Source organism: Elaeis guineensis, chromosome 14 (assembly GCF_000442705.2).
Source record: "Elaeis guineensis isolate ETL-2024a chromosome 14, EG11, whole genome shotgun sequence".
NCBI classification, from domain to species: Eukaryota; Viridiplantae; Streptophyta; class Magnoliopsida; order Arecales; family Arecaceae; genus Elaeis; species Elaeis guineensis.
Genome location: NC_026006.2, coordinates 43,246,822 through 43,318,910, shown reverse-complemented (window position 1 = coordinate 43,318,910; position 72,089 = coordinate 43,246,822). Strand labels below are relative to the sequence as shown.

General features: G+C 41.8%; 2 protein-coding genes and 1 long non-coding RNA gene across 3 annotated transcripts; 2 read left to right on the top strand and 1 right to left on the bottom strand.

The window, feature by feature from the left end:
* Positions 1 to 23,226: 23,226 nt before the first annotated feature.
* LOC140853604 (uncharacterized) lies at positions 23,227 to 30,038 on the top strand. The gene is made up of 4 exons (XM_073248261.1): positions 23,227 to 23,338; positions 26,801 to 26,979; positions 27,032 to 27,084; positions 29,948 to 30,038. The coding sequence occupies exons 1-4, from the start codon at positions 23,227 to 23,229 to the stop codon at positions 30,036 to 30,038; spliced, it is 435 nt and encodes a 144-aa protein (XP_073104362.1).
* A 9,386-nt stretch (positions 30,039 to 39,424) lies between these two features.
* Positions 39,425 to 43,561, top strand: LOC140853578 (uncharacterized). Its single transcript, XR_012136647.1, has 3 exons — positions 39,425 to 39,595; positions 39,718 to 42,948; positions 43,382 to 43,561. It is a non-coding gene; the product is annotated as an uncharacterized lncRNA (long non-coding RNA).
* Positions 42,969 to 45,251, bottom strand: LOC114913011 (uncharacterized). Its single transcript, XM_073248214.1, has 3 exons — positions 44,881 to 45,251; positions 44,473 to 44,756; positions 42,969 to 44,337 (listed from the first exon to the last, which is right to left on the bottom strand). Exons 1-3 carry the CDS (start codon positions 45,038 to 45,040, stop codon positions 43,378 to 43,380), a joined length of 1,404 nt encoding a protein of 467 aa, XP_073104315.1. The 5' UTR covers positions 45,041 to 45,251; the 3' UTR covers positions 42,969 to 43,377.
* Positions 45,252 to 72,089: the final 26,838 nt, after the last annotated feature.

The following is a 72,089-nucleotide window of genomic DNA, read 5'->3' as shown; positions in this document are numbered from 1 at the left end:
TAATTTTTTTTTAAAAAAAATTCTCACGAACCAAACGAGTTCCGGATGCTTTGGTTTCGCGGGGTGTGTTTGTACGCCGCCTTGTGCGTCACCATTTTTTTTTTTTGTTTTTTCTTTCCCGCAACAGTGCATTTTTCTTGGATGTTTTGGCTCCACGGGTGTGTTTGTACGCCGACTTAGGCATCAAATTAGATTGGTCGAGTCCGTTGAGTTGAGATCTGCACGTTGGGGGCTGTTTTCTCCAATGAAAAATGTCCTTGTATTCGACCGCACCTCTTGCAGTTTGACCGTCTTCCAATACGTCACATGTTAAATTTGAAAGCCTCCATAATATTTATTATTTTATTTCTATTGAAAGAAATTTTATATGAATCAAATTTATGAAAAAATCTAAAGTCCAAAATGATTGTATCTAGCAAGCCCATCAATAGTGATCTCCAATGATCCAAAATTGGCCACCATCTTCTCTGACGATTTGAAATCGTATTGAAAAATATGTCCCAAAATCAATCATCAGTCTGTTGATGATTGTACTATTTGATATAATTATATATGAATTAATTAATAAAATATTTATTTAATAATTTTTATCATAAGCTTGTACATCTTCTATATCGAACTTCGGTGTTACGATGAAAGTCCTTAAGACTATTTTAAATCAATAAAGAAGGATTTATCGTTTAGTCCTTAAATGAGTTCGCGACCAAATGATATGCTATTATTAGGACGATAGACATATCAAGTGTAAGTCATTGTGTGTCCATATAGGTTGATTGTCCTCTTAACCAAGGAGCGTGGAGACGCTGGTATAGCATGCAGATGAAATATATGAGTACATTTCACTGAACATGACCAACTTCGGAGCATTCTACTGTCAAGAGTCACTTCGAAGGGATATAAGTATAAATATCCCTCCGATCTGAGATCACCACGGTGATTTGCAAGCAACTCACTGTGCTTTGGTGTTGGACTACCTGAATTTCTAATTCAGAATTGGAAGGTTTTTGGACACAGTCAAGTACTTGTAAAGTCAGAGTCAAGATGAAATTGACCACTCCAAGAGATTGGAGAGAATACTTTGTGTTTCAATTTAGTAAGACCTTGGCCAGGGTAATTCTTGTGAGAAGTCACAGGATTTATCAGGTTGAGACACATAGTGGATGTACTGTTAAGAGTTGACAGTTTAAACTCGAAGTCATCCTAGTATCAAAAGTCAAAAGGATAAATTATATGGTAACTATATCTAAATAGGTTCTTGAGTATTGCTTTGCATACATTTGGCCTATCCGGACGTCGGGTACCATTGCTAGATGGTTATTTCGATTGGTACAGGAATCAGTTCCTGTACTACCGGCTTAAGTTCGAACCTATGGGGCTCTCCGATCACATAGCTAATCTGAAGAGTCCAAGTGGACGGAGACTCTGGTGAAGAGTCCCACTGGACAGTGACTCTAGAGAAGAGTCCTACTAGACTTAGACTCTATCATTAATGGAGGATTAATTAGTGATTAGATCACTAATTAGCTCAATTTGATTGAGCATTAAAGTCTAAATCAAGTTTTATTGAATTGGATTCAATCAGATCAAGTCTGATTAGGTTATGAGATGACCTAATTGGTAAGGGAGAAATGATCCTGATTTGATCAGATCTATGACTCAATTAATTTATTGATTTAATCAGATTTAATTGAGATTATAGGAGTCTAATTAGATTAGGTTCATTATGTTTTAATTGGGTCTAATTGGATTGAATTTGAAAGAAATCCAATTAGTTAAATCTTAGAGTCCCAAATGAATGGGACGCTCTCCCTTGGGCCACCTAAATTGTCTCATGCCTTTTCTCACCACACAAAATTAGTTTGTGTGTAAGAAAATCAGAAGATAACTCTTCTTTTGTTGCCCATTAAGGATAGAAATTGGTTGATTTTTATTTGAATTCAAAATGGTTTGAATTTCAATCTAAAACCTTATCCATATCCTTCCACACGTTGGGTGTTTTTGAAGGAGCCCATTTTGTGTGAGAAAAGGAAGTCTTTCTGATTGATTTTTATGCTCAATTTTCTATGATAAGTCTTTCTTTAAGTCAGATAAGGATGAAAAAAAGTTAGAGTCAAATTAAAATTCAAAATGGTTTGAATTGCAACAAACTCCAACCCTTATCTTATCTTACCTGATTTGTGCGACAACCATAAAAAGATCACAATTTTGTGCACCAAAGATAGAGAGCTTTTCACCATGAGATACCAGAGAGAAAGAGGGGCAAAAATCCATCTTTGGAGCATGAGGTTTGGATGGGTTTCCTTCTTCCTTGGCATGAACAAAAGAGGAGACCGATCTCCTCTCGGGTGAGCGATCTAAAACTATTTTAGATTTTGGGTGAGAGAAAAATTAAAGAGAAGAGAGTTTTCATCATATTTTTCTCCACCATCCAGCATCTTTCTCTGATCCATCTTTGATATCAGAAAGGTTCGAGGTGATCGAAGGAAGAGATCAAATCAAATCTGCCATCAGAAGTCGACTATGCGAGCTAGCACTCCCGCAGAGGGTTGATCGATCCAAGAACTTCGTGTAGACCATCTGCTGAGGTCAGATATTTGTGCAACTGCAAGCGATCAAAGAGAACTTTCAAATCTATGTTCTCAATTATGAAATTTGACTATCCATGCTCAGGTATTGGGTTTGAAACCCTAGAAATGGTAGATTAGATCTATCACTAATTGCTATTCTTGTTCAAATACTTGTAATTTTAGATTCAAATTTTTATGCATATAAATTCATATTATAAATCTATTTGTAGGAGTTTTAAGATCAGATCTTATGCATGTATTTGTAGATTAAATAGTTTAATCTAATATTTTTTCGTTGAAAATTTTGAAATGCATGCATGAACCCCTATACGATCCTTTTCAAGTTGGCAACTAGTTTCGTCGATTAGTCTTTCGAGACCGTCCGACTAGAGCTTTACTCATTAACAGCAACTCGACGATCTTTACACATCATCATCGAAGTCTCCTCATCGACCAACCACCCATGCATCATGGAGCAAATCCTGATGATGGCACAAGGTGACCAACTCCTAGTCGTTGGTGACTAGTCCTCATCCCTACAGCATCCAGATTGGCAACTCCATTCAAAACATGACATTCACCAAGCAACAGCTATCGTTGAATCGATAAGGCAACCACTATCGTCGCATCTCAAAAATCTCGAGCGACAATCTTGTGCCCAATAAATCATGCCTTGATCATGCGAGATCGTGCCAACCAACTTGCCAACAAAAACTCTAACTCTCCGCTATAAAGAAGATCAAAAGAGGACCCCCAAAGAGATACACAATAACTCTACCTCTCACGCTCCTTATGTTGAACGAGATTTTGATTTGAGTATCGGAGGGTTCTCACTGAAGCCACCTCCAGTTTGAACTTTTTTGTAGGTCGTGCGTCTAGGAGGCGAACCTTATCATCAACTCCAATGTCCCGATGCCGAGCGATTTTTTGCACCAACAGATTGGCGCTAGAGGAAGAACTTTTGATCCATTTTTGAAGGAGCATAGATCAAGAGCAAATACTATGCCACCAAAGTGAGTCACGTCCTGTCTCACCAATGCCACCGCCTTCCGTCAAGTAGAGAGCCAGACCAACAATCAGGTGCAGCCACCGACGATGGAGACTCTACTGCCAACCCAGCCAGTGCTAGTCACGGTGGACCAATTCGATATGCTCTTTTAGCAATCCAAACTCTGATGGCTGCCATCCAGGCAGTCCAAACCATTTTTGCATTTCCACCGATGGTGCCACAGCCTGATCAGGCTGCTCCTGTACCTCCTGCAGCGATGCCGCCAGTAGCTCCTATGATGGTGCCCCCACCAAATCCAGCTGTAAAGTCACCGCTGCTACAACCAGAATAGCGACGAGCACCTCCACAAAGCCCAGAGAGAAGGCAGACCCATTAGAGCCACCTCAAGATCTAAGAACCAGCAAGGCGGCAATCTCCTAACCCACGATTAGCGCATGACTTGACCCCTGATCATCATTCTCCCTAGCACTCCAAAGCCAACACCACCCTTCGATGATCTCCCCGGTGTAGCCCTATGACAGGTTCAGCAGTGAGCCACCCTGCACCCCGAAGATAATGTAGAAGCCATTGCCTCAGCACTTTTAGGTGCCCCAATTTGAGGCCTACGATGGGATTGTCGATCCCATCGATCATCTGGAGGCCTTCAAGATGGCGATGCTCCTTCACGGAGCGACTGACGGCATCCTCTGTCAGATGTTCTCTAGCACTCTCAAGGGGGTGGCTTGACAATAGTATTCGAGCTTGAAACCGACCTCAATTCACTCTTTTGAAGAATTGTGGGGGTCATTCATCTACCACTTTGTCAGCAATCGATGATGGCAAAAATGGCCTGACTACCTCCACACCATCAAGCAAAAAGAAGAAGAGACGATCCACCTTTTTGTCAGCCATTTTAATATGACGACTTGAAAGTTCGTGACCTAGATCAGTCGTCGCGATATCTGTCATGATGGGCGGATTTTTGAAGAACGATCTTAAAAAATCATTAGTGAAGACTTTTTCTCGAAATTATCTTGAAATGCTTGTCCATGTGGAGAAGTATGCCCGCATGGAGGAGGTTTTTGCCCAAGAGGCCCTTGCCAGTTCTACTGCGGTAGGGTAGAAAAAGGAGCGCTCCCCAAGGTGGGAGGGGAGAATCCACCAGTGCTCCTGGTCCCCATTCCAAAAGTATAAAAATAGGGACCCTTCTTGGAATCACCGACCCTAAAGTCCTCAAAGGGGGGACCGATGACTTTCATTGATGAGGAGGTACACCAACTACACTCTGCTAAGCACATCTAGGACTCAGGTGTTAATGCAAATAAGGGAACAACTCCCAGAAGCAAGGAGGCTTCAGACACACCCACATTTAAGGGACCATAATAAATACTGTCTGTACCATCACGATCATGGCCACGACACAGAGGAGTGCCTCGATCTCCAAGATGAAATTGAAAACTTTATTAGGCATGGTCATCTTGATCACTTCATCCTGCAGCGATGGGAGTGGGCGATGGGAGTGATGGGAGCAGTAAGGAAGGTGGCGAAGATCTCCTCATCCAGATGAGCAACCACGACAAGCAGTACCGTAAGAAGACCAACCTCTGGTTGGCGTGATCAATGTTGGGATGCGCAGGGGTTTCATGCATGCATTTCAAAAATTTTTCAGCGAAAAAATATTAGATTAAACTATTTAATCTATAAATACATGCATAAGATCTGATCTTAAAACTCCAACAAATGGATCTATGATATAAATTTATATATATAGAAATCTGAATCTAAAATGACAAGTATGTGAACCAAAAATAGCATTTAGTAATAGATCAATCTACCACTTCTAGGATTTCAAATCCAATACTTAAGCATAGATAGTCAAACTCCATGATCAAGAACGTAGATCTGAAAGTCTTCTCTGGTCACTTGCAGCCGCATAAATATCTGGCCTCTATGGATAGTCCACACGAAGCTCTCGGACTAATCAGCCCTCTGCAAGAGTGCTAGCTCGCACATCTGATGGCAGATCTGACTTGATCTCCTTCTTTGATCACCTCAGATCTTTTTGATGTTGAAGATGGATCAGAGGAGGATACTAGATGATGGAGAAAAATTAGATGAAGACTCTCTTCTCTTTGATTTTTTTCTCATCCAAAAATCTAGAACAGTTCTAGATCTCTCACATGAGAAGAGAATGGTCTCCTCTTTTGTTCATGCCAAGAAAGAAAGAAAACCACCCAAACCTTATGCTCCAAAGAAGAATTTTGGCCTCTCTTTCTCTTTGGTATCTTATAGTGAAAAGCTCTCCCTCGTTAGTGCACAAAATTGTGGCCTTTTTATGGTTGTCGCACAAACCAGGTAAGACAGGATAAGAGCTGGAGTTTGTTACAATTCAAACCATTTTGAAATTCAATTTGACTCCAACTTTTTCTCACCCTTATCTGACTTAAAGAGGCTCTTACCAAAAAAAATTGGGCATGAAAAACCATCAAAAAGATTTCTTTTTCTCATACACAATAGGCACCTTCAAAAATAGCCAATGTGTGGAAGGATATGGATAAGATTTTAGGTTAAAATTCAAATCATTTTGAATTTAAATTAAAACCAACCAATTTCTATCCTTAATGGGCGATAAAAGAAGGGTTATCTTTTGATTTTCTCATGCCTAAATTGATTTTATACGGTGAGAAAAGGTATGAGATAATTTGGGTGTCACAAGAGAGAGAGTCCAATTCATTTGGGACTCTAGGGTTTAACCAATTGGATTTCTTTCAACCTAATCCAATTAGATCCAAATAAAATATAATGAATCTAATCTAATTAGACTCCTATAATTTCAATTAAATCTGATCAAATTAATAAATTAATTGAGTCATAGATCTGATTAAATTAGGATCATTTCTCCCTTACCGATTAGGTCATCTCATAACCTAATCAGACCTGACCTAATTGAATCCAATTCAATCAGACTTGATCCAGATTTTAATACTCAATTAAATTGAGCTAATCAGTAATCTAATCACTAATTAATCTTTCATTAATGATAGAGTCCAAATCTAGGTGGGACTCTTCTCTAGAGTCCCCAACCAGTGGGACTCTCCAATAGAGTCCCAGTCCAGTGGGACTCTTCACCAGAGTCTTCGTTCATTGGGACTCTTCAGATTAATCATGTGATCGGAGAGAAACTTCTAATGTGTGTGACCCCATAGGTTTGAACCTAAATCGGTAGCACAGAAAGTGATTCTTGTACCAATCAGAGTAAACATCTAGCAATGTACCCGATATCTGGATGGGCCGAATGTATGCAAAGCAACACTCAAGAACCTATTTGGATATAGTTACCGTATAATTCATTTCTTTAACTCTTCATACTAGGATAACTTAGAGTTTAAACTGTCAACTCTTAAAAGTACATCTATTATGTATCTCAACCTAATAAATCTTATGACTCCTCACAAGGATTGCCCTGGCCAAGATCTTACTAAATTGAAACACAAAGCATTCTCTCTAATTTTTTAGAGTGATAAATTCCATCTTGATTTACGCACCAACTTTATAAGTACTTGACAGTATTTAAAAATCTTTCGATCCTGAATTAAAAATTTGGATAGTTCGACACTAAAGTACAGTGAGTTGTTTGTAAGTCATCATGGTGATCTTAGGTCGGAGGGACACTTATACCTATATTTCTTCAAAATGACTCTTGACAGTAGAGTGCTCCGAAGTTGGTCACGTTCAGTGAAATGTACTCCTATATTTCACCTACATGCTATACTAGCATCTCCATGCTCCTTGGTTAAGAGGACAACCAACCTATATGGCACACAACGATCTACACTTGATATGTCTATCATCCTAGTAATAGCATATCATTTGGTCGTGAACTCATTCAAGGACTAAACAATAAATCCTCCTTTATCGATTTAAAATAGTCCTAAAAATTTTCATCATAATACAGAAGTTTGATATAGAAGATGTACAAACTTATGATAAAAATTACTAAATAAATATTTTATTAATTAATTCATATACAATTACATCAAATAGCACAATCGTCAATAGGCTGATAATTGACTTTGGAATATATTTTCTAACACCTTCTACTTGTACTAAAGCCAATCGGTACAATATCGTATATCCATCTTTATTTTGTGATCTTCGAACTCCTTTACCGTAATGACTTTAGTTAATGGGTCGATCAGATTCTTATTTCAATCGATATTCTGAAGGTCAACATCACCTCGATCTACGATCTCTCAGACAAGGTGGCAGCAACGCAGAATATGTTTTGCCACTGATGTGCCTTTGGCTCTTTTGCCTGAGCTATGGCTCCAGTACTATCGCAATAAAGCAGAACTGGACCATCGATAGAGGGTGCCACTCCAAGCTCGATGATGAACTTCCTCAACCACACAGCTTCTTTTACAGCATCAGATGCCGTGATGTATTCCACCTCGCAAACTGAATCGACTACCATGTGCTGCTTGAAATTTTTTCAGCAGACAGCTCCACCATTTAGGATAAAGATGTATCCCAGTATGCTTTTGCTATCATCACGATCTAACTAAAAATTAAAATCAGTATATCTCACTAGTTTCAAGTCAAATTCTTCATAAACGAGCCACTAGTCCTTAGTATTTCTCAAATACTTAAGGATAGTTTTTGCAACCTTCCAATAATTCTCATCCGGATATGATTGGTATCTGCTCACTACTTCTAGTGAGTATGCCATATCCGATCTTGTATATGTCATGGCATACATTATAGAATCCATTGTTGAGGCATATGAAATTTTACTCATATTCTCTCTCTCTTGAGGGGTTGTCGGACAATCCTTCTTGGAGAAAAAAATTTCATAGCCTATCAGAAGATAGCCTTTTTTGAAATTTATCATGCTGAATCATTTCAGCATGGTATCTATATACGTTGATTGGGAAAGTTCGAGCAGCTTCTTAGATCTATCCCTATAGATCTTCATCCCTAGGATATAGGCTGCTTCTCTCAGATCTTTAATGGAGAATTATGATGACAATCATATTTTTATTTTCTGTAATGCAGGGACATCATTTTCGATTAAGAGAATATCGTCCACATACAAAATAAGAAATACAATTACTGAACCATTAGCCCACTTATATATACATGGTTCCTCTCTGTTCTTAACGAAGCTATACATTCTGATTACCTTATCAAAATGTATGTTCCAATTTCGAGATACTTGCTTCAATCCATAAATGAATCTTTGAAGCTTACACACCTTGAACTCGTCTATAGATGTGAACCCTTCAGGTTACATCATATATACCTCTTTATTCAGCTCTCCATTTAGAAAAACTGTCTTCACATCCATTTACCAAACTTCATAGTCCAGGTATGCCGCTATCGCAAGTATGATCCGAATGGACTTGAGTATTGCCACAGGAGAGAATATCTCGTCATAGTCAACACCATAATATTAACAATACCCTTTGGCAATCAGACGGGCTTTATAGGTCTCAACCTTTTCATTTGTGCTCCTTTTTTTTTGAAGACCCACTTACACCCTATGGGTTTTACCCCTCCAGATGGATAAACCAATGTCACACATTCTTGATCTTCATGGACTCCATTTTGAATTTCATGGCTTCAAGCCATTTCTTAGAGTTGGACCTCTGCATTGCATCCATATAGGTGACTGGATACTCATTGTTCTCATCGAGCTCAACAGGATCTCCGTTCTGGATCAAAAAATCTAGGTATCTGTCTGACTAACGCAGTACTCTACCAGATCGTCGTAAGGATGTTTGTATATTGGGCTCTGAGTTTGATCTTATCAAATTCGATTCAGATGCAGTCACTGGTGTCAGTTCTTCTACCTGTCGAACTTCGTCAAGCTCGATTTTAGAGGCACTTATTCCTTCACTAGAAAACTCTTTTTTCAAAAAGTGTGCCTTACTGCTGACAAATATCTTTTGCTCAGTAGGGAGGTAAAAGTAATATCCTCTTATTTTTTTGAGGTACCTTACAAAATTACACTTATTGGACCTAGGTCCGAGCTTATCGGTTTGTAATCGTTTGACATAAGTCGGACACCCTCAGACCTTAGGATAAGTGAGGTTCGGCCTACGCCCTAATCATATCTCATATGGTGTTTTACTAACTGACTTGCTCGGAATATTATTGAGCACAAAATAGACTGTCTCAAGTGCATATCTCCAAAAAAGATCGACAGACTTACAAACCCCATCACGGATTGAACTATATCCAATAAGGTTCGATTTCTTCTTTTTAAGACACCATTATGCTGTGGGGTCCTTGGAGTAGTCCATTATGAGAGAATTCCATTCTCTCCAAGATATGTCAAAAATTTACTGAAAAAGTATTCACCCCCTCGGTCAGATCGAAGAGTCTTAATACTTTTTTCAATTTATTTCTCTACCTCATTACGAAATCGTTTGAACATTTCAAATGATTCGAACTTATATTTCATCAAGTAGACATACCTATACCTAGATAGATCATCTATAAACGTAATAAAATAGCTATATTCTCCTCTGGCACTAATATTCATAGATCCACAAACATCACTAAGTATTAGACCTAGAATTTCACTAGCTTGTTCATCTTTTCTAATAAAAGATGATTTAGTCGTCTTTTTAAGAAGACAAGGCTCACATGTCGGCAATGATTTACAATCATTAATATTGAGGATATCCTCTTGTGCTAACCTGTTTATCCTGCTTTTGTTAATATAATCGAGCCTGCAATGCCAAAGATAGGCATATATGATATTATCTAATTTTGAATGTTTATTTAGAGTGTACATTACACTTATAGACTGTGATAATACATAGATGCTATTTCTTAATTGTCCTCATATTATTGTAACATCATTCATAATAATATCATAATAATCATTCTTTATTGATAAACTATAGCCATCTTTGGTCAAAAGATCAATAAAGATTATATTCATCAAGAAAGATGGACAATAGTGACAATCACTTAAAATAATACTATTAGACTTGAAAATAAGCTCGACAACTCCTAAAGTCCAAATTGAAACTTGACTTTCATCTTCCATATTTAGGAATCTCTCATCGTTCTCAAATTTTTTAGTAACTTGAAGTCCTCGCAACAAATTGTATATGTGAACTGGACTTCCGGTATCCAATACTCAGCTAGTAGTGTCACATATGAAAAAATTACAAGGTGTTATCATATAAGTACCTTGATCAGCAACAAATTGCTCATTTCTCTTTAGCTTATTTGGATCATAGTTTGCTTGACTCAATTCAATCCTAAACCTTTTAGCTAGATTGGGCTCAAGATCAATATTCAACTTCTGATATTGGCCATCGAAGTTGGATCCAATAAGCTCATCACTGTCAAATAGTGAGTGGAGCGATAAATTACTAGCCATTTCTGAAAAAAAAAAATACAGATCTAATTAGTATATGAATTAATCAAGCCTAAAGATATAGACTTTAGTCTAAAAGTTTTTTCACTATTTTATACGAATTGGTAGCCTCTACCTCCAATTCGAAGAATTATCTTAATTCTTTAGCGGATACTAGAATCCACACAAACTGCATACAGGTATGAGTATGGCTCGACCAATCCATATGTATCTATGGATAGATTTTTAATCAATTATTTTTTAAATAATTTTTAGTAATTAATTTTATCCCAGATTTCATTTCAGTAGGTGATGGGTCTCTATTGAAAGTCTTGATTAGGTCCAACCATTAACATGAACCTACTCAATAATTTTAACTAATGAATAATCAGGTCTGAGTATGGCTCAACCAACCCAACCATTCATTAGATAGTATAACAGAGTTATCGTATGATGAATAATAATTCTATCATTCAGAAAAATACCAGACGGATGGCGCCTGAATGTCAATCAGAAATAATGGACCCATTACCATTCACCTTAATGGGAGGCTATGATCTAGTTATCACCATAACTAGCTCATTTTATGGATCAAATAATTTAGAAGATCTAGTTAATATAATTTAATAGAATTAAATACATAGACCAAGTAATCTCAATCCTCCCACTGACTTCACCAAGTCAGATCAGGGTGGACTAGAAACAAGTCGGTCCAACTGACAAGTGATCAATCCTCCCACTTGTTGGAGCACGATCCCGGCTCCTCCCACAGACTTTGGGTGCAGCAGAACCAGCAACGAACAAATCTGGAGACTTCTGGACTCGATCGAAGGCCCTTGATGAAATCAGCCTGGTTGTTGTCTTCTTCGTCAGCCTTTCGTTCCAGATGAAGAACGCCTCTAAGATCACCTCTAAAAAATCCAAGATCTGGTAGCCAACTAGATCAAACCTGGATCGAGATCTTTTAATTCGTAGATCTCAAATCAGGATATTCTAGATAGGGAAGAAGGTAGATAGAACTAAACCTTGCAGATCTGTCTTGCTGCAGTCTTTTCTGTAGATCTGTTGATGGAGATCTCACCCGCACCTCAAACGACCTAAGATCAACTCCAGATCTGAGAGAAACTTGTACCAACCTCATAGCAAGAGATTTCAAATCCTGGACCTGATGTTTGGATGGCTACAAGAGAGGGAGAGGCAATATGGTTGGTGGCACAAAGGGGGAGGGTCTCAAAACCCTAGCGCCTCCCCTGCTTTTTCTGCCTTCTATGGACCTGACGGTAAGAAACCCTAGGGTTTCTTGCTCCTGGGGCATGGAGAATAGCTGAAGAGAGAGAGAGACTTGAGAGAAAGGGTTTTCGTATTCCTTGACTTAATCAAACCTATACAGTGCATGTATATATAAACACAGGGTCAAGTGACCCAAACCCAAAACTTTCTTGACCAACTCTATGGGAGATTAGGTTAACCCAAGTCCATATACACCCATGACTCAACCTAATCTCACCTATCCTGGGCCCAAACTTGGCTCATAAAGAGTTGGTCCCTTGAGGCCCACATAACCTAGACCTCAAGAACCCGAAAGGCTCACAGCCTTTCAACCTAGGGCCCAACTAGCCCTAGAGCCTCCATGAAGCCCTCATGAATGATGGACCTTGACCTTAGCCTTGGTCTCTTGGGCCTTGGGCACACCGCTTGGATCACAACAATCTCCACCTTGGTGTCCCAAGGCCTCAACCAGCTCCACTCTGTCCATCAGCCGAATCAGCTCAACACATCTTTGAAAGCTGTCCCGTGGAAGTACCTTCGTAAGTACATCAGCTGGGTTCTCCTTGGTGTGTACCTTTACCAGCTCTACCTCACCATCCTCCACAAGCTCCCTGATCCGATGATACCGAATGTTGATGTGCTTTGTCCTTGCATGAAAGACTGAGTTCTGTACTAGTAGAAGTGCACTCTGACTGTCACAGTGCACTCTAATGGCCTCCTGAGTAAGGCCCATCTCCATCAACAAACCCTTCAGCCAAATTGCCTCCTTAGCTGCTTCTGTCAGCCCGATGTATTCCATCTCTGTAGTGGATAGGGCGATGATAGGCTGCAGACTCGATCTCCAAGAAATAGGACCTCCATACAGGCTAAAGATGAAGCCTGTCGTAGACCTCCGGGTATCCACATCTCCATCGAAGTTTGCATCTACATAACCATCAATCAGCCCCTGAGCCTTCCAGGATATGTCAGAGTATCCCACTGCACCTCTTCGCTGTTCGTAGCAGATGCCAACTCCAACTGAACCCGTCAGGTATCTGAATATCCACTTCAGAGCTCTCCAGTGCTCCCTGTCAGGCTGCGCCATGAACCTGCTAACCTGACTCACTGCATGAGCGATGTCTGGCCTACAACAGACCATCGCATACATCAAGCTCCCAACTCCTGAATCATAAGGGACCGTCTCCATCTCCTGAGCCTCCACCTCAGTCTGTGGTGCCATGGTCTTCGAGAGTCTGAAGTGACCGGCAAGTGGCAGCTCCGCCGACTTTGCTCTCTTCATCCCGAACCTCTCTAAGACCTTCTGTATGTAGCCCCCTGAGATAGATGCAGCACCCTCCGGGCTCGATCTCTGAAAATCTCCATGCCTAGGATCTTCCTTGCAGGTCTCAAATCCTTCATCTCAAACTCCCGAGATAAGGATACCTTCAGATCCTGCACAACCTTCCTACTCTTGCATGCTATAAGCATGTCATCCACATACAAGAGTAGGAACACCCTAGAACCATCTTCAAGAGACTGAACATAAACACAGGGATCAAACTCGCACCTGAAAAGTTCAATGCTGCGCACATAGGAGTCGAACCGCTTGTACCATTGCCTCGACGACTGCTTCAGCCCGTACAGCGACTTCTGCAACAAACAAACATTTTTCTCTGATCCTGGATCCCTGAAATCGGATGGCTGCTCCATGTAAATCCTCTCCTCCAAATGCCCATGGAGGAACGCTGTCTTGACATCCATCTGCTCCAGCTCTAAATCCTGAGCTGCTACAATGCTCAGCAACACTCTGATGGAAGTATGTCTGACGACGGGAGAGAAGACCTCGCTGAAGTCGATGCCTTCCTTCTGGGAGTATCCCTTGGCCACTAACCTCGCCTTGAATCTGATACCTCCCTGCTCTGAAGGCCCTTCCTTGTGACTGTAGATCCATTTGCAGCCAATGGGCCTCTTCTCCTATGGCAACTGCACCAATCGCCATGTCTGATTCTGATGGTGAGACTGCATCTCCTCGAACATCGTCTGGACCCACCGCTCTCTGTCCTGGCTCTCAATAGCCTTCTGATACGTATATGGGTCTCCATTCACTGTCACCAGGGTATATGACAGCATCTCCTCGAAGCCATATCGGTCCGATTGCCTAATGATCTTCTTGGGCTTGTGTAGGACAACACCGATATCAGTCCTCGGTCCAGCTCGCTCCTGCTGGATCTCTTCGCCTCGATCATCTGTCCGAGTCCTCTCCATCTGTGGAGACACCTTAGGTAGGTGCTCCATCTGAATGTCATATCCTCTAGTAGTACCTGCAAGAGGCAAAATCAAAGAGGTAAGCTGTCCAGCAGCACCCTGCTGGATCTCCTTCTGCTCCTGCTGCTCCTCCATGCCTGCTCGCCTCCGTAGGACTGACTCCTCATCAAAAGTCACATCTCGACTAATGATGACCTTCTTTTCCAAGGGATCCCATAGCCTATATCCCTTAACTCCTCACGGATAGCCTAGAAATACCGTCTTGCATGATCTGACGTCTAGCTTGCTCCGCTCACCAGCTCCAATGTGCACATAGGCCGTGCACCCAAATACCCGTAGATGGCCCAGCCCAACTATCCTCCCAGACCACACTTTCTCTGGAAGCCTGCCATCCAACCTGGTGTGAGGTGATCGATTGACCAAGTAACCCGCTGCGTCAACTGTGTCAACCCAGAACGCCTTTGGAAGCCCTACCTGCAGCCTCATGCATCGTGCCTTTTCCAGAAGTGTTCTATTCATCCTCTCGGCCACCCCATTCTGCTGTGGAGTCCCCTTAACTAAGAAGTGTCTCCTGATCCCACACTCCTCATAGTAGTCCTGGAACTCTCTGCTGGTGTACTCTCCATTATTGTCTGACCTCAGACACTTCACGCTCCTCTCCTGCTCCTTCTCCACCTCAGCTCTCCAGATTTTGAACTTGGTAAAGACCTCAGACTTCTCTCTCATGAAGTAAATCCAGAGTTTCCTTGAGAAATCATCAATCAGGGTCATGAAGTATCTGGCCCCATTCCTAGCTGAAACTGGGGCTGGTCCCCACACATCCGTGTGTACTAACTCCAGAGGGGCTGCACTGCAGGTTGTACTGATATTGAACTGAACTCTCCTCTGCTTTCCCATCTGGCAAGGCTCACAGATCTCCCCTGTAGCACCATCCTCCAGATCAGAGATGAGTCCTCTCCTGCTCAACTCCCTCAGCCCCTTGTCACCCATGTGGCCTAGGCGGTAGTGCCACATCCTGTAAGCCCCTTGCTGGTCCTGTGCTGCAACTGCTGCATCAGACTCTTCGGTCACCACAGATCCCTCCATGCGATAGAGATTATTGTCCAACCTCCTGCCTCTCATCACCACCATTGCTCCATTGGAGATGTTTAATACTCCGCTTCTAGCCCTACTGCTGAAGCTGTATCCACTGTGCTCCAAGTAGCCTAGTGACACCAAATTCTTTTCCAGCTCCGGGACGTGCTTTACATTTGTCAATGTACTCACAATCCCATCAAACATCCTCACCCTGACTGTCCCTATCCCAGCCACCTTGCAAGGATGATTGTCGCCTAAAATCACTGATCCCTCATCTATCTTGATGTATGTCGCAAACCAAGACCTCTGTGGTGTGTAGTGATGTGAGCACGTAGAGTCTAGTGTCCACTCCTCTGTGTAATGCCTGTGACCATCTGATACCACAAGTAGATCATCCTCCACCTGCTGTCCAGCAACTACACTCATTGATTCTGAGCCACTTCTTTCTCCTTTCTTGCTCTTCCATAGTGGACATTCTCGCTTAAAGTGCCCGAACTCGTTGCACTTGAAGCATTTCATCTCTTTCTTTCCCTTCCTGGATTTGGACCGCCCCCTGGACTTGCTTCTGCCTCTGTCTCTATCTGTCCTCTCCCCTACTGCCAAACCCTCTTGGGGAGCCCGATCTCTGGTCAACTTTTTTCTTTGCTCATTAGACCTCAGCACCGAGACCATGTCCTCATATTCCAGAGTCTCCTTGCCGTAGAGCAGTGTAGTCACCAAAGAGTCATATGATCCTGGCAGCGAACACAAAAGCAACAGGGACTTGTCCTCCTCATCCAGCTTCACCCCGATATTCATCAACTCCGTGCACAACTGGTCGAACCTCTGAATGTGGCCAATCACATCAGATCCCTCCTGCATCCGAAGACTGTACAACCTCTTCTTCAGCATTAGCTTGTTGCACATATTCTTCCCCATATACATAGTGTGCAACTTCGACCAAAGGCCCTTCGGGGTCTTTTCTTCCAGCACTGAATACAACGCCGCATCCGTCAAACATCCTCTGATCACCGAGCATACTTTCTTCTCTAACGATGCCCACTGTCTATCTGTCATTCCCTCAGGCTTCTCATCCAAAGCCTGATCCAGATTTGCTTGCACCAGAAGATCCTCCACCCGAATTTTTCACATGAAAAAATTTTTTTTGCCATCAAACTTCTCAAAATCAACCTTCATATTGTTGCCTATGACTGGATCCAAGCCAAACAAGCAATATAAAATCAAGAAGTGTAAAATATACCTTGATGGTACCTTGCTGAAAATTTTCAGCACTTGGGATCTTTAACTTCTCGTGCTTGGAACCGCTTCCTCACCACCGTAGCTCTGATACCAACTATTGGAGCATGATCTCGGCTCCTCCCACGGACCTTGGGTACAGCGGAACTAGCAACGAACAAATCTGGAGACTTTTGGACTCGATCGAAGGCCCTTGACGAAATCAGCCTGGTTGCTGTCTTCTTCGTTAGCCTTTCGTTCCAGATGAAGAACACCTCTAAGATCACCTCTAAAAAATTCAAGATCTGGTATCCAACCAGATCAGACCTGGATCGAGGTCTTTCAATTATAGATCTCGAATCGGAGCATTCTAGATAGGAAAGAAGGTAGATAGAACCAGACCTTGCAGATCTGTCCTACTGCAGCCTTTCCTGTAGATCTGTTGATGGAGATCTCACCCGCACCTCAAACGACCAAAGATCAACTCCAGATCTGAAAGAAACTTGTACCAATCTCGTAGCAAGAGATTTCAAGTTCTGGACCTGATGTTTGGATGGCTGCAAGAGAGGGAGAGGCAATATGGTTGGCGGCACAAAGGGGGAGGGGCTCAAAACCCTAGCGCCTCCCCTGCTTTTCTTGCCTTCTATGGACCTGGCGGCAAGAAACCCTAGGGTTTCTTGCTTCTGGGGCATGGAGAATAGTTGAAGAGAGAGGAAGAAGAGAGAGAGAGACTTGGGAGAAAGGATTTTCGTATTCCTTGGCTTAATCAAACCTATACAGTGCATGTATATATAAACACAGGGTCAAGTGACCCAAACCCAAAACTCCCTTGACCAACTCTATTGGAGATTAGGTTAATCCAAGCCCATGTACACCCATGACTCGACCTAATCTCACCTATCCTGGGCCCAGACCTGGCCCATAAAGAGTTGGTCTCTTGAGACCCACATAACCTAGACCTCAAGAACCCGAAAGGCCCACAGCCTTTCAACCTAGGGCCCAATTAGCCCTAGAGCCTCCATGAAGCCCTCATGAATGATGGACCTTGGCCTTAGCCTTGGTCCCCTGGGCCTTGGGCACACCACCTGGATCACAACAGAATATCCTTCGACCGATCGTGACCTGGTCGGTATGTCGCGAACGCGACATTGGTCGCGTTGGCCTTTTACCTTTCTTGGCCGAAGCCAAGTCGACAAGTTAGCCAGTCGCCTTGCTCGGGTGCTGGCTGCGGAAGGGGCATGGCTTTAACTTAGGAGTTTCTTTTTTTTCTTTCGGCCATTGCCGGCCTTCCACCAACGTAGATATGTCGGTCGTCGTAAGAGTCCGACGCGCCATCGGGGATTGAGCCGCAGATTTTCAATGGAATGCTGGGCCCAAGTCGTGGCGTCAGGGTTCGTACTATTAGCGAGCGCCGACGCACAGTTGGAGAGCTGAGATTCTAGACTCCGAAGTTTTGAAGCTGAGTTTGTATTCCGAACAAGGGCACACAGAGTTTACTGGTAGTACAACCTCAGATTGTCGGCATTCCAAGTTCGAGAAATGGTGCTTCCTTCTAGAGTCTCCAGTCGGTAAGCTCCCGACCTGTAGGTGTCCGCTATCTTATAGGGTCCTTCCCAGTTTGGAGCCAATTTTTCTTGGTCTAGAGGCTTCGAAACTCCTGTCTTTCTTAAGATCAGGTCCTCAGGCTTGAAAAGCTTCGGCTTAACCTTTCTTTATGTTCCTATGATGATTTTTCCATTTTGTCTTTCCAAAAGGATGAGTTGGGGTGTATCATAGAGTTTATACGCATCAAACTTGTTGGACTTGCTCAAATGAGTCTAAACATTCGCCCTGAGGATTTACTTATCCAAATGGTGAGATGGACTCGTTGAAATCACAAATCAGGAACAAGAGGAATTTGGAACAGTAGGAAAAATACTTTCCTTTCTTAATTGGGATAGCTTTGAAAAGTGTTATTTAGGTTTCTTAATTGGGAGCAGAAGGAAAATAAATGCAGCATTTTCTAGTTCAAAGAATATACCACGCCTATTGCACGATGGAAGAACTGTAAGACAATTTTATAGGCACAGGCCATTCTCCTGTGCAAGCTCAAATTAGCCCTTTTCATTCCTAAACAAATGAATCCAAACTGAGTTCAAATGGATCTCTGTGATTTAAGTCTATATCCTGATGCATTCATTCTTGTTGCTTTTTCTTAGATAAGATTTAGTTTGTGTTGAGATCAACCAATTTTAGGTTGTGCATAAGTCTAGATCAATGTCTACATTAATTTGGAAAACATTACTGACCATTCATGCAGGCACAATTGCAAAGGTAACTGGGTCTTGAACGGGTTTTTGTTTTCCATCCAAGACTAGGATGTCAATTTTGATATTACTTTGGTCTCAACTTGAGCCAGATTCAAGTGTATCAAGTGAGGCTTAAAAATTATGCACTAAAATTATACCCTGCACCTTTAGACACAAATAAATAGTGGGAATATGGTGGTTCAACTCATCCCTGGCCTTGGAAACCTGTACTTGGGGTTTAGACTCATAGGCCTCGTCATACTAAGAATAATCAAGCATTAACTAGGACAATAATGCAGTAGAATTTTACACAGAAATATTCTTAATTCTTAAGAATATTCTTGCTCTTTGTATCTCCCATCACACTTCTTAATTTTAAGTCAATGCATTGTTAGAAAATTTTATTAAAATTTAGATTTTTATTAATTATATGATTTGTATTTAATAAAATCGGATTGTGATTTTATCCAATGAAATTAAACTATAGATTGTTTATGATCGTAAAATTAAAAGCCCAATGCACATTTTATTTAAAGTCTAGTTAGATGGTAAGTATGGGTTACTGAATTTTACTAGGTCCGTAATGAAAGAGGCTAGTAAATCATTATAAATAGATTAGGTCCATTTTCCGAAACTTAATTTTTAGACGTTTGCCCTATTGATAGTCGTCATTAGAGCAAGATTTTTGAAGAAAAAGATCAAATACAAAATATATATTTATATATTCTATAATAACATAAATATATATTTTTTTAATTTTTGATTAATTATTTTGATATTTTAATAATTATGTACTTAATCCTATTAAAAATAATTGAACATGTATCAGTGTGGGTCATGTATCATTTAGAACCCAAAAAAAAAATCCATGGACCCCTGGCACCGGATCCTAGAGTTGACGCCTTTAAATTATTTTTTAGAATGTAGCGCATCTTTCCTGTGAAACAGAAAACTTCTTCCCTTGGCCCCTATTGTATTCCACTGTTATTTCTTTTTTTATTGATCACTACTGAACCTGTGTTGGAGCCCGTGAGATTCCCTTTTTTTTTTTTTTGGTGGCTTATGGTTGATGGCATGCTATTCCACAACACGAATACGGCTACCAATCCCATTAAACCCAGAAACAACTCATTCCGGGACGTCTTTCGGCTACGAAACAGTGAGAAAGAAACAATAAATTATATTGATACTGATCGAATATAATTATATATATATATATATTTTTGATAAAAATATAAAAATTATACTCTTAATCTTACTATCATACATATTTTATGTAAGATTAAAGTTTTAATTTTAGATAAAATTATTGTTCATAAAATTGAATGCAACAAATATTAAATTATGGTTGTCAAAGATAATTTTTAATAAATATCTCATGAAACCATATTTTGACAATAATCCTAATCTCGATTGAGAATTTTATGAGTTGTTGTACATATCGCCACTAAAGTGATGCATTAATTCAAGGCTTGTAAGATTGTTTTTATTTTTTTATGAGATATTCTTCATATTAATACGTGTAATTTTCTGCCTAAAGGAGGTTATTGTGTATATTAAAATTGAAGATAACATGAGGTTTGATGGTTGAAATACATTGGTCCTGAGAAATCTGTTTACCTAAAGGTAATAAATTTTTCAATCGACATGTATTATCCTTGATTTTGTAAAGAGGCATATTAGGCCTAGAAAGTTTGTCTACCCAAAGGGGACAGATTTTCGAATGCCTTGTATTCTCATTATTTTGATCTCATACTTTGGAGCTCAATGGCATATCATATTTTCTGTCCAAAGGAGAGTTTATGATGATGTACCTGATGCTCTTAATCAAGAGAATAGCTTATCATGTTTAAAGCTATTTTTGCTGATTTATTTATTATCTGTACCTCTAAAATTAGGGATGACAAAATTAATTCGACCCGATGGGTATACACCCTATCCGAACCCGGTCAAACTCGAAAAATAGGGTTTGACTGGGTTTGGGTAAAACCCGAAAACTATAGTACGGGTATGGGTAGGGTATGGGTAGTACTATTTTCTACCCGAACCCGACCCGAACCTATGGGTATGGATAATACCCGAACCCATATCCGAATATATATATACATATCCGAATATATATATACATATATATATGTATACATATATATACATATATATATATGTATACATATATATACATATATATATGTGTTGGGTGGATGTCTGGCCAGGACACCACCTCCCAAGATCTTTTCAGTACCACGCGATGCAGCAGGAAGAAAGAAGAAACAAAACAAAAAGAAAAAACAATCAAAATACGTGGATCAGCCACAAAAGGACTCGCCTCCACGGGGTATGCAAACTTCACTATGAAAAAAAATTTTACAAGAGGAGACCTCACCCTCAACCCTTGTACACCCAATTCTCTCTCACCTGAAGTTTTCCTCATAAAAGCTCTCTCTCTCTTGAAGATCCCCCTGAACCCCTGAAGTGCCTGGCGACCGCTGTCCAGGAGCCTCCTGCTCCTTCTCTCTCAGCGCTCTCGCCTCTCTCTCTCTCTTCTCGGGTTCGTACGGGCTTCGTACGGTGCAAAAATCGATCCACCCCTTCACTGTTCATCACAGAGCCTTTTATAGACCTTAATCACGACTTAGATCATGATTAGGACTCATTAATCAATCCAAATCACGTCCTAGACCATCCGATCAAGACCGGGAGCCACCCATGTCGTCGGATCGCATTTCGGTCTACAGAATAGTGCCGTGGACCGTGAGAAATGCATGGGAAATGCCCACGTGGTCCATAGGCCCCGCCGTGGACCGGGGCAAAGGGGCCAGTAGGGCCGCGCGCTCGCTTGGGCCGCGCACCAGGCTGGGCCGCGCGCCCGCCTGGGCCGCGGGCCTGGGTCGCGCATCCCGCGCACCGCCGCCTGTGGCCGCGCAGCTGCCGCCCGCCACCGATCGCCGGCGGTCCTCCGCCGTCTCGAATGTCGTGCCGACTTCAAAAGCTCGTATCTCCTCCATCCGAGCTCCGTTTCGGGTGATCTTGGTCTCGTTGGACTCCGTTTTTCATCGCGAACCTCGCTGTGGGCTCAATGTGGGCTGAATCTTAAGGTATCAAATCCTAACAATATGTATATATATGTATACATATATATACATATATACATGTATAGATATGTATACATATATACATGTATAGATATGTATACATATATATATATATATATATATATATATATATATATATATATATATATATATATATATATATATGTATGTATGTATGTATATGTACGTATACATATCCGAATATATATATATATATATATATATATATATATATATATTCGGATATGTATACGTACATATACATACATACATACATATATATATATATATATATATATATATATATATATATATATATATATATATATATATGTATGTATGTATGTACATATCCGAATATATATATACATATACATACATACATATATACACACACACACACATATACACACACACATATATATGATCTCTCTCTTTCTCTCTCTCTCTCTCTATATATATAATTATATATATGTATGTATGTATATGTATGCATGCATATATGTAAGCATGTATGTATGTGTGTGTGTGTTAGAAATGTGTATGTGCGTATGTATGTATGTATATATATATAATTGGTAATTCTATTTTTAATTGATAATATGTATAAAATTATTTTATTTTTTTTTGGGTATAGAATGGACGGGTATGGGGCGGGTATGGATTGGGTATGGGGAAATGGGTTACCCACGGGTATCTCCGAACCCGTTGGGTATGGGGATGGGTATCTCTTTTCTTACCCGATTGGGTATCGGGTAGGGTTTGGGTATAGGGTATTAAGTTCGGATTTGGGGATGGATAGTATACTATCCGACCCAAATCCTACCCATTGCCATCCCTATCTAAAATGTTGTATTTGTGTTTAGTCTCCCTCAACGTGAATAGTAATAATGCCACCATAGAGGTCCTGATCGACTCTAACTACTAAAGATGGAAACAAGACATTGAGTTTGCACTTGATATTGTGAACATTGATTTGGCTTTGCAGATTGATGAGCCACTTAAGCCCACTAATAACAGCATTACTGAAGAGAAAGAGCTCTATGCTAAGTGAGTGAAGTCCAACCGATTGAGCCTGCTTGTGATGAAGAGATCGATTAAAGAATATCTGATGGGTGGTTTACCTGAGACCACCAGTGCCAGGGAGTTCTTTACTGCTGTTGGAGAGAGATTCCAAGTGTCAGATAATGCTGAGGCTGGGCATCTGATGAGTGAATTAATAGGTACAAAGTATGATAGCTAGGGCAGGCAAAATATGATCCAGCCCGCCAATCTAATCCGTATTCGACCCACCATAAACAGGTTTGGACTTAGGCTAAATAGGTTGGGGTCATAAACGGATCGACCCGTTCAACTCGTTTAATAATTGGATTAGATTTGGATTTTAGATATCTAATCTGTTTAACCCATTTAATATTTAGGTCAGATTGAGTCAGATAACCAATTTAACTTGTTTAACCTGTTTAACATATTTCTGACCCATTTAACCCGACTTGTTAAACCTATTTAACTCATTTAAGGTCTGTTTAACCTGTTTAAAACCTATTTAACTTATTTCTGATCTATTTAATTCGATCTGTTTAACCTGTTTAACTCGTTAAACCTATTTAATAAATAGGTTAAATGGGTCGGGTCGGGTTACCTATTTAATAAACAGGTTGGATTCACGTTTAAATTTTTGATCCGTTTAATAAACAGATCGGATTTGGGTTGACGATTTTGTAACCCGACCCACATTGATCCGATCCATTTATGACCCGACCTGACCCGATTGCCATCCTTAATGATCGTTCAAAAGAAATCAGAAAATATATTCTGAGGATGATTCACATTCAATCTAAGCTCAAAAATTTTCAGATCCCTATCAATGATAACTTTATTGTCCATATGCCCTCAACTCATTGCCAGTTGATTTCAGTCAGAACAAAACAGTCTACAATACTCAGAATCAGTCTTGGAGCATCAATGATTTGATTACCAAGTGTGTGGTTGAAGAAGAAAAGCTGAAGAAGGAGAAGACTAAGAGTGCTCATCTTATTGCTCAGTCCAAACCCAGCTACAAAAAAAAATAGAATAATAAGAAATTCAAGTCTTTTGCTCCTAAGAAAAATCAAAACTTCAAGAAGCAAGGTAATGATGAGACACAAGGTGGAGAAGCACAAAAGAGTGATATTAAGAACAAGTGCTATTTCTGCAAGAAAAGGGGTCACAAGAAGGCTGAGTGCACTAAGCTCAAAGCGTGACTCGAAAAGAAAAATAAGAAGCAAGGTAACTCACTAGCTTATATTTGTTTTGAATCAAATTTGGTCAATGTTCCCCTGGATTGACAGTGGTGCCACTGTTCATGTGGTGTCTACCTTGCAGGGGTTCATAAGGAGAAGGAAGCCAAGTGAGAGAGAGTCTAAACTAAAGGTGGGGAACGATGTGAAAGTCAAAGTCAGCTACGTAGGAACTATGAAGTTGAAGTTAGATTTGGGATTTAAATTAGTTTTCGATAATACTTTATATGTATCCCCATTTAGGAGGAATTTGATTTTAGTTTCTTGACAAGATTGGATACAGTTTTATTATTAGTAATGGAAGAATTGATTTAAGTTTTAATTCCCGAGTTATTGATAGTTGTGTTTTATCTGATAGATTGAATAGGATGTGCTTGGCTTCCAATAGTTTTGACTCATCTTTTAATGTGGAACATGTTGGGTCAAAGAGATCCAAAATCAGAGAAAAGTCTTCCCTACTTCGGCACAAATGGCTAGGTCACATTTTCAAGGAAAGAGTTGATAGACTGATAAAGGAAGAAATTTTTCCTTCCCTTGATTTTTAGGACTTGAAAACATGTGTTGATTGTATTAGGAGAAAGTTGACCAAGACTAAGAAGAAAGGTGCAACCTGCAGTCAAGATCTTCTAGAAATCATAGACACAAATATTAGTGGCTCTACTCTACCACCTTATGCAGTAATAAATATTTTATCACATTTATTGATGACTTCTCTCGATATGGCTATATCTTTCTAATAAAAGAGAAATCCAATGCGCTTGAGAAGTTCAAAATTTTTAAAACTGAAGTTAAGAAGCAAATAGGAAAAGTCATAAAGATAGTTAGATCTGATCACGACAGAGAGTATGATGGCAAGTATGACGAAGCTGGATAGCAGATGGGTTCGTTTACCAAGTTCTTATAGGACTGTGGAATTGTTGGCCAATATACTATGCTTGGGACTTTTGAACAGAATGGCATGACTGAGAGACATAATCTCACCTTGAAGGATATGATGAGGTGCATGATGAACAGGTCTAATCTGTTGGAGTATTCACGGGGAGAAGCTATTAAGATAGTACTGTATATTCTGAATAGAGTTTCAAGTAAGTATGTGTCCAAGACTCCTTTTGAATTGTGGATAGGAAGAAAACCTAGTCTGAACCATTTTCGAGTTTGGAGTTGTCCTGCTGAAGTAAGGATTTACAATTCTTCTAAGAGAAAGCTAGATCCCAGAATCGTCTGCTGTTATTTTATTGGATACCCAGAGTACTCTAAGGGGTATAAGTTTTATTGCACAACTCGAGGCACCAGAGTAGTTGAATCAATGATAACAAAGTTCTTAGAGCTCAATGTAGCTGATGAAAGCTATTTTTCATCGATGATTGAGGGTGAACCGGCACCTCTGTTTCAATTTCCTTACCTATAGAACTTGATAATATTATGGCAGAACCTACAGAAGGGATGAGTTAGTATAGTACAGAGACTCAAGATATGCCTGCTGTTAATAAGATTCCTTTAGATTTTGAAGCTGCTATGGAAGAAGCTCCTGTTATAGATGAGCCTATTACAGAGGTTCTTATGAGGAGATCCACAAGAGAGAGAAGATCGGCAATCTCCAATGATTACTATATCTATCTTTGAGAGGCAGATTATGATATTGGCCAGATTATGGATCCTATAAATTATGATAAAGCTATCTCAAGTCCTCAATCTGACATATGGTTAGATACGATGAAAAGAAAATAAAATCTGTGGCAGATAACTCTGTTTGAAAACTGATGGAATTGCCTGGAGGTTACCAACCCATAGGCTGTAAATGGGTATTCAAGACTAAAAAAAACTCTAAAGGTAGGATCGACAGGTTTAACGCCAGATTGGTTGCAAAGGGTTTCACACAGAGAGAGGGCATTTATTACAATGAGACCTTCTACCGATTTCTACTAAAGAATCATTCAAGATAGTGATGGCATTGGTAGTTCATATTGATCTGGAGCTTCACCAAATGGATATGAAGACAGCCTTTTTGAATGGAGATCTTCATGAGGAAGTCTATATGGTGTAACCTGATAGGTTTAAAGAAGAAAGAAAGGAGCACATGATATGCAAACTAAAGAAGTCTATTTATAGGCTCAAGCAAGCTTCTCGACAGTGGTATCTCAAATTTGATGTAGTTGTGACATCATTTGGCTTCACTGAGAACATGTTTGACCAATGTGTATATATAAAGGTCAGTGGGAGTAGAGTTATCTTTCTTATACTCTATGTTGTGACATACTGCTTGCTAGTAGTGATATGAATCTGCTTCATATGATCAAAGATTTCTTGTCCAAGACTTTTGATATGAAAGATCTTGGAAATGCATCCTTTATTCTCCATATCGAGATTCATCGTGATAGGTCTCATAGCCTGCTTGGATTGTCTCAGAGGGCTATATTGAGTGTGTGCTTAAGAGATTCAACATGCAAAACTGCAAGCCTGGGGATGCACCTATTGTGAAAGAAGACAAGCTTAGCAACAAGCAGTGTCCTAAGAATAATGTTAAAAGAAAATCTATGAAGAACATCCCTTATGCCAGTGCCATTGGAAGCTTGATGTATGCGCAAGTATATATGCACCAGACCAGACATTGCTTTTGTTGTGAATGTTCTTGGTCAGTATTTCTCAAACCCAGAACATGACCACTCGATTGCAGCTAAAACGGTCATGAGGTATCTACAAAAGATAAAAGACTTTATGCTTATATACAAAAAAGTGGATAATCTTGAAGTGGTTGGATACACTGATTCAGATTTTGGTGGCTGTTTAGATCATCTGAAATCCATTTCAGGATACATATTTATGCTTGCTGGAGGAGCCATATCTTGAAAAAGTGTCAAGCAGACATTGATAGCATCTTCAACTATGTATGCTGAATTTGTGGCATGCTATGGAGCAATCTGTCAAGCTATATGGTTGAAGAATTTTATTTTTGGACTTCTTATGGTCAACTCCATCTCAAGGCCACTGGTGATCTGCTACAATAATAAGCACAACAACCTTGATCTACAGCTTTGAACCAATTGGAGGGAGTTCTAACGATCGTAGCATAGGTCGAGTTGGGAACTCCTTGAGACTTTCCAGCTAGGCCTTAAAACCTATCTCTCCTCTTTAAGTTAAGAGCCCTTAACACATTCCATAACTGAATGAGCTTCCTCGGAGTCAAAGTCCGTGGACTACAACACTCAGTTTTGAGCCTCGACTGCCACAGTAGGTCACATTTCCATGTGAAATAGGCTTCACCAACTTGGAGAGTGGTATTGCTTTTACGAGAGACTTTCTACAATTTAAGCTGATGGGTTATTCGGAATGGTACTGTGACTTTTTGGCAAGAGGATTGGTTGGGATTTGGTCCTTTAATGAATTTTCAGTGCTGCTATCTTTTATTTAAAGAACAACAAGATCAGTAGTAGATCCAAGCACATAGAGATCAAATATCTTACAGTTAGGGACCTAGTAAAGAAGGAAGACATTTTAGTAGAGTATATTAGTACAAAGTCAATGCTTGCTAACCCCTTAACTAAAGGGCTAAGACTCATAGTTTTCATGAAACATGTTGAGAATGTGGATATTTTAGAGTCTTTCGATTTTTTGGATTAGTGGGAGTTTAATGTTTTTCAAGTTTACGTATTGACTTGATAGATAAATTTTATTTATGATTGACTGTTTTATTAATTGATGGATTTTGTTCTTATATGATTTATATATGCATATAAAACAAAATACAACATGGTGTCTTAAGAATAAATGTTTGTCTTGAAAATAATAGTTGTATGGATATGTCTCATTTTACTATCATGAGATCTCGACATTTTGTTAGGAGACATACAGCTTCTTTTGAAGTCATGGGATTTCTCTAGCTTTTATTAAAGCATGAGGTTAAAGAAAATCATGATGAGGACCGACATGGATATAGTATATATTTTGAGATTACTTATTGGATGCTATTCCTGCCATACTACCAGGCTAGTGATCTATGTCGATATGATTGTTAGTAATTATAACCATAGATTGGTCTTGCATCAATAGAATGACATAATGATTATCATGATTCATTACTAATGGTCATATTGGCTGGATTGTTGTTGAGGTGTTATCTTAGGACCTTTTATTTTTAAAATATGGCCACATCAAAACTTTATTATCTACCGTAGGAGTTAGTTTTATTATTATTAAAAAAAAAACTATAATTAATGTCGCTCAAGTGGAAGAAAAAATTTTTATTAAAATTTAGATTTTCATTAATTGTATGATTTGTATTTAATAAAATCGGGTTGTGACATGGTCCAATGAGAACAAATTATGGGCTAGTTATGATCGTAAAATTAAAAGCCTAATGCACCTTTTATTTAAAGTCTAGTTGGACGATAAATATGGGCTACTAGGTTTTAATGTGCCCATAATGGGAGGGACCAGTAAACCATTATAAATAGGCTAGGTCCCTTCTCCAAAACCTAATTTTTAGATGCTTGCCCAATTAATAGCCGTCATTAGAGCAAGGTTTCTAGAGAGGAAGACCAAGCACAAATTATATATTTGTGTATTCTGCAATGGCGCAAACAATTATTTCTCTAACTTTTGATTAATTGTTTCGGTGTTCTAATAACGGCGCAAATAAATATTTCTCTAACTTTTGATTAATTGTTTCGGTATTCTAATAATCATGTAGTTGATCCTATTAGAAATAATCCAACACGCATAACCTTTTTTTTTTTTTTTGTCAATGTCAAGTGCTTGAAAAGCTAGAGCCTAGGGAGTAGTTGCACCTTCTCTCACAAGGGCATAGGGGCAAGTTTCTATGGAGGAGAGAGTACAAGAGAGAAAAGAGGTCCCTGCACATACTGAGTTCCATTATGTACATAGTTATCTTCAAGTGGTATGCACCAATATCCACTCTACACATGATTAAACTCAGCATATGCCATTGAGATGGCATTCAGCGGAATGGGCCTTTGTTTCTAATGACGTGATCGGGATTCGAGTCACAGTGGATATCGGACTCCAATTAAATGCCAGGACGTGAATGACTGTCGAATGGAGCGTATTCTAACGGTTTGAGCACGACGTCTGAAAATGGCATCTGATTCATTGATCCTCGATGGTACTAAGATGACGTACTCACTCATTGGATTCACCCATATAGTAGGAAGGAGGCCGTTTATTCACCCAATCGGCCCCAAATTGAATATTCTCCAGTGGAGGTTGGGGCTCTATGGTCACGTCCAGAGGAGGTAGATGTGCTAGGTTGTCTCCCTCCAACTTTTTTTTTTTTTTTTTTAGCAAAAAAAAAACTTAGCATATAGTTTTATCAATCAAGCTAGTGACGTCACTTGGACAGTTATCACACCTGCTGGGTTCTTTAAAAATTTTGGAATTAGACATTGTTCAAAATGCACCTTGGATGATGTAGTATTACTGGTTGGCAATTGAAGGCTGTTATAGTAATGCCACCCTATTGCTTAGTTTAGATACTTAGTTTACATCTATAATCAATGCTTCTTGTGATGTGATGCATTTTACTCATTGACGGGGCAGGCTTTGGCTTTTCACTACAACTGAGGAGAGTGATGCTAAGGAGCTAGGCCTAGCGGCGCTCATCATGCCATGCTATATAAGATTACGGTAGGTGACATATCGTTAAAAATTGGAGTGGTGGAATATAAAAGAGAAGTCCAAGGACTTGGCAAATACTTGAAGCAGTGCTGGTGTCACTCTAAACTACCGAGCAAGTAGTTCTCTAAAATAATCATGGGCAATAGATGAAAAGAAGAGGATGGATTCGATGCTATCTGAAACATTGGAAGCCATATGAAAGAATTCTCTGCCTCTCTTAAAAAAGTTAAACAAAAATTGTCACACCTCCAACACAATATCGCGAGCCAACGAATCATACATGGCAACCACTGCATACTCTTGGAGAACCCTCTTCGCAACCATATCAGGCATTCCAAATATGATATCAATATACTATAACAAAATTAATTTAAATAACTAAAAATCAATATTGAATTAATAAATAAATATATTTAAAAGTCTTTATATCAAATAAATCTCGACTAATAAATTTTAACTAATAACAATAGATTTAAATCTAAATAATATTGATGATACTGAATCTTACTTCTAATCTCTCTCTCCTAAGTAGTATCCATTTATGAAACTAAGTATCTAAATCTGAAAAAAAGAGATAATGAACTGACAGCCCAATAAGCAATGAACATGCTAGCTAGATAAATCCAACAATAATTGTATAATAAAAAAAATATGTAAGGTCTATCAATTCGAAATCCAATTCGCATATATAATACTTTTCGAATAGAAAGTATGCAGATGCAATCCTTTCACAATTCAAATTTTGTTCATTAATCAACTTCTTTCAAAAGATCAAGTTCATCTTAACAACGATAAACTAAATCAAAGTAGCAATGCATAATCTCACAAAAAGCATGATTTTATCCATTTCAAATCATTACTAACGGATGTGGTCCTATCCCTTTCAAAAAAGTAATAATCTTATTATTGTTATTAGTCGATATTTTGTTTCATTATTGTAAAAATTTCGACAGCATCTTTCCATGATTCTTCAAGTATACGACGTGAATATGGTGCCTATGCATCCTATCCACCATATATCCAGAGAACAGTGGACAGATAACTACTGAGTACCATATAATGAAATAAAATATTAACTGTTAACAACAATAAAATTATAACTTTTTTGAAAAGTCCGAATACGGGACATCCAAGAGTTGATCTCGATCAAAATCGACTGTTAAATGAAAATCTACAGCTCAATGCAATTTAACTACTATCTCTGAACAAACATTCAAAAATAAATTTTTAATTTATCAAAAAAGAGTAACTTTGCATTGAAATTTTTTCATCAAAAATTTCAGTAGAATTTTTTCTAAAATAAAAATATTTTTTATATTTAATTATAATAAGTAAAAGCATATAAAACAGTACATAAAATAATTAAATTGTAATAAGTAACAGCAATATGTATTGTGCTAGTGGAACAAAAAAATTTATAAATTTCAACAATAGCACTAAAAAATTTATGCAATAAATATAAAATAAACTATAAGTAGTTGAGCATGCAAAATAATATTAACATAAAATAATAATACAAAATCTAATCTTGAGGATCCGATGGTTTTTTATTTTTTTAAAATATTTTTTATCTTAAAATAATAAATATTTTTTATTTTTTAAAAATATTTTTTATCTAAAAATATTTTTTTAAAATATTTTTTTTCTAAATGAGCTCTGGACTCGGCCTCCCATGGCCCCCGCTCTGATGGCGTCGGCGCCGTCACACACCTCGCACCGCTCGGACTCAGCCCCCGCGACCCCGCTCTCGCGGCACCACCGCCGTCACCCATCTCTCGCGAGCTAACCCCCACGGTGCCACTGCCCTCTCCAACCCTCCGCGACCCGGATCCCAACTCGGATCCTGATCAGATCTCAATCTGGATCCCAATCTGAATCGAGATCTCGATCAGAATCTCGACTTCGATCTAATTCGGATCGTGATTTAGATTTTATTTTTATTAATTAAATAATAAAATATTTGATTAATATTTTATTATTTTTATTATTTTTATTATTTTTATTTTTCCCCCCTCGTTTCTCTCTTCCCTTCCTCCCCACTATCACCCATCCCTCCCCGACCGACCCCCTCCCCGCCATCACCCACCCCTCTTCGACCGACCCCCTCCCCAATCGACCCACTCCACGGCCCCATGGCGCCATCGTGTCGTGGCCGACCCCATTTCTGCCCCATTTTGCCCCCGATCGCCTCCCGACCCCGTCTCTGTCGGTTGACCCCCTCCTCGACCCCATGGCGCCGCCGGCCACCCACGGCCCCCTCCCCACCCCCATCTCGCCCCCGGCTGCCTCCGACCCCATCCCTGCCTCCATTTCGCTCCCGACCGCCCGTCGACTTCATCTCCGCTGACCGACCCCGTCCCCAGCCCCGTGGTGCCGTCGACCGCCTATGGCCCCCTCCTCGCCCTTGTCTCGCCCTCGACCGCCCCCCAACTCCATCCCCGCCCCCGTTTTACCCCCAGCCACCCTCCGACCCCGTCTCCGCCGGCCGACCCCCTCCCTAGCCCGGTGGCCCACGGCCCCCCTGCAACCCCCTCTGCCCCCCGGTGGCCCGATCAATCCAAAAAAAAAAAGGGTTGGAAGAGAGAGGGACTTACCTCCGATGGACAGCAACGGCAACGACAGCGCGGCAACGGCACTGACGACGGACGGCGGTGGCAACGATGGAGATAGGCTCACTAGCAGGAAGAGAGGGGGGAGAGCACGAACAGGGAGAGGGGAGAGGGAGAGAGGAGAGCTCAGGGAGAGAGGAAAGGAGAGAGGGGAGATGGGAGGGGAGAAGAGGGTTTCGCGTGAAGGGACGTTGAGTTGACGTGCATTGAATGCAGAACTATTAGTAATAAAAATTTTCATCGCTAATACCATTATTAGCGAAGAAAAATTATTTTCATAAAAAAAATTCTCACAAAAAAATTTTTTTTTTCTAAAAAAATTTAATCCAAAAAAAATTATTGACGATAAAAAAAATTTCACCGTTAATAATCTTATTAGTAACAAAAATTTTATTTTCGTTTCCAATAATTTTCATAAAAAAATATTTCCCACTAAAAAAAAAATTTTCTAAAAAAATTTCATCCAAAAAAAAATATTGACGATGAAAAAAAAATTATCATTAATAGTCTTATTAGCAATAGAATTTTTTTTATCATCAATAATTCCTATCAAAAAAAAATTTTTTCACTAAAAAAATTCTCTCTAGAAAAATTTTATAAAAAAAATTATTGATGATGAAAAAAAATTTATCGTTAATAAATTTATTAGCAATGTTAATTTAATTTTTATCACCAATAATTTTCATAAAAAAAAATTTCCCACTAAAATTTTTTTTAAAGACTATTTGCAGTGAAAATTCATTTTACATCGCTAATAATTAAATATCTTTCTAATAATAATTTTATAGAAAAATAATTTTAGATTTTTTTCACCAAAAAAAATTTCCATCCAAAAAATTTAATAACAAAAAATGACATTAAAAAATATTTATGATGAAAAATAAAATTAATTTTCTTTAATCTTAAAAATTTTTGGTCTAAAATTTTTTTTTTAAATAATTTCATCAAAAAATTAATTTTTAATTAATCAAAAAAATTGTATAAATAGTTAATTTGCGATCTATAGAAAGAAAGTAATAATTTCCTGCAAAACAAGAGGAAGTATTTAAACTCAAATTCAAAGACAGGGTCTAAGTCTTAAGAGTAAACTTACCTTATCATGCCACCATGTGAATAACTATTTTGTGGATTATGTTTTAACATATAAAGATTCTGTATCATTTCCTTTCTATATTCTTGGGCAGGCTTTTGTACTTTATGACCTCTTATCAGTCTATAGAACCAACAACCTACATAAAATTGAGTAATGAGACAGATTCAGAGAAACTTGGAGACGATTAATATAAAAAATTATGCCTCAGAAACCATAAAATAGATTGTTTATAAATAAAACTAAAAATAAAAATAAAAATATTTGTGAAAAGAATTTACAGATAGACATAAGTTTGAAACCATATGAAAAATATCACTAAATTTTCAGGCCACTTAATTGATCAACCCTAAGAAAACCATATGATGATTAACTAGGCTCTTTAACATGTTTTAGATCTACAAAAGTATGCATTATAAAGGATAGCCAAGCTGCTTTTAATAAAATTGAACTTCACATGAAGTTGGGACTTCTGAAGGTAACCAAATGACATGCAACCAGATCATTGCAAAACCGAGAGACAACATTTGGGAGAACATGTAAAAAATTCAAGCATGTCTAGTGTTCTGTAGTTCCATCGTTAACCATTTTCTGCACATTCATCATGAAGGATTAACTTTAACAAACTGGCAAAAAAATGCAAATTGATCACAAGCACAGAAACAATGATCAATTTTTTACGACAGAAAATCTTCATCATAAAAAGAGCTTATTTTGTCGTAACTTTTTACGATGGAAAACTTTAACAAACTAACAACTCTTTTTTTTCACCATAAAAAGAGCTTATTTATGATAAAAAATTTTCATCACAAATAATGATCAATTTTTGATTTTTTTTATTTCTAATTTTTTTTAACTATTGCTGACGAAAATATTTTCGTTGGGAATAATCTTATATTTATGATGAATTTTTTTTTCATCGTAAAAGTTTTATTTATGATGAAAAAATTTTATCATAAATAATTATCAATTTTTGATTTTTTTTTAATTTTTAATTTTTTTTAACTATTGATGATGAATATATTTTCGTCAGAAATAATTCAGTATTTATGATGAAAAATTTTTTATTAGAAAAAGAGCTCATTTATGATGAAAATTTTTTATCATAAATAATCTATAATTTTTTTTTAATTTTTGATTATTTTTGTTAGTTATTTGCAATGAAAATTTTCATCGTAAATAACACGTATCTATGATGAAAATAATTTTTCATTATAAATACTATATTATTTATGATAAAATATTTTTATCATAAATAATCTATAATTTTTAAATTTTTTAAATTTTTTATTTTTTTTTAAATTATTGATGATGAAAATATTTTCATCATAAATAATCTATTATTTACGATAGAAATTATTTTTTATCATAAATACTGAATTATTTATAATAGAATATTTTTATCGTAAATAATCTATAATTTTTATAATTCTTATAATTTTTATTTTTTTAAATTATTGATAATAAAAATATTTTTATCATAAATAATCTACTATTTATGATAAAAATTATTTTCATCATAAATACTAAATGATTTATGATGTACTATTTTTATCATAAATAATCTTTAATTTTTAAATTTTTAAAATTTTTATTTTTTTAAAATATTGATGATAAAATTTTTTTATCATAAATAATTCAGTATTTATGATAAAAAATAATTTTTATTATAAATACTCTATTATTTATGATATAATATTTTCATCATAAATAATCTATAATTTTTAAATTTTTTTATTTTTTTCAAATATTGGTGATGAAATATTTTCATTGGAAATAATGTTATTTTTGATGAAAAATATTTTTCATCATAAATATATAAATTATTTATGATGAAATTATTTTCATCATGAATATTTAAAAATTTAAAATTAAAATAAATATTATATTATTTATGATAAAAATATTCATCACAAATAATTCATATTTATGATGGTATTTTTTTCATCACTGATAGCAAACTATTTACGATGAAAAAATTTTTTCATCATAAATATTTTATTATTTATGATGAATTTAATTTTTTATCATAAATATATTTATTGATGATGAAAATAATTTTTATCGTAAATAATTTCATCGCAAAAATACTCTTTTCTTATAGTGATTGTGATAGTAGTAATATTAATGACAATGTTAATAGTGGTGAGGTACCAGTAATTTGGTGAAAATAGCAATGATAGTAACTATAGTGTGGTGGTAGTTGCGATAATAACAATAAGGGTGGTAGTTGCGATAAAAATAGTGGTCACGAGAGGAAAGCATATAGAGTAGCAAGAATGGCATGATTGAAAAAAAAAAAGAAGAGAAAACTAGTTTTGAGAATCCTCACTAGGGATGAAGTAAAGGTGAGTGTGTACTTATCACCTTCTTAAAACAAAGTTCAAATTTTGAAATTTGTAGATTGAAGAATAAAGAATTTTTTCTCAACTACTAAGACTTTCATCTAGCTACTAGATGGAGCACTTGAACCATGGTGTAACGGACCAAAGAGTAGTGTAGAAGCCTCATGACTATTTCATACTCTGGTAGATAGGTGGAGATGCAGTCCTTAGAGTGCAATGCCTATTTAGGTTTTCACTGTACTTGACATTCTTCTCAATTATTTACGTACGGTTCACCATGCTTAGGCTACAATTTTACCCTAGCATCCTTTTAGATTTTCATTGGGTCCATCTTTTCTCTTATTTTTCTTTTTAGTTTTCTTTTCTTTTCTTTTCCTTCTTAGTTTGCTTTTGTTTTGGTGTTAGCATGAAATTTCAGTAATCAAATACATAGTATTGGTAGTAATTAATCAAAAATTAGAAAATAGCTTTGAAAATCATGAATAGAAATTAAAATAATTAAGTTTATCATAAATATTAAAAAAATCTAAAACTATGAAACCAAGCAGACATGTCTAGATTGAAGGTATGTTGGGCACCACCCTAAGAGCAAGATTGTCCCTTTCATGCGTGCGATCGATAAGGATGCTCCTAAGATACAATTGATTCCAACTCCATTTGAATAGCCTTAGAGTGCACTAGAGCACGTGCATGTAGAATGTGATGACTCCTTCGATCACTTAGAATAAATTTTATTATAGAAAGGTGAAAAGTGAATAAGAAGAAAAGGGAGGGACCATAGAAAAATATACAGAAATGGAGGAAAATGAATAGGAAGAAAAGGCAGGCTTCTTGTAGAAATGGGAGCAAGTTGGTAATACTCATGGAATATTTTGATATCTTTGGTTATGCTGGATATCTGGATATGAAAAAATTTTTGTGCACCGCATGCGGTGCAATAAAATTGATGTAGAGCACACCATCCAATTATCTTGAAGCACGTAGCATATTTGAAGATAGGACAAACATTTAATGTTGTCCGACTTTTTTTTTTTACCAATTTTTAGATGATAAAAATATCCTTTTCTCCATAGAATAAAGAAGAAACAGTATTATTATTTCTTAATTAATACCTTATATGACTTCTGTGGATATACACCTATATGAGTTCTCACAAGCCAGCTGCTTATGATCATTATACACCTAATGGCATGCTTTCATTACTATGATTCTTTGGCACATTTAGAAAAATAGGAATAATATGATGCTTTGAGGGGTAAGGAATTCACTTGAGGTAATAAATAGGAACGCAAAAGTACTGCTGCATGATTATCATTGTTTATGACAACAAAAATAGGAATATCTAATGTGGTTTATGACAACAAATCTCAAGCTATTTTGGTTACATAGGAGCCTCCTCCAATTAACTACATCGAAGTTAACATTGATGGCTCTTCTAGCCAAAATCAACACTATGCAGGGGTTGGTTTGTGTTTAGTGCTAATGAGGCTTAGGTTGTCCATGCATGTCCACGATGCTCTTGGTGAAGGGCCCTTTCCTTCCTAGAGATAGGTTCTACTTGTTGCTAAGAATTCTATTTTTTGAACCTCATCATTGAAAATTGCTTGCTCATTTTAACAAATATTTTTTATAAATTTGAGTAGATCCCTTGGATCTTTGGTGTAGGGTATTGTATAATTTATTCTATATTCTAAATATTATACACTTCAACATATAGATCATGAGACAAATAGTGTGATGGACTGATTAGTAAAGTATGCCAAGATATATACCATAGATTGTGACGGGATTTTTGGCTTGTCTTGGAGTTGGTGCAACTTATGTACAGGGATAACATAGTGGTGCTTTGGATATTTGGCTTTCCTCTTGGATATTTGGATTGTAACTTCAATCAAAGCTCAAGAATCCGACACTTCTCACCTAATCTCTCCAGCTTCTTAAGATCTTCCACTTTCTAAAGAGAACAAAGGCTTAATTATCCCAAAAATCCTAATTTTTTTGGAGGTTTTTAATTTCATTATGAGTTTTTATTTGGTAGAAACAAGTCATTAAAGTTTTTAATTAGTTCAATTTTGATTGTGACCTATAATTTCCTACTTTTATTTGCTTTGCTAACCAGGCCAATGACATTAAAATAAAGGGAATAAAAAAGAGAGACCTATTTTTTAAAAAGTGTTCTTTTCTTTTTTTTTTTTAATGCAGCTAGCGATATCAAAATAGATTAGAGACCTAACTTCTCCAGCTTCTTGAGATCTCCATTTTTTTCAAAAGAAGGAAAAGAAAAAGATATTTTTTGTTTTTCATGAAACCAACTAGAACAAAGAGAATAAAAAGCAGAACTTCATTTCAAAATTTCTTATTTTTCATGAAGCCTCTAGAATTATAAAGAAATAAAAAATACATGATCCAACACTATAGTTGGATTCGTTGGCATATTCTAATATCTCTTCAATACATAATCAATATTTCATTATCTCAGTTCAGTATTTTCTTTTTTCATAAATTCTCTATAACGAGAGAAGAAAAAAAACTTTATGATGGAAAGAAAAACAAAAGTTGGATTTTTTTTATGTATTCTAATATCTCTTCAATACATAGTCGGTGTTTCATTATCTCAATTTAGTATTTTTTTTCATAAAGTCTCTATGACAAGAGAGGAAAAAAAATAAAAAAAAATCTAATTTTCAGATACATTGACATGAAAAAGATATCTTTTGTTTTTCATGAAGCCAACTATAACAAAGAGAATAAAAAGTAGAACTTCATTTCAAAATTTTTTATTTTTCATGAAGCCTCTAGAATCAAAAAAAATAAAAAATAAATGATCCAACATTATAGTTGGATTATTTGGTATATTTTAATATCTCTTTATACATTATCAATGTTTCATTATCTCAGTTTAGTATTTTTTTTTCTTAAATTCTCCAGAACAAGAGAAGAAAAAAAACTTTATGATGGAAAAAAAAAATTAAATTTTTTGATGTATTCTAATATCTCTTTGATACATAATCAGTATTTTATTATTTCAATTTATTTTTTTTCATTAAGTCTGTACGATAAGAGAAGGAAAAAAAAGAAAAATAAAAAAAATTTAATTTTCAAATATATTGCCACTGTACCTCTCGCATGCGAAGCGAGCGCTCTACCATCTGAGCTACATCTACATTTGCCGTTTTAGTCCTCCTATTTTTCTTAGTAACAATTTAAACCCCCCCTCGCTCCAACCCCTCGCAGCTGCCGTGGGGAGAACCTGGATTACCTCCTCGGCGGTGAAACCGGATGGATTTCGAAGACGTCGTGCTCGCCGGCGGCGTTTCCCAAAGGCTGTACCCTCTCGTCTCCAAGGTTTCTTTCTTTCGTCCCCACCCCGTCCCCTTCGAACCTCTCTCTCTCGCCCTCATCCCTACCCCTCGCCCCACCGGGGTTAACCCGGTCCTTCTCTAAGGCGTTGCTTCCCGTCGCCAACCACGCCGTCCTCTCTTAAGTCCTCGAGCTCCTCGAAGCCAGCAACCTCAAAGACCTCATCGTAATGCGTCCCTCTCGTCCTTCGCTTTCCATTTTTTCTTGTTCTTGGTTCACTTTTCACTCCCTGGAAGATCGAAAGATTGTGTTTTTAGAACTTTCAATCAGTTTCTTGATGTTTAACAGGTGGTTGAAGGGGAAGATGCGGCTCTCCGAACGGGTGGCTGGATTTCGGGTGCTTCTGTCGACCGTCTTCATTTGAAGTGGGACAACTTAGCTAAGCCTTAGTCCCATACTAGTTGGGGTCAGTTACATGAATCCTTTTCTTCCATTCCACTCGTTTTAGGTGGAGGTGAGATCCAGATATTTATTTATTTTTCAAATCCTGTTTGGTATCTGCTGTAATCACTGTTTAAAAATCCTGTAATTACACTTTGGAGCTATGCTTGTGGTAAGTAAGTATTTGATGTAGTTGGAATTCACTTTGGAGCTATGCTTGTAGAAAGTAGTACTTGCTGGAGTTGGAGTTGGAGTTCTGAGTGCTTGCACTTTTGGACACTTGGATGTGACATGGCATGACACTTTATGGCACTACAAAACTGGAGTGTCTTGCTGGTTTCATCTAGATGTTTTGGCACTTGGCATTTCTTTCCAAGTGCTATCAAAATGTATCTTACTCAAATTGATGACACTACAGATCTGAAATCTAAAATGGTGTAAGTGCCTTTCCACATTAGCAGAACCAACATGTATATGCAAGGCAAACATGGTGGGGCACATTTACCATTGGCTAGTTGATGCTACACATTGTAGAATAGCTAAAGCCCATTGCATTATAAACATCATGGAAGCAGGCTATATGAGGGTTTATCATAGTATTGAAACCATAAGGAGTAGTGAGAATGTGGGATTAAATTGCAAAAGAAAAATGGTTTGGAGACAGACCTATGGAACCACATGGATGTGTACAGTCCGCAGAATTATGACTCAGGATTTCAGGAAGGTGTAGTTTTGGAGGGACTATTAAGGATAGAGTTTCTGGATCAGCTTCTGAAGTGACCATGTAGGGAGGGATAGCTTGAGGCAATGATTTATTCATTCCAATAGTGAATTGAGGAGAGACCTAGAGAAAATAAGGTTCTTGTTGCTTTAAACAAGAAGGGTGCAGGATCTACAGACAAAAATAACAGCAAAAAGAGGGTGATTCTCTCGGCACCACCTATGTCAGTTCTCAGCAGAGGAGACAAAAGAAACAAGCTAGGAAGTAAACATCTCCAGGTGAATTTTGTTGGACTATGTCAGCATGCAAGTCAGCTGGACAGAATAGTTAAAATCAGAGGGAGTAAAATGTTTTTTGCCAGGCCATTTTATCAAAATTGCAGAAGGCTAGTAAGATACACAAGAGGTTAGACAGTAAGAGAGCTACTCTGGAAGTAGAAGTGTTTTGGAAGCATACCTAGAAAGATGAAGTCAGATGGGTAGTGAAATTTGTGGTTAGGAAGAAACAGTCTATGATTTGCATCAATATCTCAAATTAGATTGATGGCCAGGTCTTTCTTCGTGACTCTGGGAAACTTTAGAATTAACATACCGAACACCACCAGTATAATTCTCATGTAGGGACATCATCTGGTGAGAAATGGGTAGGTTTCAGGCTATTATGGCATCATCTGACAACCAAGTTATGGCTTTGCATCAACCAGTCAAGTGACAGTAAATTTAACCCTTGAAGTTATTGAACTTTAAGCTGGTTCATTCAATAACAACAGGACCTCTTTGGTGCTAAAGAGCAAATAAATGGAGGAGAACATACTTTCCTATTTATGTTTTTTCCTAACTTTGTCATGCCTTTTTTTTTCCAGGACACAATAATAACAATGATTTGTACATCACCATTGTTGTCATCATCTCTTAAATCATGGTTTGCCATTTATTATTCAGGTTATTTATTTAGCATCCTCTAAAAATCTCATATGACAGAGAAAATAACCAGTCAGCAAGCAATGTAAAGAGGATTAACAATCAAATAGAGTAACAGGTTTGGCATTACAAAATAACAAGTTTTTCTTCAATCTCAGTTTAAAGAACAAAAATAGCAACAGGTTTGGCATTACCATGCTAACAGAACACCAAGACCAATTTTTAAATGATAAAACAAACCCATCAAATAGCTTGGTTCATTAGAAGTTGTGGATTTTCAATTTGTTTATAATAGTGGTGCTATTGTAATATTACATTAGTCTGGTTTAGAAATTATTTTTTCCTGGTTATTGACATTATGTTTGCTTTTCAGCAGGGTCTATAATCTCTATATTGGGTATTGTATTGGCACGTTAATTGTTTGGTATGGTATGAGTCAGTATGGTTCGGTACACACCCCATACCAAGATAGATCTCGAACCATTATTCTCATTTTTTATCATGATACTAGCTAAAACTAGATGGTATGGGTCGGTACGTACCACAATTCACCTTGGTATGCCTCAGTATATATGGGTTGGTGTGGATCTTCACAGATCTGAATAATATTTTTATATCATTCTGACTCGGCAAGGCACAATACACCCTGAATCAGGTAGTTTGGGTGGTACGGCAAACGCCACTTTTCAGGCTGATTGCCATAATACAATAGTTTTGCCGCTCCTCCCAAAGCTGAAAATACATTTAAAAATTATGTATGGTGATGATGCCTGATGCCTGATTTTTTATTTTGTTTTCTAAATAGTTATTTATTGCTCGTTCTTTGTACCTGCAAAGCATGTACATTAAATTATCCTAAGATAGTTAATGAAATCTCCATTTCTTTCCAAATTAGGCACTTTATCTAAGGGAACATCTGAAGCTTGGAGAGAAGATATCCAAGCAATAGATTCCAGTCAACATTCATAGCGCTCCAAAATCAGTTTGCCTACTTCCTATTGAGTTATGGTTCAAAAATGACATGTTGGCAACGGAAACTTTAGATTTTTATTTGTGTATAGGTGACATATAACTTTAGAAACACGCTAAAATTATCCAACCACTTTCATTTCCATATTTTCCTTCACTTCTATGCTGAGCTCTCTCTGAGTTTATAATATCATTTCTTCTCTGTAAAGTCACATCTGGACTCCAAATCTATTGCTCTCAGCATATACAAAATCCGAAGAAACCGGGACCGGACAGGAAAAATTTTTCACAAGATTTTTTCTTCAAAATAATTATTTTCTAATTACTTTTCCTCAGCATTGAAAGTCAGAAGCACAGATATACTAAATGCAAGTGACTCTTGTTTGATGCACGGGATTTGTAATAGATTATCTTCTGATCATGGACACCTATCAATCGTCGACGTATGCATGTACTAGAAGGTAGAGGCTATAGTCAAAATATTGGACCCTTTCTCTAACATTGAGGTCAAATATCCATAAGGCAAAGGTATGATATATGGTGCAGGGATAAGGTAAATTTCTCACTATGTGTACAAATTATGGCACATTGCTCTTGTTTGCAAAATTATGTACCGATGCAAAAATGCATGTGGAACAGATTTTAAAAAAACACAAACCCAACTACGTATGAAAATAGCATTAGAATTACAGTTATACAAATCACAATACAACTTGAGTGGTAAGGAACAGGATATAAAAACAGCTGACTTGCTGATAAATTGATATTGCAAGACATTCAGTTTAATTTATCATACTGAGTATATAACAAAATTGGTGTATCCCTAGCTGAATATCATTCTTACATCTTCCTTTGCTGTGTACAAAATAATCTTTACATAATGCCAAAAATCTAGTCAATGGACCAGAACTTTGATAACCCCCTAACTGTTTACTTCCCACCAATTTCATCTCTCCTCTAGCTGTAGAAGCAGCTGACATCTTTTTCACCAAGTTGAGCATTATTGGGTGAAGCAGCTTCAGTTAGCGGGGGAAGCCCAGCCATATCCTCCTCCAAGTTGGGGAAATCTTGTTGAATCAAATGGATAAAAGGTTCAAGCTCTTCAGGGTTGTCTATGATCCAGTCACAAGCAAAAGGACCAGGTGCTTGCTCTAGAGGACAGTCTTCAATGCCAGTGCCGGTGACAATATGTGAATCACCAAATGATGGGAGAAACCGATCAACTCCAGTGCCATCGCGGGACAAAAGGGCTGCAACTTCGGAAGAACCAGGGATATCCGTGGCCATGTCATCTGGGAGGTGTGTGAAGTCTGGTAGCAAACCAGCAGTATTGCTAGTGATCATGCTGCAAGCCATATTAGGTGGAACTTGCAAAAAACCATGACTCGTGCTGAAGCTGTAGGTAGATGACATGTCAACTGCCTGCACCTCTTCTTCTATGTCTAATGGAATATGCTGACCACCATGGCTAGCATTGGAGCAATATAAAGTAGATTCATTGGCTGCCTGTACTTCTCTGTCAAACAGAGTTTGATGATCACCATAGCAATTGCTGAAACTATAAGAAGTAGATGCACAAGGTGACTGCATTTCTTCTTCTCCACTGCATGGAATTTGACCCCCACCATTGCAAGTATCGAATCTATAGGAGGTAGATGCATCAGCTTCTTTCACTTCTCCTCCTCTGCTGAGTGGAATTTGATCATCACCACCATGGCAAGTGAAGCTATAGGAAGTAGATGCACCATCAGCTAGCCATGGTTCAGGTTTTCTCTTGCCAATGCCCTCCTCCCATTGGTCTTGGCAGTCCGGCTCCTCCTGATCTTCTACTTTGTCTTCTTCTTTGTAATCATCACCCTCATCGTCCTTAGCTTTATTCCCTTTATAATGGATCTCGCACAACAACCAATCACTTTCCTACAAAAGAACCAACACACAAAAGAATGACATATAAACTATTACTGAAATCACATATTTGTTGTTATCCCCTTAGTTAATTTAAGATTATTAGGATAAGATACATTCAAGAGAAAATCTTGAGATCAATCTTACCAGGTTTGCAGGTGGCTGATGCCGGTTGGATTCCCCGGAAAGACGATATTCTGTCATGATCCAACCAGTCTTCTTAGACTTGTCGTTGCCCTCAAAATAGGTCAAGGTTTTGTATACCCCACCGGTGTTTCGTCCACCATTCTTGATAACGGGCTTGTCTCCGGTGCTGCAAATCCAGCGGCCACCATTCTTGACCTTGCGGTCTCTATGCTTTTTGTTCCTGAACCTTTCATCGAACTTGGTGAAGAAGTATCGGCTCCGAATCCTCCTATTTGGAAAACGCTCTGCAAACAATAGAGATTCAAGATTCAATCAAGATCCCACTTTTATCGTGAAAGATTCAAGATTCAATCAAAAGCAAGCAAGATGTTAATCTTAGCCAATTAAAGAAGAGAGAATAGGAGTTACCATAGAGGACTTCCGGCCGGAGGTCATAGAGCTCGACTTCCTTGATGATGTCGGAGGGAAGGGGTTTGCCGGAGACCTTTCTTTTGAGGTACTGCTCGATGAGTTCCACCTTGGTGGGATTAAACCTGTACCCTGCGGGAAAATTCTTTTCCTCTCCCATATCAGTCTTTCTTTCTCTCAACCGGGCTCCAAGATCGTTCCGATCCTCCAAGATTGTGCCGATCCCGAACAGAGAAGTGTCTCTGTCTCTTAGAGGCTGCAAACGAGTTCTTCTCCAACGGAATCGAGGCCGCTGAAGAGGAGGAGAAGAAGAAGAAGGGGAGGAAGCGCTGAAGAAGAAAAGAAGAACAAGAATCACGGAGGGCTGCCTGTGCCGGTGAACGCGGGAGCTAACAAGTGGAAGGTTTGCGCGATGATACGAGTTATATTCTCCCAATCTCAGCGCGTTTCCAGTTTCTAAAACCCTGAAACCATGAGTATTTGGGTTTTGTTTAAATCCAAAACAGAGCTTCGAGTGCCGGGAGCAACGGCTAATTTGCCCCGTGTACAGCTGTTATACGGTTTGCTGTACAGGTGTTATACGATTTTCCCCAGGCATAATCCGCAAATTAATGATACACGCATATAACGGTTATTTTCCCCGGTGGCGAGTGTGAGTGGGTAATTCTGTTCTGTCATTTAACGGCCAAAAGAAGGAACCAACCTGGAGACTCCAGTTCAATCCTCCCTTGGAGGATATTCTAACAAACGATTAACGTCTTCTCCAACTCCAACCTTGCCATAGCATTTGATTTTAATCAAATCTATATTATATATCATTAATTTTATAAAGCATGCTATTCTAAACGATGAAAGGAAGCAGCGGATGTATCATCAAATTGACCCCGTCCGCAGATCACCATTATCATTGGACTCACCGCATGCTTGGTTTTTGTACAGGGATAGTAGAAAGATCACCATCCACACTCATCTGCTGGACTTCCGCTGCTGGCAGTATCTTGATATTTTCTTCTGTGGGGCCCTGAAGGGGGATGGCATTGATGCAGGCAATGCTGCCTTTCACATTGTTGGGAAGGTTGGAAAAAAACCATCCTGATTGAGAGCAAATGAGATGCCATCACAAGAGCTTTTGCATCCTTTGAGCATGCAAAATGATCAACCAATTTTAGGTCAACATCAAACATCATGATCTTGGTATGGTTGTGTATAAGTCCAGATAGATGTCTACATTAATTTAGCAAGATTGCTAACCATTCATGCAGGTAAGATTGTAAATGTAAATAGGTCTTGAACAGGTTTTTGCTTTACATCCAAGAGTGGGACATCAATTTTGATGTTACTTGGATCTCAACTTGCGTCTGCTTCAGATGTAGGCAACCAAAGATTGAAATTTATGCACTAAAATTATATCTAGCAACTTTAGACACAAATAAATAGATAGGGCAATGCACTATGAAAATTAGTCTAATCTGAGCCAAAACTTTGCCATAGAGGGTGAGCATGCATCGCAAATGAATTATGGAGCTGTAGAAATATATTCATAGCTGACCATATACGAAGATATTTGAGCATGCCAATGGAGCTACGCTTGAGAATTCTAGCACTATGTCGATCATATAATTATTCTCCTTATGGTTCTAGATGTTTCTTTCGAAATGTGTGTGAGTGAGAGATGGTATTTTGCTTATCATGGGGTTCTGCAACCTTAGAAACCACTGCCATTTTCCTTTACTTCTAGTGGGTTTTCTAGTTTTTATAGTTAGAAGTATTTGTATGTGTACATGCATTTTTATAACACATCAACATCTCATTTCTTTATGTTCTTGTTGTGGCCAATCCCCTCGTCGTCTGGTCATCGGGAACGAGCACCTGCAAGAGAAGTCCACACTGACCGGAGATGCCTCCGACGGGGACCCTCCGACGGTCAAGTCAGAGAGGAGACTGGCAACAGTAGAAAAGAATCAAGGAAACTCAGCGAGAGAGAGAGAGAACTAGGAGAGTGAGTTCAGGGGCTTCGAAAGAACTTCCTCGCAGCACTGTTGCCTTCCCCATTTTATAGTAGAGCGCGGCGTGGTGCCGTCATTAATGGCGCAGATAACTGGGGGAGTTGTCAAATCGTCGGAGGCTGTCAGAGTCACCGCGGACTGTCAAATCATCGTGGGTTGTCAAATCGCTGGGATTAATCTATGTCCTTGACAGGACAATGTTCCAGGACGGCTATGCCGCATGCCCTTGTCAGGACGGCGGTCCTCAGCAGTCGTACGGCATTTGGGGGAGCCGACTTACCATACATCGGCATTTGGTTGTGGGATATCGGGTGAAGACCCAGGGACCCTCCGACGATCAGTCTGGCGCGTTGCGGGAGTCGGACATTGGGCTCCGCCGTTCGACCAGTCGAAAACGGAAAGGGTCTGCCCGACCGACATACCTTCGGTCGGACGGTGTCGGCAGTTGTCGGTCGGTGCGGTCGGTAGAGTCGAGCACCGGTCAGACGGGCCCGAGGGTGAGTCGGCGTGAGAGGGACCGATCGGTATATTCCAACAGTTGCCCCTCCACTCCTGAGTCGAATGTCGTGATGGCCAGCATCCTCGTGTGGGTGGCGGCTTCGGATGAAAGGAGTGGATATCCATCGCATCATGCTCCAACTCTGGCGATCGTACCAATGATCGGTCCGGCGCCAGACGTCTTATGGGGGTCATGCATTCCATCGGTGTCAGACGTCCCATCAGGAACAGAAATCGCCGTTTTCGCCGTCTCTTCGAAAACGCAAACCGTCACGATTTTTCCACCACGCGGCAGGGGGCCATTGGGCCGAACCCATTCAGGTAGATGGAGGCGACGTGGCCTGATCTGGGGCAGGTGCGTCGAATCGTCGGACCGAGGGAAGGCCCAGATGTCACCACGTGTCACGATCTGGGAGACCCTCGTTGGACGTGCTCTCATCTCGACTGTCGAGGGGTACTATATATACAGGGTCACCTGCATCCAAAACTCTACTTTCCAAACCTATTGCCGAGACCCTGGCCGAGCGGTCCCTTATCTCAGGTAGTTGTCCCCGCCTCTCTCCTTAGAAAGTTTTCCAGGGGCCTTCGTCCTTGTCTCTTTTGCTTTTTTCTTTGCTTCCTTGGAATTTTCTTCCTTCTTCTTCTTCCTCATTCTTCGACCTCGATTCTAGCATCATGGCCAGAACCTCCCCACGAGAAAGTCGGTCGGGAAACTCGATCGATGATTCTCGATCGACCCTGGAGGTGGAGGTCTCTTCACTTTCGGGGCCGAACGTCGATCGGCTCCGGGAGCAGTACAGCATCCCGGAGCAGTTTCGGCTATTCACCCCTGGGACCGACGGTCGGGTTAACAACCCGCCCCCAGGCCAGGTGGCTTTCTACATCGAGGACCTCCAGATCGGTCTTCGCTTTTCAGTTTCAGAGTTTGTTCGGAACGTGCTGGACTACTATGGACTTTGTCCGGTGCAGCTGGCGCCGAACTCGATCTGACTGATAGTCAGTTTTGCATTGCTGTGTCAGCTTTTGCCGATCAATCCTCGTATTTTCCTCTTCCGAGCCTTCTTTGTTCTCCGACCCCACCCTAAAGCCTGGGGGTGGTAGTTTTTCAACCTTAGGAAGGGTCTTTCCTTCATCACTGGTCTTCCATCATCAATCCATGGATGGAAGAATCAGTTCTTCTTTGCCTCTTCCCCACTTTCTTGGGGGTTCCCTTCCCGCTGGGGGGACCCTCGAACTCAGCCGAATGAGAATAGTCAGGTGGAGGACGGGGATCGAGAGGATTTTCATCGTTTGAAGGATATCTCGATGTCGAAGCAGAGGGAGCTTGTCACCGAGCAAGCTCTGTATGACGTCGGTCTGAGCTCGATTCCTCGTCTAGGTACACCTCGGTCTGTCGTCTCTTCTTCCTTTTTTTTTTTTGCTGGTGCTGATCCTCTGTTGAAATTGCAGGTATGCCGCCGAGAGTGAGGCTGACGAAAGCCGACGTTCGGCAACATGCGGCGCGAAAGAGGCCGGCGCATGGAGCCGAACCATTGCGGCCTCCCAAGAGGCCTCAGGTAGCTTCGCCGAGCGAGCCTGCAGCGACGGGGGCGCAGCTCGACTCCGAACGAGAGTCGGACTGCGAGCCTATCATTGCGCTGTCGGTGCCGATGATTCCCCCTGAAGCCCCGTCCGAGGAACAAGCGACCGAGGGAGCAGCCCCATCCGAGGGATGGGCGGCCAAGGAAGCGGCCGAAGATGTGCCGACCGTGTAGCCGGCTGGCGAGGTTAGGGCAGAGACACGTGAGCCCGAACAACCTGCGTCGGTGACTGCTGCCGCCTCGGGAAGGACCCAGTCGGGCTTGAGCCTCCCTTCTCTTTCTGATGTCAGGACCTGGGTGTCTGAACGAGGGAAGGCCTCGATGGCGCCAGGCGACGACAGGAGGTCGGTCGGCCGCGGTGCGTCGTCCGACGCCCCGCTTCCCGAAGGAGCGTCGGCCTTGGCCAACCATGACTTGGCCAGGAGGTTATGCCAGGCGGTTATCCTTCCAGCCGATCATGAGGTCATGAAGAATCAGCGGGTATCCGACATGCTTTCTTTCTTCTATTTGACCATGATTCGGGTAAGTCTCTCCCCTTCACCTTTCATTTTCATCGTCGCTTTCTATCAGTTCAGTCTTCTGATGGTCGGTCTGTTGTTTGCAGCTGATTTACAACATATCCGAGCTGGAGGCCAGATATCGGAGGTTCGGTGATCTCCGGACGGCCTGGAAAGATAAGGCCATGACCGTCGAGGCCGAGAAGGCGGTAATGGTCGACCAGCTGAAGCAGTCGATCGACCGTGAGGCCCGGCTCGAAGAGGAGATCTCCCGCCTTACCGAGGGGGTCTCCCGCCTCACCGGTGCCCTAGCTGCCTCGGGGGTCGAGCTGCAGTCGGCTCGTGAGGATGCCAAACGAAAGTTTCGCACCGTTCGCCGGCTGTGCCGCGAGCGGGATGACTGCGTCGGTGAACTCAAGGCCGAATGCGAGCAGCTCCGGGTAAGTCTGGAGAATCTCGCCAAGGCCGAGGAGAATTTGTCCACCGTCCAGGCCGATGCAGACATAGCGAGGGCGGAGGCAGAATCGACGAAGGAGGCAATGAGTCGGGCCGTGGAGGACTTCTGCGGCTCCGACGAATATCGGGAGGAGCTCTTGGAGAGCGACTTCCTCTCGTATTGAGTGGGGTACGAGGATGCCCAGGAAGCGGTACAGAGCCTGTATCCGGAGCTCGATCTCAGCAGCGTCATCCCCTTAGAGTCGGAGGGCCAAGCCACGGGAGAGGTGGCCGACTCATCGTCGGGAGATCGTACTGCCATGGAGGAAGCCATCCCGGACCAGGTTGCCGAAGGCGAGGCGGCTCCAACCCCTAATGCTACTTTGGCCCGAGTGGACACGCCGACCGTCCCCGGACTTTTCCCGATAGAGGAAGCTGACTCCGGTGAGTAGTCGGAGCATCCTTTATTTTTGCTTTTGTTTAGTGTACTTGTAATCAAGCTTCAGCCCAATCTTGTAAATCCAGTTTATGTTTGAATGAAATCAAAATCTTTTCAACTTTCTCTCTTTCTTTATGTATCCTGGAATGTGTCTTGTATGTCTCGCTGAAACGCTTTCGAACGTATAAGTCGTAGGCCCGACGTACTAGCTAGGATGTTCGGTAAGATCTCAGGTAGCTAGTCGGGATAGTCGGTAGCATGTGCCATGTTAAAGGCGGAGTGAGCTCCAATTTTAGATCGGCCTCCCGACTGTCGTATGACCCGACAGTCGAGAGTTTAAGTCGAGCGCCCACTGCCCAGACCTGAGTCGGGCATGTTCGTCGAGTTGGGTGTCGTCCGTCCTTCGGGCGTAGCTCTTCGACCCAATCATCTTGTAGGGTTCGATAGTTGAATAGTGTCCGACGCATTTGGTTGACGACAAGTCGGTCATCCATTGCCCGATTCTTTGTCGGGCGTATGCGTCGTATCATGAGATAAACGATGGTAAGCCGAATATGTTGGAGCACGATCCCGGCTCCTCCTACGGATCTTGGGTGCAGCGGAACCAGCAACGAACAAATCTGGAGACTTCTGGACTCGATCGAAGGCCCTTGACGAAATCAGCCTAGTTGCTATCTTCTTCGTCAGCCTTTCGTTCCAGATGAAGAATGCCTCTAAGATCACCTCTAAAAGATCCAAGATCTGGTACCCAACTAGATCAGGCCTAGACCGAGGTCTTTCAATTCATAGATCTTGAATCGGGGCATTCTAGATAGGAAAAAAGGTAGATAGAACCAGACCTTACAGATCTGTCCTGCTGCAGCCTTTCCTGTAGATCTGTTGATGGAGATCTCACCCGCACCTCAAACGACCTCAGATCAACTTCAGATCTGAGAGAAACTTGTATCAACCTCGTAGCAAGAGATTTCAAATCCTGGACCTAATGTTTGGATGGCTGCAAGAGAGGGAGAGGCAATATGGTTTGCGGCACAAAGGGGGAGGGGCTCAAAACCCTAGCACCTCCCATGCTTTTCCTGCCTTCTATGGACCTGACGGCAAAAAACCCTAGGATTTCTTGCTCCTGGGGCGTGGAGAATAGCTGAAGAGAGAGGGAGAAGAGAGAGAGAGATTTGGGAGAAAGAGTTTTCGTATTCTTTGGCTTAATCAAACCTATACAGTGCATGTATATATAAACACAGGGTCAAGTGACCCAAACCCAAAACTCCCTTGACCAACTCTATGGGAGATTAGGTTAACCCAAGCCCATGTACACCCATGACTCGACCTAATCTCACCTATCCTAGGCGCAGACCTGACCCATAAAGAGTTGGTCCCTTGAGGCCCACATAACCTAGGCCTCAAGAACCCGAAAGGCCTACAGCCTTTCAACCTAGGGCCCAACTAGCCCTAGAGCCTCCATGAAGCCCTCATGAATGATGGACCTTGGCCTTAGCCTTGGTCCCCTGGGCCTTGGGCACACCACCTGGATCACAACAATCTCCACCTTGGTGTCCCAAGGCCTCAACCAGCTCCACTCTATCCATCAGTCGAATCAACTCAACACATCTCTGAAAGTTGTCCCATGGAAGTACCTTCGTAAGTGCATCAGCTGGGTTCTCCTTGGTATGTACCTTTATCAGCTCCACCTCGCCATCCTCCACAAGCTCCCTGATCTGATGATACCAAATGTCGATGTGCTTTGTCCTTGCATGATAGACTGAGTTCTGTGCTAGTAGAAGTACACTCTGGCTGTCACAGTGCACTCTAATGACCTCCTGAGTAAGGCCCATCTCCGTCAACAAACCCTTCAGTCAAATTACCTCCTTAGCTACTTCTGTCAGCCTGATGTATTCCGCCTCTGTAGTGGATAGGGCCGTGATAGGCTGCAGACTCGATCTCCAAGAAATAGGACCTCCATACACGCTAAAGATGAAGCCTGTCGTAGACCTCCGGGTATCCACATCTCCACCGAAGTCTGCATCTACATAACTACCAATCAGCCCCTGAGCCTCCCTGGATATGTCAGAGTATCCCATTGCACCTCCTCGCTGTTCATACCAGATGCCAACTCCAACTGAACCCGTCAGGTATCTGAATATCCACTTCAGAGCTCTCCAGTGCTCCCTGCCAAGCTGCGCCATGAACCTGCTAACCTAACTCACTGCATGAGCGATGTCTGGCCTACAACAGACCATTGCATACATCAAGCTCCCAACTCCTGAAGCATAAGGGACCGTCTCCATCTCCTGAGCCTCCACCTCAGTCTGTGGCGCCATGGTCTTCGAGAGTCTGAAGTGACCGGCAAGTGGCAGCTTCGTCGGCTTTGCTCCCTTCATCCCGAACCTCTCTAAGACCTTCTGTATGTAGCCCCCCTGAGATAGATGCAGCACCCTCTGGGCTCGGTCTCTGAAAATCTCCATGCCTAGGATCTTCCTTGCAGGGCCCAAATCCTTCATCTCAAACTCCCGAGATAAGGATGCCTTCAGATCCTGCACAACCTTCCTACTCTTGCATGCTATAAGCATGTCATCCACATACAAGAGTAGGAACACCCTAGAACCATCCTCAAGAGACTGAACATAAACATAGGGATCAAACTCGCACCTGGAAAGTCCAATGCTGTGCACATAGGAGTCGAACCGCTTGTACCATTACCTCAACGACTGCTTCAGTCCGTACAGCGACTTCTGCAACAAACAAACCTTTCCCTCTGATCCTGGATCTCTGAAACCAGGTGGCTGCTCCATGTAAATCCTCTCCTCCAAATGCCCATGGAGGAATGCTGTCTTGACATCCATCTGCTCCAACTCTAAATCCTGAGCTGCTATAATGGTCAGCAACACTTTGATGAAAGTATGTCTGACGACGGGAGAGAAGACATCACTGAAGTCGATGCCTTCCTTCTGGGAGTATCCCTTGGCCACTAACCTCACCTTGAATCTGATACCTCCCTGCTCTGAAGGCCCTTCCTTGCGACTGTAGACCCATTTGCAGCCAATGGGCCTCTTCCCCTGTGGCAACTGCATCAATCACCACATCTGATTCTGGTGGAGAGACTGCATCTCCTCGGACATCGCCTGGACCCACCGCTCTCTGTCCTGGCTCTCAATAGCCTTCTGATACGTATATGGATCTCCATTCACTGTCACCATGGCATATGACAGCATCTCCTAGAAGCCATATCGGTCCGGTTGCCTGATGGTCCTCTTGGGCTTGTGTAGGGCAACACCGATATCAGTTCTCGGTCCAGCTCACTCCTGCTGGACCTCTTCACCTTGATCATCTGTCCGAGTCCTCTCCATCTATGGAGACACCTTAGGTAGGTGCTCCACCTGAATCTCATGTTCTCTAGTAGTACCTGCAAGGCAAAATCAAAGAGGTAAGCTGTCCAGCAGTGCCCTGCTGGACCTCCTTCTGCTCCTGCTGCTCCTCCATGCCTGCTCGCCTCCGTAGGACTGACTCCTCATCAAAAGTCACATCCCGACTAATGATGACCTTCTTTTCTAAGGGATCCCACAGCCTGTATCCCTTAACTCCTCGCGGATAGCCTAGAAACACCATTTTGCATGATCTGGCGTCTAGCTTGCTCTGCTCACCAGCTCCAATGTGCACATAGGCCGTGCACCCAAATACCCGTAGATGGCCCAGCCCAACTGTTCTCCCAGACTACACCTCCTCTGGATGCCTGCCATCCAACCTGGTGTGAGGTGACCGATTGATCAAGTAACCCGCTGCGTCAACTGTGTCAACCCAGAACGCCTTTGGAAGCCCTGCCTGCAGCCTCATGCATCGTGCCTTTTCCAGAAGTGTTCTGTTCATCCTCTCGGCCACCCCATTCTGCTGTGGAGTCTCCTTAATTGAGAAGTATCTCCTGATCCCACACTCCTCACAGTAGTCCTGAAACTCTCTGCTGGTGTACTTCCCACTATTGTCTGACCTCAGACACTTCACGCTCCTCCCCTGCTCCTTCTCCACCTCAACTTTCCAGATTTTGAACTTGATGAAGACCTTAGACCTCTCTCTCATGAAGTAAATCCAGAGTTTCCTTGAGAAATCATCAATCAGGGTCATGAAGTATCTGGCCCCATTCCTAGCTGAAACTGGGGCTGGTCCCCACACATCCGTGTGTACTAACTCCAGAGGGACTGCACTACCGATTGTACTGATGTTGAACTGAACTCTCCTCTGCTTTTCCATCTGGCAAGGCTCACAGATCTCCCCTGTAGCACCATCCTCCAGATCAGAGATGAGTCCTCTCCTGCTCAACTCCCTCAGCCCCTTGTCACCCATGTGGCCTAGGCGGTAGTGCCACATCCTGTAAGCCCCTTGCTGGTCCTGTGCTGCAACTGTTGCATCAGACTCTTCGGTCACCACAGATCCCTCCATACGATAGAGATTATTGTCCAACCTCCTGCCTCTCATCACCACCATAGGTCAATTGGAGATGTTTAATACTCCGCTTCTAGCCCTACTGCTGAAGCTGTATCCACTGCGCTCCAAGTAGCCTAGTGACACCAAATTCTTTTCCAGCTCCGAGACGTACTTTACATTTGTCAATGTCCTCACAATCCCATCAAACATCCTCACCCTGACTGTCCCTATCCCAGCCACCTTGCAAGGATGATTGTCGCCTAGAGTCACTGATCCCTCATCTGTCTTGATGTATGTCGCAAACCAAGACCTCTGTGGTGTGTAGTGATGTGAGCACGTAGAGTCTAGTGTCCACTCCTCTGTGTAATGCCTGTGACCATCTGATACCACAAGTAGATCATCCTCCACCTGCTACCCAGCAACTGCACTCACTGATTCTGAGCCACTTCTTTCTCCTTTCTTGCTCTTCCATAGTGGACATTCTCGCTTAAAGTGCCCGAACTCGTTGCACTTGAAGCATTTCATCTCTTTCTTTCCCTTCCTGGACCTGGACCGCCCTCTGGACTTGCTTCTGCCTCTGCCTCTATCTGTCCTCTCCCCTACTGCCAAACCCTCCTGGGGAGCTCGATCTCTGGTCAACTTTTTTCTTTGCTCATTAGACCTCAGCACTGAGACCATGTCCTCATATTCCAGAGTCTCCTTGCCGTAGAGCAGTGTAGTCACCAAAGAGTCATATGATCCTGGCAGCGAATATAAAAGCAACAGGGACTTGTCCTCCTCATCCAGCTTCACCCCGATATTCATCAACTCCGTGCACAACTGGTCGAACCTCTGAATGTGGCCAATCACATCAGATCCCTCCTGCATCTGAAGACTGTACAACCTCTTCTTCAGCATTAGCTTGTTGCACATATTCTTTTCCATATACATGGTGTGCAACTTCGACCAAAGGCCCTTCGGGGTCTTTTCTTCCAGCACTAAATACAACACCGCATCCGCCAAACATCCTCTGATCATCGAGCATGCTTTCTTCTCCAACGATGCCCACTGTCTATCTGTTATTCCCTCAGGCTTCTCATCCAAAGCCTGATCCAGATCTGCTTGCACCAGAAGATCCTCCATCCAGATTTTCCACATGAAAATTTTTTTTTTGCCATCAAACTTCTCGAAATTGACCTTCATATTGCTGCCCATGACTGGATCCAAGCCAAACAAGCAATATAAAATCAAGAAGTGTAGAATATACCTTGATGGTACCTTGCTGAAAATTTTCAGCACTTGAGATCTTTAACTTCTCATGCTTGGAACCGCTTCCTCACCATCATGGCTCTAATACCAACTATTGGAGCACGATCCCGGCTCCTCCCACGGACTTTGGATGTAGCAGAATCAGCAACAAACAAATCTGGAGACTTCTGGACTCGATCGAAGGCCCTTGACGAAATCAGTCTGGTTGCTATCTTCTTCATCAGCCTTTCGTTCCAGATGAAGAACACCTCTAAGATCACCTCTAAAAAATCCAAGATCTGGTACCCAACCAGATCAGGCCTGGACCGAGGTCTTCCAATTCATAGATCTCAAATCGGAGTATTCTAGATAGGGAAGAAGGTAGATAGAACCAGACCTTGCAGATCTGTCCTGCTGCAGCTTTTCCTGTAGATCTGTTGATGGAGATCTCACCCGTGCCTCAAACGACCTCAGATCAACTTCAGTCTAAGAGAAACTTGTATCAACCTCATAGCAAGAGATTTCAAATCCTAGACTTGATGTTTGGATGACTGCAAGAGAGGGAGAGGCAATATGGTTGGCGGCACAAAGAGGGAGGAGCTCAAAACCCTAGTGCCTCCCCTGCTTTTCCTGCCTTCTATGGACCTGGCGGCAAGAAACCCTAGGGTTTCTTGCTCTTGGGGCATAGGGTTTCTTGCTCTTGGGGCATGGAGAATAGCTGAAGAGAGAGGGAGAAGAGAGAGAGAGATTTGGGAGAAAGGGTTTTCATATTTCTTGGCTTAATCATATACAGTGCTTGTATATATAAACACAGGGTCAAGTGATCCAAACCCAAAACTCCCTTGACCAACTCTATGGGAGATTAGGTTAATCCAAGCCTATGTACACCCATGACTCGATCTAATCTTACCTATCCTGGGCCCAGATCTGGCCCATAAAGAGTTGGTCCCTTGAGGCCCACATAACCTAGACCTCAAGAACCCGAAAAGCCCACAGCCTTTCAACCTAAGGCCCAACTAGCCCTAGAGCCTCCATGAAGCCCTCATGAATGATGGACCTTGGCCTTAGCCTTGGTCCCCTGGGCCTTGGGCACACCACCTGGATCATAACACCACTGACTTCATCAAGTCATGTGAGGATAAAAATAAGTCGAACTAGGGGAACCTAAATTAGTCGAACTGATTTTCTAGTAAGCATAGGTCAACCCTAATTATTAAACGATCCGATCAAAACTTGATTTACCATATTGGTCAGATAAGTAAGATCGGTGAGAGGCATATGTCATTAACTTGTCATAGACTCAATCTTTGTGAGTAGCTCTCAATTAAAAATCTTCGATCAAGATTGTTAAACTTATCTTAGACACCAACTGGTTAAAGGGTTTCAATTGGATCTACTTATGGATTTGGGTTCGACCGCTGAGCTTAAGATCAAAGTCCATTTGGGTCTAATTAAAGATATGGACTCGACTAACTATAACTATTGTATTGACTCTAGAAAAATTATGATTTAATCTAATTTCTCTTCTTAGTCTATTTGATCTTTAATTTTAACCCTAGGTCTAACCTAATTAGGAGGACCTGATCAAGCTAACCTATAAACCCATCACTCACGTTTTATGTGAATGATATTAGATCTTTAATTCATAATTCTAGATCTAATAGGTTTAACTTAATTCTCAATTAATTTTGAGGCTATGGGTAGAAGTTTGATATTTAAAAATAATTTTTAAATTTTATAAAATATTTTTATAATTAATTTTATACACAATCATTTAGATCTGAAACTTGAATCAGCTCACCCCTGGATTGAGCCGACTCATCACAATGGGTCAATTAAGTTCTGAGACTTAGTTGACTCATTGATGATGTACTATTAATCATAATTTTTAACCTATTTTATTGAGTCAACTCAATAAAAATTGAGCTGATTGACCAGGATCCTAAGTCGACCCAAACAATATGGAGTCGACTCAACAGGCAAACTACAATAATTATATTAATTTTAAATTAAAATAATTTTATATAAATAGTAATAAAATCAATCATAAATTATTTTAGAACTATTCTAAATATGTTTATGATTCTAGTTTTTATTTGTAAAGATTAGATGTAACTACTTTTCATATAATGTATCAGATACATAATCTTAAGATTTTGAGAAAAATAATTTTTTTTTTTGCATTCATCTTCATAGAATATAGTCACAATGGCACTCCTACACATCATAAGAGGATCCAATTGAATGAAAAAAAGAGAGATCTAATATCTATTATCTCTTATGATCGGACGGTCTGATGACAAATCCGATCTGATTATTTTGCTACTCAGATCATCTAATCTAAATAATTTAGATCTAATCTAAATTATTTTAGATCTGATTATTATATTTTGATCATATCAAAATTAGATAATAATCATCATAAATAAATTTTACATCTTTTAAATTAAAATCAGATTTTATAAAGATTAGCACAAACTAGAACAATCTTTACACTGTAAGGGGTAAATCTTACAGCAGGATAACCTTATATCAGTTTATGCGATCCGATCTATAACTAATTTTAGATCTAAATATTATATATCAGATCTAATCTAAATTAAATTATAGATCTAAATATATATAATATCATGTCATATTGAACCATGGCTCTGATACCACTGTTGGGATGCGCAGGGATTTCATGCATGTATTTCAAAAAGTTTTTAGTAAAAAAATATTAAATTAAACTATTTAATCTATAAATATATGCATAAGATCTGATTTTAAAACTCTAATAAATAGATCTATGATATAAATTTATATATATAAAAATCTGAATCTAAAATGACAAGCATGTGAACCAAAAATAGTATTTAGTAATAGATCTAATCTATCACTTCGAGGGTTCCAAACTCAATATCTAAGCATGGATAGTCGAACTCCATGATTGAGAATGTAAATCTAGAAGTCTTATCTGGTTGTTCTCAGCCACACAAGCATTCGATCTCTACAGATGGTCCACACGAAGCTCTCAGACCGATTAGCCCTCTGCGGGAGTGCTAGCTCGTGCAGTCGGCTTCTGATGGCAGATCTGACTTGATTACCTTCTTCGATTATCTCAGACCTTTTTGATATCGAAGATGGATAAGAGCTAGAGTTTGTTACAATTCAAATTATTTTAAATTTTAATTTGACTCCAACTTTTTTGACCTTTATTTAACTTAAAGAGGGACTTTTCAAAAAAAAATTAGGCATGAAAAATCATTGGGAAGATTTTCTTTTCTCATACACAATAGGCACATTCAAAAATAGCCAACATGTGGAAGGATATGGATAAGGTTTTAGGTTGAAATTTAAACTATTTTGAATTCAAATTAAAATCAATCAATTTCTATCCTTAATGGATGACAAAAGAAGGGTTATCTTCTAATTTTCTTATGCATAAACTGATTTTATGCAGTGAGAAAAGGCACAAGATAATTTGGGTGTCGCAAGGAAGAGAGTCCCATTCATTTGGGACTCTAGGGTTTAACCAATTGGATTTCTTTCAAATCCAATCCAATTAGATCTAAATAAAATATGATGAACCTAATCTAATTAAGCTTTTATAATTTTAATTAAATTTGATCAAATCAATAAATTAATTGAGCTATAGATCCGATCAAATCAGGATCATTTCTTTCTTATCGATTAGGTCATTTCATAACCTAATCAGATCTGATCTGATTGAATCTAATTCAATCATACTTGATCCATACTTTAATACTCAATCAAATTGAGCTAATTAATGATCTAATCACTAATTAATCCTCTATTAATGATAAAATTTTCATCCAGTGGGACTCTTCTCTAGAGTCTCCGTCCAGTGGGACTCTCCAGCAGAGTCCCAATCTAGTGAGACTCTTCACTAGAGTCTCCGTTCACTGAGACTCTTTAGATTAGCCATGTGATCAGAGAGAAACTTCTAATATGTATGACCCCATAGGTTTGATCTTAAGCTGGTAGCACAGAAACTGATTTCTGTACTAATCAGAGTAACTATCTAGCAATGGTACCCAACGTCCGGATAGACCGAATGTATGCAAAGCAACACTCAAGAATTTATTTGGATATAGTTACCATATAATTTATTCCTTTGATCCTTGATGCTAGGATGACTTAGAGTTTAAACTGTCAACTCTTAATAGTACATCCATTATGTGTCTCAACCTAATAAATCCTGTAACTCATCATAAGGATTACTCTGATCAAAGTTTTACTAAATTGAAATATAAAGCATTCTCTTTAATTTTTTGAAGTGGTCAATTCCATCTTGATTCATGCACCGACTTCATAAGTACTGGACTATACCAGAAATCTTTCGATTCTGAATTAAAAATTTAGGTAGTCCGGCATCAAAGCACAATGAGTTGCTTGCAAGTCACTATGGTGATCTCAGATCGGAGAAACACTTATACCTATATCCCTTCAGAGTGACTCTTAATGGTAGAGCGCTCTGGAGTTGGTCACGTTCAGTGAAATATACTCCTATATTTCACCTGCATGCCATACAAACATCTCCATACTCCTTGATTAAGAGGACAACCAACCTATATGACACACAATGATCTACACTTGATATGTCTATCATCCTAATAATAGCATATCATTTGGTCGTGAACTCATTCAAGGACTAAATGATAAATCCTCCTTTATCGATTTAAAATAGTCCTAAGGACTTTCATCATAATATAGAAATTCGATATAAAAGATGTACAAGCTTATGATAAAAATTATGAAATAAATATTTTATTAATTAATTCATATGCAATTACATCAAATAGCGCAACCGTCAATAGACTGATGATTGACTTTGGGACATATTTTCCAACAATCAATGCCATCACCAGAGGACATGGAGCTAGAGGATTTAACAGGGATGAGGAGACATCGAAGAGGTAGAGGATTGGGGAACTGATAACTTTCACCAACAAGGATGCCCAAGGAGTTCAGTTCCTACATAATGACACGGTCATTGCAATTTTAAATATCGCAAATTATATACGCCATATCTTAATTGATAATAGAAGCTCTATTGATGTATTATTTTATGATACTTTTTCAAGGATGGGGGTACCTATTGATCGACTGGGAAGAATGGACTCTCCACTCGTCTGGTTCATCGAGGATACTATTCCTATTGAGGGAGTCATCACGTTATCCGTAAAGGCTAGATGATCTCCTGCTCGATCCAATGCGTGTAGACTTTCTGGTTGTCCGAACACCTTTGGCCTACAACACCATTCTTGGTCGGTCGGGTCTGAATGCGCTCTGTACTATCATATCAACATACCACCTGAAAGTGAAGTTTTCGATAGCTGGTGGAGTTGGAAAAGTCTATGGAGACTAAGATCTGACACGATATTACTACAACATTGCTCTTCAAAGAGGTCGCCCCATCGAGTCATACCCAGTCGAGGGGCTGGATACTCATGATGAGTTGGCAGAGGAGCGGGGAGAGCCTATTGAGGATCTCATCTTAATTCCATTAGCGAATGAAAATCTAGAGCATACAGTCCATGTAGGATCAAACCTAGATCAGGTAATGAAAAACTAGCTAGCCTCCTTTTTGCAGGTGAACTCCAATGTCTTCACTTGGACACTGACGGACATATCGGGAATTGATCCTTCAATGATCATATACCGACTGAACATGAGCCCAAAGTACCACCCCTTTAAGCAAAAGAAAAGGAGCGATAGAAGGCAACAACTGAGGAGATGGACAAGTTGCTCCAGACAGGTTTCATTAAGGAAACAACCTATCCGAAGTGGATAGCTAATGTGGTCATGGTGAAGAAGGCAAATGACAAATGGTGGATCTACATTGTCTTCACCAACGTTAACAAGGCTCATCCAAAAGATAGCTATCATCTGCCAAGGATTGATCAGATGGTCGATGCCACATCGGACTTGTTAAAAAATATGTAGACATGCATACATAGATTTCAAAATTGATTTGAAATAGCGGCAAAAATGGATCTAAGTTAAACTCTTTAACCCCATATGTAATTGATCTAATCTATATCTACCAGAGTTCTGGATCTAAGATATGCATATAATCTAAAAATAAATCAAAAAAATTTGAGATCACATCTCAATACCTTGCGTGGGTCGAAATACACCGCAACCGATGATCGTAGATCTGAAGGTTCTTAAGCCGCACATACATCCGACCTCTATAGGTATCCATCAAGATCAATCTTGAATCTTTCTTCTCATTTTAGATCCATCTTATCCAAGATGAATCTCAGTCTTTTGAATTTTTGATTAATCATTGATCTTTGTCTGCGATCTGAACACTTGAACTGCAGCCTTTCTCCCTATTCTTTGATGTAGAAGAGATTACCCAACATCTTGGGTACGTGGGAAGGTGGGATGCCCAACACTTGGGCATTGGAGAGAGAGGAGAAAGAGAGGATGGTGTGGAGATAGGGTGGGGTTTTGATCTGAATTCATAAATTCAATCTTTAAACCCTAGGAGACCATCTCTTAAATAGAGCCTTTTCTTGATTCCAAATCAATCTCTAATCAGGCTAAAAAGGCTAGTCCTTATCTCATAAGGTCCCTTGCCTTTTAGTTTAATTTTCTTTCTAAGAAAATCCAGTCCAATTGGAAAGGCCCCACACCCTATTAGGCAAGTAAAGGGGGCGCCAACCTTTGGCACCCCTTGGGATTTTTGTGCGCACAAGAGAGGGAGCGTTGACCCTCTCTCTCTCTCCATGCAAAAAAAAAAGAGGGGGCATGCCCCTCTCTTTCTCTGCCAACTCTAAGGGGCGTGTGCCCCTTGGACTTTCCAAAAATGAAAGGAGGCATGCACCTCCTCTCCTCTTTCCAATTTAATCCATGCCAAAAAGAAAGTTTCAAGGGAGAAAATAAGGAGATTTGTTGCCAACTAATTGGCTTGATCTAATCCTCTTGGGCTTTTAAATAGATGCCCCTTTAAACCCAAATCAAAATAGATCAAGATTAGGTTTAAGACTATCGACATGATCTAATCCTTATCCAATAAGAAATTTAAGTCCAGAGAGGAATTGAATTTAACCATATTCTAGAATGATTTTTCTAAATCCAATAGGATTTCATCAAATTCTAACTCAATTGAAACTTCATAAGCCCAATTGATTAATTCAAGATTAAATTTCTTAATGTGTGATCCCATAGGTTCTATTATGTCTAGTAGTGAGATATATTATGTGCCTGCTGGTGAATGATGGGTCTGACTTAACTAAAAAATATGTCAATAACTATCGAGTGAGCCACATAACTTAGAGACCAAACCCGCTACATCTTGCTTAGTAAAGCAATGGATAAGGTATTGTCCACTCATTGATCTGTGCTCATCAATAATTGTTAGGTGAGGTGTGTACAGATTAGTGGGATCGCAGTATCCATTTGAAATCAATCGCGTATAGATTTCTATTTCTCCATCGAGGAGTATGGGAGATTCAAAAAAATAGTAAAAGCTTTGTTTGTTTTTAAAGTCTCTAGAACAAACATTTAATAAATACAAACATCTAACTAGAAATTGTTATCTCTATAGATAATTATATCGAGTTCAAACCTTTTAGCTCGTATCCTTGATACAAATAGGTTAATCGAGACAAACTATAAAGACTGACTCCATAATTTGAGAATCATTCTTAATTTTGAAAATGTAATCCATGTTCTCGACAAGGATGTGCCTGTGTTATCGACTCATCCATCCGCTAATCAACGAGCCAAACTTGAGAAGTGTTGGGTATAAAACACCTGCAGCCGAGATCCTCAGCAGAACGGCTCCGCCCGGACTCCTACGGGAGCCGGGCTCCTCCATCGACAGCAGAACGGCTCCGCCCGGACTCCTACGGGAGCCGGGCTCCGCCATCGACAGCAGAACGGCTCCGCCCGGGCTCCTACGGGAGCTGGGCTCCTCCATCGACAGCAGAACGGCTCCGCCCGGACTCCTACGGGAGCCGGGCTCCGCCATCAACAGCAGAACGGCTCCGCCCGGACTCCTACGGGAGCCGGGCTCCGCCATCGACAGCGAAACGGCTCCGCCCGGACTCCTACGGGAGCCGGACTCCGCCATCGACAGCGAAACGGCTCCGCCCGGACTCCTACGGGAGCCGGGCTCCGCCATCGACAGCAAAACGGCTCCGCCTGGACTCCTACGGGAGCCGGGCTCCTCCTGCAACTTCGACTCCGAGAGGGTTCCACCCGGACTCCTACGGGAGCCAAGCTCCGACCTCAGTCTCCGACCTCAGTATCGGCTACTGGAGCCGGACTCCACCCACGACCTCAACCAAAGGGGGGACTCCTCCCGGACTCCTGCAAAGGCCGAACTCCGACCACTACCGAGCCTTGATCAACAGATCCGCATCCCTTGGCAGATAACAATAACAGCCATGGACCTATTCCACTTCCTGTGGCAGATTCCACATGGCTCCACCACCCCCTACGACGGACCCACTACTCTCTGACAGGCTGTATCAATGGCCACGATTCTGCTCCGCTCCCTGTGGCAGGTGCTGCACGATCCCACTACTCTCTGATAGGCTGTATCAATGGCCACGATTTTGCTCCGCTCCCTGTGACAGGTGCTGCACGATCCCACTACTCGCTGACAACTAGCGGTAACGGACGCCGCCCCACTACCTACAACAGGCCCTACGTGGCAGGCTATGGCGATAGCCACGGGTCTACCCCACTATCTTTCGCAATCAATTCCCCTGACCATGGGTGGCCCGCTGCCAGGCGGTTACAAATGTCGCCATCAATCCTTTGCCTCCTCCGCCTATAAAAGGGAGACCCAGAATGTTATTCTTTAAGCTCCTTTTCCCTTATCTCAAAACTCTACTAAATTCTCCGTTCGAGCACTCCATTCTTGTTGAGGCAGAAAACTGACTTGAGCGTCGGAGGGTCTTGCCGGAGCAACCCCACCTCCGGTTTAGACTTCCCTTGCAGGTCCCGGCGGCGACCGCGGCTTCCCCGACTCCAGCTTCTCCGGCGCAAGCGGATTTTTGCACCAACAGGATTGGCGCTAGAGGAAGGGGCGCGTGTCTTCGCAGCACCCTTGTTCTTGAAGAAGCGCTCAACGGACCCGCTTCCGGCCATCTTTTCCGGCATCCAATCCTCTTTTCCCCATCCGATGCCCTCTCGCGAGGTTTCTGCACAACTACCTCCGGCTATGGTTGCTGGTAAAGGGTGGCCGGATGACCAGTCTTCGCCGGATTCCGTCAACGTCATCTCGAGGGAATCCCGGCAGGAGGCAATCAGCACATCAGCTGCACCCCTCAGGCGGCAAAAAGTTGAAGAGCCCATAGCCTTCACTGAAGAAGACGCCCAGGGAGTCCAATTCCCCCATAACGACGCGGTCATAGTTTCCTTGAACATAGCAAATTATGACGTCCGTCGCATTCTCGTCGACAACGGAAGTTCGGCCGACATCTTATTCTACAGTGCCTTTTCGAGAATGGCCACTCTTGGCGGTCATCTAAGGCCAATGTGCTCCTCCTTGATAGGGTTTACTGGTGACGCCGTTCCGACGGAAGGAATGATAGCTCTAACTGTGACCGCGGGTCAGCGTCCAAAGCAGTCCAGAGCCCTGGTGAATTTCCTGGTGGTAAAGGCGCCATCTGCCTACAATGCAATTCTTGGCCGATCCGGCCTCAATGCCCTCAGAGCCGTTGTTTCAACCTACCATTTGAAATTAAAGTTCCCCACCGACAAGGGGATCGGAGAAGTCCGGGGAGACCAGACGCTGGCCAGGCACTGCTATAATATTGCCCTACAAAGAAGCGATCATGCGGACCTCTGTCCAGTCGACGGGTTGGATGCGTGCGATGACCTCACTGAAGAGAGGGGCGGTCCGATCGAGGACCTAATACCAATTCCTTTGAATGATGGGAATGCGGAGCATGTGGTGTTAATCGGTTCCAACCTAGAGGAGGAGATGCGGACGCATCTCGTGGATTTCCTCCGAAGGAATGCGGACGTTTTCGCATGGGTTCCGACGGATATGCCGGAGATTGGCACAGAAGTCATGGAACATCATCTGGCGGTCGACCCTAAACATCGGCCAACAAAAGAAAAAATCCGGAGTCATGCCCCGGAGTGGCAGAAGGCAATAGCCGAGGAAGTGGATAAACTTCTCAAGGCCGGATTCATCAGGGAGGTCAATTATCCCGAGTGGATCTCCAATGTGGTCTTGGTCAAGAAAGCAAACGGCAAGTGGAGGATGTGTATCGACTTCAAAAAGCTGAACAAAGCTTGCCCAAAGGACAGCTACCCCCTTCCCAGGATCGACCAACTGGTGGACGCTACCTCGGGCCATGAACTTCTCACTTTCATGGACGCATTCTCCGGCTATAACCAGATTAGAATGGCATCGGAAGATGAAGAGAAGACTGCTTTCATCACTAATCGCGGCCTTTACTGCTACAAGGTTATGCCGTTCGGCCTCAAGAACGCAGGCGCAACCTATCAACGACTGGTGAACAAAATCTTCAAGGAGCAGATCGGCCGGAATATGGAGGTTTATGTGGACGATATGCTCGTGAAAAGCAGGTCTTCCGAAAATCATGTCGCCGACCTCGAGGAAACCTTTGGCGCTCTTCGAAAGTATAGAATGAAGCTGAACCCGACCAAATGCGCCTTTGGGGTAACCTCAGGAAAGCTCCTGGGCTTCATGGTGTCGGGGCGCGGGATCGAGGCCAATCCGGAGAAAATTCATGCCATCCAAAATATGACTGCCCCAAGGTCGATCAAAGAGGTTCAAGGCCTCACGGGAAGAGTCGCAGCTCTTAATCGCTTTGTCGCGAGGTCGGCCGAACGATGTCTGCCCTTCTTTCAAACCCTTAAGCAGCCGAAGGACTTCTGTTGGACCTCTGAATGCCAACAGGCATTCGAAGAATTAAAAAGCTACCTTAGCTCGCCCCCACTGCTGGCGAAGCCCGAGCCCAAGGAGGAATTATTTTTGTACCTGGCAGTCTCTCCCACAGCCCTTGCAGCTGTCCTTGTTAAAGAGGAAATGAAAGTCCAGCAACCGGTCTACTACATTAGTCGCGTATTGAGGGACGCCGAGACCAGGTATACTAAATTAGAAAAACTGACCTACGCCTTGTTGATTGCAGCTCGGAGACTCCGGTCTTACTTTCAAGGGCACACGGTGACGTTACTCACCGACCAACCGATCAAGGCAGTTTTGCACCGAGCTGATATCTCCGGGAGAATGGCGAAATGGGCCATCGAGCTCACAGAATTCGACATCAACTACAAACCTAGACCGGCGATAAAAGCCCAAGTGTTGGCGGATTTCATAGTAGAATGCACCATCCCCGAGGAGGCCGAACCTGAGCAAAACAAAATTGACGACCTGAGGACTCAACCGAACTCCCCTAACGAAGAAGCCAGTTCCTCCGATAGCTTTTGGACCCTCCATGTGGACGGATCGTCCAACATGGCAGGCGCGGGTGCAGGCCTGATCTTGACCAGCCCGGAGGGAGTCATTGCGGAGTACGCTCTGCGTTTCGAATTCCCCGCAACAAACAATGGAGCGGAGTATGAAGCTCTGATCGCAGGATTGAGGATCGCCAGGGAGCTCAGAATAGGTCAGCTCCAGGTGCACAGCGATTCCCAACTTGTGGTGGGGCAGGTCAGCGGGAGCTTTGAAGCGCGGGAGGACAGTATGGCCAAATATCTTGAGAAGGTGAAGGAGTTCGTCCCTGCCTTTGGCAATTTTGACATCAGGCAAATCCCAAGGTCGGAGAACACCAGAGCCGATCTTCTCTCCAAACTGGCAACATCGGCTCCGGCCGAATTGCCAAAAGGCGTCCTCTTTGAAGTTTTAAAACATCCGAGTACGGAAGAACCGCGACTCGTATTGGAGATCGACCACGAGCCCAGCTGGGTCGACCCGCTAATAACCTATCTTAGAGACGGGATTCTCCCCCAGGACGCGAAAGAAGCCCGGAAACTCCGAAATCAAGCCTCCCGGTACATCCTTTATGAGGGCAAATTGTACAAAAGATCGTACTCCTTGCCTCTCTTGAGATGCCTCCGACCCTCAGAAGCTGACTACACTTTATGGGAAGTACACGAGGGAGCTTGCGGAAGCCATTTGGGTGCCAGGTCTCTATCCCACAAGCTACTCCGCCAAGGGTATTACTGGCCAACAATGCATCGTGATTCAATCGAATATGTCAAAAAGTGTGATCGATGCCAGAGATACGCCAACGTCCAGAGACAACCTGCCACCGAGCTTACACCCTTGAGTGCCCCGTGGCCTTTTGCGCAGTGGGGGATGGATATTCTTGGCCCCTTTCCCATGGCGTCTGGTCAAAGAAAATTCCTCCTCGTAGCGATCGACTACTTCACCAAATGGGTCGAGGCCGAGCCGCTAGCCAAAATCACAAAAGCGAAAGTGCAGGATTTCGTCTGGAAATCGATCGTGTGCAGGTTCGGTTTGCCTAGAACCCTCATCACTGATAATGGACGGCAATTCGCGGGGGTCAGATTTGCTGAATTCTGTGAAGACCTAAACATCTCCCACAAATTCACATCAGTGGCCCATCCCCAGGCGAACGACGAAGCCGAGATAACAAACAGAACCCTTTTGCAGGGGATTAAGATCAGGCTCGAAAAAGCAAAAGAAACTTGGGCGGACGAACTTTATCATGTGCTATGGGCTTATCGGACCACCCAGAGGTTGCCTACAGGAGAGACTCCCTTTGCTTTAGCCTTTGGTACGGAAGCCGTCATCCCGATCGAGCTTAAACTCCCGTCGGCACGAGTCGTGGCATTCGACGAACCCCAAAACACCCAAAGTCTCAGAGCCAACCTCGACCTACTGGAAGAAAGGCGGGAGATTGCTCAGGTTCGAAAGGCAGCCTACAGACAGAAAGTTGCCCGATATTACAACGCCCGAGTCAAGGACAAGGCATTCAAAGCAGGGGATCTAGTGCTCCGGCGAGCTGCTGTCTCACAACCACAGGGCCAGGGGAAGCTCGCCCCAAACTGGGAGGGACCTTATGAGGTCAAAGAAGTAGTCCGACCTGGAACTTATTATCTTAAGGAGCTCGAAGGAGCCGACCTCCCGCGACCTTGGAGCTCGAAAAACTTACGGATGTACTACCAGTAATTTCGTCCTAATCGAAAAATGCGTGCCCATTTGTCTTGGGACAATTCAAGCAGACGGTATCAAAAACGAGAGGGCAACCTTATAAAAGTCGAAGGCCCGATTCTTTTAGACCGGATGGGGGGAGAGGCCTTGCAACGTCCGTATGTGCCCCCACAGCCCTGTTAGGGACAGGAGGAGAACCTCGCCCTAACTTGAGCAAAGTCGAAGGCCCGATTCTTTTAGACCGGATGGGGGGAGAGGCCTTGCAACGCCCATATGTGCCCCCACAGCCCTGTTAGGGACAGGAGGAGAACCTCGCCCTAACTTGAGCAAAGTCGAAGGCCCGATTCTTTTAGACCGGATGGGGGGAGAGGCCTTGCAACGCCCATATGTGCCCCCACAGCCCTGTTAGGGACAGGAGGAGAACCTCGCCCTAACTTGAGCAAAGTCGAAGGCCCGATTCTTTTAGACCGGATGGGGGGAGAGGCCTTGCAACGCCCATATGTGCCCCCACAGCCCTGTTAGGGACAGGAGGAGAACCTCGCCCTAACTTGAGCAAAGTCGAAGGCCCGGTTCTTTTAGACCGGATGGGGGGAGAGACCTTGCAACGCCCAGATGTGCCCCCACAGCCCTGTTAGGGACAGGAGGAGAACCTCGCCCTAACTTGAGCAAAGTCGAAGGCCCGGTTCTTTTAGACCGGATGGGGGGAGAGGCCTCGCAACGCCCTAATGTGCCCCCGCAGCTCTGTCAGGAACAGGAGGAGAACCTCGTCCTGACATGAGCAAAGTGGAAGACCCGGACTCCTATGGGAGCCGGGTCCCTACGCCAAGAAGACTTCACCCGGACTCCTACGGGAGTCGGGTTCCACCGCAAGAAAGACTTCGCCCAGACTCCTACGGGAGCCGGGTTCCACCGCCAAGAAGACTTCACACGGACTCCTACGGGAGCCGGGTTCCGCCGCAAAAAAGACTTCACCCGGACTCCTACGGGAGCCGGGTCCCTACGCCAAGAAGACTTCGCCCGGACTCCTACGGGAGCCGGGTTCCGCCGCCAAGAAGACTTCACCCGGACTCCTACGGGAGCCGGGTTCCGCCGCAAGAAAGACTTCGCCCGGACTCCTACGGGAGCCGGGTTCTGCCGCCAAGAAGACTTCACCCGGACTCCTACGGGAGCCGGGTTCCGCCGCAAAAAAGACTTCACCCGGACTCCTACGGGAGCCGGGTCCCTACGCTGAGAAGACTTCGCCCGGAGTCCTACGGGAGCCGGGTTCTGCTGCCAAGAAGACTTCACCCGGACTCCTACGGGAGCCGGGTTCCGCCGCAAAAAAGACTTCACCCGGACTCCTACGGGAGCCGGGTCCCTACGCCAAGAAGACTTCGCCCGGACTCCTACGGGAGCCGGGTTCCGCCGCTAAGAAGACTTCACCCGGACTCCTACGGGAGCCAGGTTCCGCCGCAAGAAAGACTTCGCCCGGACTCCTACGGGAGTCGGGTCCCTACGCCAAAGAAGACTTCATCCGGACTCCTACGGGAGCTGGGCTCCACCGCCAACATCAGCTACAGGACAACTCCGCCCGGACTTCTACGGAAGCCGGACTTTACTTATGACTTTTATTGCAGAAAAACTTTGCCCTGACTCTTACGAGAACCGAGCTACTCCAACTTCCGGAGGGCTTCTCCGTTCGGACTATCAAGGGAGCCGAACTTAGCTCCGACTTCAGCGGAGAAAAATCCAAGTAAACCTGAAAAGTGGGTATCTCCGAACGACATAAAAGCCGAAAAGAAGCTCGACGAATGATGACCCCACATGAACTGAAAAGGTCGCCGACGACCTGGGAATGACGTAACACGGACAAAGAGAAGGAAAGGAAAATGAAGAAGTTCGGCAGACAACTATTTAACACAAGATGCAAACAAAGTACTGAAATCACTTTTTCGTTTAACAGAAGTACACGTTACAGGACCCGGTGGGTCAGGAAAAAAGAAGATACACGTCATCGCAAATATCGCGAGCACGGTTCGGGCAGGACGAACCGGAGGCCGCTCCGAGCCACGAACTCCGTCTCTATCCATCTCAGTCACATTCTCCAGTGCGTGTAACAGCTCTCGCCCCATCTTGCCTCATTCTATTCTCGAAGTCCCAACCTTAGCGGGAAAGGGGTGGGATAGATCTCCGGAGGCGGTGGGGGTAACGGCGGCAGTAGCGAAGACCTGTTTCAAGAAGAACCGTAGCCACTCCAGGAGCAGTTGGGACACCAGAGATATGCCTCATCTCCGAACGCACCACGACGGCCGCCACCCGAGACGCTCCGGCAAGGTCGGCATGCGTTACTTCCACCGTCCCCGCAACAAGTTCTACTGCCCCACCGTCAACGCAGACCGCCTCTGGTCTCTCGGCCCCGACGGCGTCAAGGATCCCGTCACGGCTTGTGACGTCTATTCTGCCCTCTTGACCGGTATCACCCTGCCTTGCTGCCCTGAGATTCGCGGGCAGAATAGCTTCACCGACAGCCCCCGTTATTAAACCCCTGTTGTTGAAGGAATTCTTCCTTGAGCTCCCTTTGGCACGATGGAGATTCTCACCGGCCGCCATTCTCCTCCTCACCTTTCTCCAAACCCTAAAGGTTCCCTCAAGAACAGCCCCACGAGTAGAGAACATGGTGAGGTAAGAAGACAGGGACTGGGGCGGGAGAAGCAAGACTCTCAGATGAAAGAACAGCAACAGGATTGAAATCGCGAAGGGACCGAGGGGTTTAAATAGCCGATGGATCCTGGCGCAGTTATGACGACGGGTATTCCTGGGCCAACTGGTGTGTGCCACGTGGCGCACTTATCCCCTTCACCGCCATCGAGGGTTGACCGCCCACAAATTCCCGCAAAGCGACGCTTGGGATCGCATTTCAGTGGGGGTTCCGAAAAGACTTTTCAAGTCACCTTCACCGAAAAACGGACTCTGACGTGCGCACATTAAATGGGGGCGGCAGTGCGCAAGGTTCGAAGG

Coding starts and splice junctions, on each gene's coding strand:
- LOC114913011 (XM_073248214.1), bottom strand. CDS start 45,040: ATGGGAGAGGAAAAGAATTTTCCCGCAGGGTACAGGTTTAATCCCACC. Junction 44,757..44,880: donor CCGGCCGGAAGTCCTCTATG/GTAACTCCTATT, acceptor TATTGTTTGCAG/AGCGTTTTCCAAATAGGAGG. Junction 44,338..44,472: donor ATCAGCCACCTGCAAACCTG/GTAAGATTGATC, acceptor GTTCTTTTGTAG/GAAAGTGATTGGTTGTTGTG.
- LOC140853604 (XM_073248261.1), top strand. CDS start 23,227: ATGGGTGGTTTACCTGAGACCACCAGTGCCAGGGAGTTCTTTACTGCT. Junction 23,339..26,800: donor TCTGATGAGTGAATTAATAG/GTACAAAGTATG, acceptor GGATTGTCTCAG/AGGGCTATATTGAGTGTGTG. Junction 27,085..29,947: donor GCAGCTAAAACGGTCATGAG/GTATCTACAAAA, acceptor TTGACGGGGCAG/GCTTTGGCTTTTCACTACAA.